Genomic DNA, 71,890 nt, shown 5'->3' with positions numbered 1-71,890 from the left:
ATGCTGGGAGGAGGCAGCAAGTCATGGCCAGTTCCAGATCTGGTCCCACGATGGCACCTTTCACCTGCCACCTCAGTCCCCTGCCACACGATGCCCATTTATTCAGACCTGTTTTCGGGAGCTCTCCCTTGCATGCTGCAACTATGCCAAATAAATCCCACTGGGACTGATTATCCACTCCCTTGCCCCAAGGATTATTTGAGTTAGGGCATGCAGTTACGTTGCTATATAGACAATGCTGAAGAATAAATCTGTCCCACTTAGGCTGTGGTAAACAAACATTGATACTCATGGAAATCAATACTTAACATGGATAGACATATAGTTTGGTCTACGACCACTCCTTTTTTGAACTTTTAGCCCAAATATGGGTTTGTTGTCCACCGCTTGCATTTGCATTCTGACTTTTGATATTTGTGATCGTGTTACTTCCAGTTCTCTGAGAACAAAAGCAGAAGCTGAAAAACAGCACATCTTTCTTGGTTGCACACAGTGACCAATTCCAGCCGTGACCAGAACACGCTTCTGCTGCTGTGGGAGATTACGAAGCCTTTTGCTGCCCCGAGAAGCCAGACCTGGACCTGAGCATGCTGCAGAACAGGGCTCCCAGTAACGTTTCAAAAACACTGTAGAGCTGCTGACCCACTCATCCTGATGAGCCTGTGCTCATGACGGTGGGGTACCATGCTTGCCTGATCATAAAGAACAAAACTGATCCATGCAGAGGGTGGATTTTCAAAAATGAGATGTGTCCATGCTCAGAGCATATTTTAAAAAATCCTTGAGCATCCAGTCCACCACCAATAAGCCACTACAGGAGAAACTGTTAAGACCAGTAGACTTTGATCAGCTGTCGACAGCTGAATGAGGGTGCGGGGTTGCAGCGTTATCCCACCGCGGGGTGGGTGCACGCTGGGGGGATGCTGTGAGCGCTCTGCATCTGCTCCAGTGCAAGCTCAGCGAAACAGAACCCCCAGCCCAGGACTGCCCAGGGCAGCACCGTTGAGTGGAGGCAGCTGAGAGGTGGTCTGCGAGCTGTGCCTGCTCAGCCAGGCCGCAGAAACCACTGGCAGAGTCTTTCAAATTCATAAGATAAATACACTAAAATGCAGGGAAGAACACTTTCTCCCTTTTATTGCCACCAGGTCTGGCAATCCTGCCTGATCGTGGGTAAATGGGGAGAAGTAAGTATTACAGCTGATCACGTCTCCCCAAACCTTCCAAAACAAATGAGCAACAAACAACGGTGAGTCATTGCATTTAGTTTAAACACAACAGCACTGTCGCTACAACCCCAAGGGGAAGAGGGGAAGGACAAGAAGTCACCTACAGCTTTTACAGAAGAAAGTTTGTTTTCAACCAAAAGTATTAGAAACTTGCCTCTTAAAACCTGCATTTTATAGAACGCCCATAATTAAATACTTGATGAGAGTGTTATAAAAGCAAGAGACATTCAATTTCCATCCTTTGAAGGGCTCTTAAATGCAGCACACTTGTTTCTCTCTAAATTGTGCTTGTGGCTCTGGCAGCAAGAAGGCTACTGGAGAAACATGACATAAACAGGCCATTTTCTACCATTCCCTGCATTTTATAATTGCTGTGCTCATGTGCCTGACTTATGGCAGCCAGGTGATAGATGTGGGACACTGGAGGTGACAGCAGGCTCCAGGGCACAGGGATGCTGTGGCCTATTAGTTGGTGGACACATGTACAGCACGTAAGATTAACGAGGGAGGAGAGGCTGTGACAAGCTTGCTGTGTGGGGCTGGGAGAGGGAGGCTCAAGAAAGACACGTTGGCTACCAGCAGCTGGAGGAGGGCACGGAAGCGGCGCTGCTCTCCGTCGGGGCTGCACGGGCATTCAGTCTTCTCCCCAGCATCCCTGTCTTTAATGCAGCCCCCTGCCCTAACACCACCCCTACAGCTCCCCCTCCGATCAACAGGGCATTTGAATAGTTAGGAAATTAATATATAGAAACTTATCTGAAAATCAAGTTGTTATGTGTGCGTTGCTTGCAAAAGACCTAAGTAATGAAAAGTTCAGCAGTTAAAAATACACTACTCTGTTTCGTGATGCATGAGCTTATGTTTAACTATTAAGGCCCATGCACTGCCATGGCTGACTGCAACTTCCCTGGAGTTTTCTTTTCAGTGAAAAGCTGCATTTTATTTAGTTGCACTAAATAAAGCCTTGCACAATTTAAAAATTGAATTTTTCTTCCGGAAACTGAGAACAAAAGTTGCCACCTAAAAAAAGAAACTTCTAGTTGCCAAAAATTCTCTCTCATCAGACTAATTTTCTCAAAACGTCTTTTCCACAGGGAGAAAAATCCCCCTTCACTCCTGTAAAGGTGACCTCCAGGACCGTGATTAACTACCTTCCTGCACACAGCCTTCTGCCAAAGCCATCAACACAGCCAAAACTGCACCAAACAACTTCAAAGTATTAGTGCTGGGGGAAATTATCAGTAACAGGTGTTTGCAGGAAAAAATAAAGCCCAGAGTTTAGATTGCTTGTGATTAACGAACACTACATGCAACAGGGTGGGCAGGAGCGTCCTGTCCGGCTTTGCTCACCCAAGGCAACCGTGCTGGAGCAGCGGCAGGTAGCTCATCTCAAAGTGTAGGTGTGCACGTACTGGGTCTTAACTCAGAGCAAGTAATCGGCCGTGGGACAGACGTAACCAGTTTGTAGCAGGTTTATACACCAGGTTTGTCTGAATCCTCACCTAGCGACTTTCCAGGCAGTCCTCTGACTGCTCCAACACGGGACAACCAGGAGTGGCAGGGGGCTGCTGGTACCCGAGAGTCCTGCACTGTTCTGCAACCCTCTTGCTCAGGGTCTGGCCCTGTTGGAGGTGCCTGTGGGCAGCCAGGAGCTGCCCATTTGTCATAACAGCGTGACAATGTCTTCACACCTGAAGACGAAAAGTGAATGAGCAGGGTGTAAACAGCGAGCCTGTGCAAGCAGGGGTCTGATGGGGCTCCTGCCCGCAGCCCGCAGATCTGCGCTACGCTTTTGCAAGGGATGCTGCTGCGAGCGAACCCATGCACAACGTGGGTCACACAGTCAGGGCACAGCCCACGCAAAGCTCCCTCGGTGACATATGGTTTTCAATTTAACAGGAGCTTACCAGGGTATCAGATGACACCGTGACTTGGAAGTCACCCCGCAGCTTGACATTTGCAAGAAAAAGTGCTCAATTCCAGCTGCATGACCCAGCACTCCTGGTGTCCTGGACATTTATCTTACAGTATAATTAGGGGAAAACCAGATTGCAGCTACAGATGTGGCACCAGGAGGCTGTACCCAGAAGAGTCAAGCGACACATTCAGGCACACAAGGCTGTGAGGATGCAACAGGGATGGGGAAGGACCGTAACCCATCGGAGCAGAGCAGGGTGAGCTCTGCTCACTGCTGCTAGCACCGGTTCCCTCCAGCCACCTCACTGCATGGAGGTAACAGCTTCTCACCTCATACAATGGGTGACTTAATTTCCTGGCATTTTGGGATTTGTTTCATGTTTAGCACTATTTGTGTTTGTGTTTTGATCCCGCTTGGTGCAATCTCAGCCATGCAACGAAGCAGCTACCCATTGAGGCCGGTGCCAGCTTGAATGGTCGGAGGGGGGAGCACAGGCATTGTTGTCCCTGTTAGGGGTTTAGTGAACGACGCTTTCAACGTCCAGCCAGCTCTGCTCCGCGGGTGGCCTGATCATGGCTTTCTCTCAGTGCTCCCCAGTGCTACAGTGCCTCAGCAGGTGTAAGCCCTGCGGACATGTCCGCTTGTTTCCCGAAGACATAAGCTGGTGAATGGGTGTAAACTCCCTCCACATTAATCATGATGTACAAGGTTCAGCCAATTCCCTCATTAAGAATCCTTTTCACTAGGAAACACAGGTGATTTCATCTAGACAAGAGAAAAATCCTCTTTTCCTTCATGTATTTATTTAAAGCGACACTCTGATAATGCATAACTAGCCAGAACTTATTGAAAAGTCTGAACAACTGAACGTGCCAAAAAGCAACCCCTTAGCCCGGCACACCCTTCGCAGGAAGCTCGCAGCCCCACCGCACGCCGAGCCACACTACCACAGCTTAAAGGACCTCCAAGCAAGCCCCAAAGCCCTGAAACAGAGGAACTGATGGGAGAACTTCCTTAACATCTCCTGATAACTTCCCTAGTTTTACTTTCCTTTGCAGCCCAGGGTTAGCCCCGGGGCTGGTGACTGAACCCCAGGAAACCCCAGGAAGAGGTCCTGCGTTTCACCCATTTCAGTCAACGGCAATCATACCACGATGTATAAATGATGCTGATGAAAAAGCCCTTACTGACATGTCTTCGAGGCTTGCTCTGGGAGGCAGGGGCAGGTTTAGCGGCAGGTCCAGGCACAGCTCTGCCCGAACAAGCTTCACCACCTCGCAGCGCCTGCGCTACCCAGGGCAGGGAGGCTGTGACTCAGCTCAGCTGCACCAAGGGTCCTGCCTGTTAGAGGAGAAAGCAGTTTGGCCACCCCAAGACCCAGCGGCTCAGTGTGACCCAGGCTCCTAACCCCGTCCACATGGCAATGAAAACATATTTTCATCCCAGACAGAAAGCGGGACAGCTTTATAATACATTATTTGTTTGCCTTGTCCACCTATTTGGCTGAGAGGAATGAGATGTAATTAAGACTTAACTTAGAGCTTTGGGATAATTCCCAAAGATGGGAACACCATGTACTAGCTCCTGTCAAATTTAATGTGGTGGTAGAATGCCTATTAATACAATAAATAGCGCATATGAAATGATACAATGTTCGAGTCCACGGCAAATGTTTCACGTCCTCACTGCAGCTTATCAGAAAGGAAAGACAGGCAAGTGCTGCCCAGAGCTGTGCAGGACTGACCCGCCACGGACGTGAGAGCATCCGAGCCGAGGCCGGTGAGACACGGGAGAGTGCTGGTGCCACTCAGCAGGGATGTGCCTGTGAGACACAGGCACTCTAACTCCATTAGCACTCTGGGAAGAACTTTTAACGACATGTGTTTCATGATATAAATCCTGCCAGTTGTCTATTCTAAAAAGTGACAGGGCTATGAAGGGGCTGGCTCTTGCCCTGATCCTTTTTTCGGACACCGTCTCTCCAGGCACTGCTCAGTCAGACAATCAGCATGTCAGCAGCACTGCTTAATGTGTTGCTTTGTGTTTTATTTTTACCTTTTATGGCAATAAAGACAATTATCCAGCAAAAGTCCCTGTGCCAAAGGCCCATCTGAGCTCTGTACAACACTTTTGAACCTCCCGGCGCTCTCCCGGTTGCAGCCTTCATGCTGCCAGGAGCAGGCTCTGGGCTGCCCTAGTAGACAGCTCCAACACACGCTCCTTCGCTGGACGTTGCTAAACTGCAGCGATAGCCCTTCAGCAGCTTACAAACTGCTTGGCTTGCTGGGCCTGGGCCGGGATTATTCCTGCGCTCCGGGTAACGTTGTGTTGTCAGAGGGCGTGCAGAGGAGTTGCTGCAGCAGTGCCCATGTGGCTGTTTCACAGGACTGGGGTTTACCAACAATTTAATCCGCGGCATCAATCCATGGAGGGACACAGCCCGGCGTTTGGCAAAGCTGAGCCCATCTCCGTTTGCTGTAGCAGCACACGAATGATTTATAATATTTAAAACTGGAGATGTGACAGACTGTACATCGATTCCTTTTTTTAACTCCCTCCGATCTCCATGTTATCCTGAAAGTAGGCTGGACAGGCACCCAAACCAGCAGCATCTGTTTCTCCTTTCAGTGTCAGCAGTGTAAATAAAGTGTATTTGTGATGTTTTGATTTCATAAACATATTGGTTTTGGCTTTTCTTTGAGTATGCTGTGGAGCTTTGCTGCAGAGCTGGACGGACTGATTAGCGTGGCTCTGATCTGTCGCCAGGCACACAGAAGTCTGTTTACAGAGCCGGGTAACCATTGGGAAGTGTGGGACCCTGCCTGTCATTCACAGGAACTGTAATTTACCCCGGCCCTTTGCTGAAACAGCTCCTGTAATAGCAGCTGCTGAAGGGGCGATGGGGCTCGCAGGGGGCTGGGGGTGCCGGCACCCCACGGCTGGCCGCCACCGGCCATCCATCACCTTTCCATCCTGCTTCAACCTCAGTCGCGGCTGGGCTGCCTCTGCTGACACGCTTGCCAGCTAAAATCACTCTTGTTGCCACGGTGGGGAGCCAGCATCCTTCTGGAAGGGTGGTTTGTCTGTCCGGCTGCCAGCCTGCACAGGCAAGTCCCCAGAGTGGGCTAAATCCCTCCTGGCATTTAGAAATGATTATCCGGGGCTCTGGCTACAAGGGGCACTCAGCCCGCTGCCCGCCCCGAGCCCTGGGGTTAAGGCTGGGTTTGGGTAGAGTAACCAAGTGCCTCGATGTTTTAAAACTCAGAACAGATGCATAAGCAGAGGAGGTAGCAAATGATTATTTAAATCTGATTTTAGTTAATTTCTTTTCTTTATTTTTTCTTTTTTAAATAGTGGATAGGAATATTTCTTCGCTGCAACTTTACTGGGGTGAGCAATGCTAACTAGCCTGCTTTTCCCAAAGAGGATTTTTAATCCACAGACATGCTGTGGCCTTGAGAACACAGAAAGCAGGCATTTTTCTTGTAAACACAGCAGCACAGTGGTTTGTTGGAATTCACCCCAGAACAGAAAAAACCCGCGGGTTAAGAGGTCACGCTATAAGCAGATACTTTACCAAAGTTTACATTTTCAGGTCTACGAACATGCAAAAACACATCAGATTTTCCTTTGCCTACTAAAGCAAAACGGTGGACATGAATCCAGGCGGACACCGACCCCAGTGCTGCTCCGCTGCAGGGCTGGTTTTGGGACCTCCAGGGCTTGCAGACCCCAATCCCACCTGGCCCCAATTCTGCTCCTTGTTTCTCTCCTTGAAACCCCCTACGCCTTTTAGACATCAGATGGAGCTGTGACCTGGCAGCTTTTTTCCAATCTCCTTTCCGTATGATGGGCTGTTTGCCCAGGTAGCTAGCTCAGAGGAAGGTGATGAGGAGAGGGGGATGCAAACCCTGTTTGCCCTCCAGGCTGGAAGGGTTGGTTATGCTTCAGACTACCCCACCTGAGCGTGGGAGTGCTTTCTGCCTAATAAAAGCCAGTCGTGGGGCTTAGCGGCTACTCTCACTGTTGATCATCTACGTGAGAAAATGCAGATTTCCCTGTTACATGGCTTATTCAAGATGCAAGAGAAGCTCAGCCACAGAAATATAGAGGTACTGTAGCATGGAGGGATGTTATACAAAGGGCAAGCTTTGTCCAAGGAGATAAATAACAAAGAATGGGAAAAACATCAAAAGGAAAGGGATTTTCTGAGAAGAAAGAGGGCTTTTCTCTGAGGAGGCTGTTGTGAGTATCAGAGGGAGGAGGCATCAGTGTCTCTAGCCCGTACGGCTCGTGGAGCTGCTGACCTTCAATCCAGGCAAAACTCTGCTCCTTGCTGAGGTCAAAAGTTGATTTGCTTTTTGAGAAATGCCTCAGAGCTGCGGCCTCCTTTATCCAAAAGCAACAACCCTGCATTTATTGGGGAGGAGGAGAGAAGGGAAGACGACTGCAGGCTGAAACTGGTACGGAATAGCTGCTTAAACATGGCCCCCCGCACGTGCAAACCTCCTAATCACAGCTGGGTAAAGCAGAGCTGCCAAGACCCGCCGTCGCAGGGCAGCAGTGCTGCTCAGCAACGTTTTCATGCCAACCGATGACAAAAGCCAAAGAATCAGCTATTTCTGACATTATGGCTAGATGCTTAACCAGAAGAAGCTGCTCACCCGGGAAGCCCGATGCTCTGGAGATGGATCCTAGGCTAAAAGGCTGAACCACAGCTTGGGTCTTAATTGCCCCAAGTGAAGAAGGGACAGGTTGGAGGCTGGGAAAGCAACTTAAAAGCCGTCAGGTAGAAAGGTGGGAAAAGATCTCAGCTTGAAACTACAGAATGGGCTCAGCCTACTTTCAGATTCCTGAGAAATTTCAGGCTCATCTTGCTATTTTTGCCCATCTTCCTTTATGTGGAAGGCGGTTGACATTACTCCTTTAATTATTTGTGTGTAAAATATGCAATAGCTTATTTTAAAATGATTTTTTAATTCAATTAGCTGCAGGTTTTATTGACAAGACAGGAGACACATAAAGCAGCTGAAAGAAGAAAGGCATTTTTGAATACCTACATGGATAAAGAACAGAGATGAAAAGCAGATGTTGGAGGCAGCTGTGTAAAACAAATGTTGAGTAGGCCAGAAAAGAGATCATGAAGAAATAAAATCCCTAGCGATATGCTTCTCAAGTGCCATCTCTGCATTACTGTTTATAGCAGTCAGGTTTTTAGCTAGCCAGGCTTGCAGACACCACCTTTTGTCTCCCTGCTAAAGCTGTGCCCGTTTGTAGCCATGCCAATACCCCAAAACTGCAGCGAGCACCGAAGAGGCATTGCTCCAGCCTCCTCTGGGGCTGGGTGACGGCTCCATGCAACTGTCTGATAAATCTTGTGAATCTCACCGTCTCCTCTGCATTATTTACTGGTTGCAGAAATACATGCTTAGAAATGTTGATCCTCGCTGTAAGATAATATCTAGGGAGCCAAAATATGCCGCTTCCAAACGAACACGGTCACATATAAACTCATCAGGTAAACACATTTGGAACGGCTAAAGCTGTGAGGTTAAAAAGGTTAAGACTGTATTAAGACCGTACTGTCCTTTTTCCCCCAAGAATCTTAATTTCCAGCTTTAAAAATCATTTTCAAGCTGCAGAAGGAGAATCTGAAAAGCAAAGGGCAACACTTCCCACTTGCCTTCAGCGCCGAAACAAATACACGCACAATTTGTTCTGCAGCAGCTGAACACCCTTGTATGTGGGCTGTTTCCATACTGCCCGTGCACTACGCAGTTTCAGAAGCTTGGCTGAACTGAGAGCAATCACACACAAATTTCTAAGTTGCCCTACTTTGCCAGAAGGACTCTTCTCCCCTCACTCCATGGGATGCGCTTGCTTGAATTATGGTCTACCTGAATTTTCATTAAGAGCAAGGAAATGAAAGAAGAAATTAATCACAACTTCTACTCTCTCCTTCCCTTAGAGGGGGAAAAAAGCAACAAAGGGGGGAAAAAAAAGGATTAATGAGTTGCAGAATAAAAGTTCTTTGTTTCCTCTACAAAGTAAAATGCCTTTCATAATCTTTTTCATGAAATCCTTCAAGATCATTGCTGTCGCTAATTAAATTATGGGCAGACATCTCCGTGCAGCCTTTTCATTCCCACTGTCAGAGGCCACTCTGGTGGTCATGGTGCGTGTCTCCCACGGATGTCAGAACCACACCGTGTCCTGCTGCAAGGCCACCGGTACGTGCCCTTCCCTCCCTGCCGCAGCAGCGAGCAGGAGCTTCCACGCCAGCACACGTTACCCCCACGGCCAGCGGCCGATTAGCACGGGGCACGCTACCCGCTAAACCCCAGCCCAGACGTTTACGGGTAAGCTAAGGGAAATGAATACCAGCCCAGCCCGCAGATTTGTAACAGGGATAAATGCCCAATTCTTTCCAGAGACTTTGGAGTATCAGTGTCAATCAAGTGCAGAAATCAAAGTTAGGGCTTTGAAGGAAATAAAAATTACTGTGTTTCACTCGGTCAAGTACAGGTTCATCTGTGTCCTGGCTAATAATGCTCACTCACAAAAGGAAGACAAATGCCTAATCTGTTCATAATCCAACTTCAGAAAATTCTGCTTACTTCTTCCTCCGAGCAAGTAAGAGCTCACAATCAGGCAAACAACATATTAGTCATTTGAACATTTTTGGTCAATCTCCAGATACAGTGTAGCTATGGTATCTGCCTGGTACAAGCTCTTTCACTGCTGCATATGTCAGCCTCATTTAAGCCCCCTCAACTCCTTCCGTAAGGAAAGTGATGGCGAAAAGTGTATCATAGAAAGACCTTAATTAGTTTTTTTCCAGTATAAAATTGAGAAAACAGAAAACCAAGCTGTATGGCAAGATCGAGGCTTGCTCATGTATTACACTGTGGATCAAGGCTTGACCCAAACTCCCGAAGAGTTCTCTCTCTCCTTGAATAGGCTTTCACTGCAAAGCGATACACCATGCTTGGGAACTGAAGAAAGGAAAAATTCAGTTTCGATTTGGCTGTTTTGCCTTCCCCAGCCCCGTGGATGTTCCTGGAGAGCATACTCTAACACTGAAAGCACGAGGGGCAATCAAGCCTTCCCACTGCATGCAATTGCTTCATCCAGGTATTTCTAAGGCCTGCAGATGGTTTCAGCCCCAATTTAATACAAAATGCAGAAATGAGATCTCTTTTTCCCTAATAAATAAAAGCTATAATAATTGCAGTACAGAATGCTGCAGAGATCTGGTGATTAAATACACTGTGAGACTCTTTGTCCTACTCAGTACAATATAAACTTTAGTCAAGTTCCTGAGTTACAAAACTGCTTGTCATGGTAGGTTTCTCTTTGACACAAATGTTGAAGATGCCACATTTCATTGTCTACAATAATTCTCCAAAGAGAGAAATTCAGGCAATGAAAATAGTTTGGCATTTGACCAACTATTTAAAATATTTAACAATGACCTTGAGAATTATAGAAGGATCCATTTAAAGCCCTAGTTTAAGGAAAAAAAAAAAAAAAGACAAAAATATGTTTCCTTGAAGAATCTGGTACTAATGTGTGTTTACTGCAAAGTTTATCTTAGATATGCTCTGTACACAATGAAAATGAGCTTAAAGACAAAGGAAAAGGAAACAAGTTTAACTCCTTGCCTTAGAATTACTTTTTGACCCTGCATGTATTTGGAAATTCAATTAATTTCCAGAATACCTGATCACTTAATTTCAAAGAGTCAAACAGTTGCTCAGAGCAGGGAGAGTGACGAGACTAATGCTGATGCTTAAGTGGAATTTTTTTTTATTTATGAAAGGCTATTTGTGGCTCATTGCATTCATGGCAGGTCCAGCTGGCAGAGTAAATGAGCCATGGATCTGCCTTAGACAAGACCGCTCAAGGCAAAGCTCCCAAGTGGATATACCAAAGGCATCAGCTTCTGCTCCTTCTGGGCAAGGGCAGGTCACGTGGAGAAGCCCAAAGGATGAGATCAGAGCTCTCTGCCATTGACAATGTGCTCTTGGGGACCACCGGCAGTTCAGGACCCGGGCAGGGCATTAGGGGAATATCTGCACGCATCAAGTCTCATTTATCCTTTATGGTTTCCCACCCGTGACCATGCTGTAGAGGCAGTATATTTGGCTAAGAGGAGCAGAAAGCCACTTCCCTGGCCAGTTAAACTGGGTACCCCAGGGCCACCTGGGTGGGGATGGAGGTGGGAGAAGGGGGCTCATGTCACTCTGGGGTCCCTGTTCTCTGGGCTTTGGGCACAGACGGTTCAGGCTGGTGCTTTCCCCATCACCATGCCTTCCTGCCATTAAACTACAACTGCTTCTACTTTGTATTTTCAGTGTGGGTCTCTTTGCCACTTATTATTGTTACTAAACATAAGCACAACTTCAGCACATTTTAAGGTTTATTTTGTACAAAGATTTTAATTTAATAGGTGTGTAGTGACCTGCATGCTGCTGTGATACGTTGCCTATGTGTTAAAACTGTTACTTTCCTCTTCTAGCAACCTGAAAACCAACCCCTGGAGCACCAGGTGTTGCTCTGTGTTTCTTCAGCATGGTTTTTGTGGTCCAACAGACAGGAAGAGGAGCTTTTTGGTGGGGAGATCCTATTTGTCCTTACAGATCAGCGTAGCTGGCTACTTAACGTGTGGCCCTCTTTAATCCTGCGAAGCTGTGCGACTTCTTTTTCCCATATTATGGGGCCTGCCAGATTTCCTTGCATTTCTTAGCAGGTGTAGCCCCGGAGAGAGAACCCACACGACAACCCTGGGGAAGCAGCACGCAGATGTGCTTTGGGTCAAACGGCAAAGAAATGTGGGTGTCTCCAGCTCAGAACAGGGTAAGAGGACAGACGTGATGGCCCATGGTACTCGAGGTCAGATAAGTATGTTGGGGACCTCTGTGCTTTAACCTCTGCTAGCGCTTATCTGCCTTTTTATGGACTATGGACTGTCAGCTGCTTACTCACGTCTCAGGAGCACAGAAATTAGAAAGGAAACCATAACGATCTCCAGTTTGCCAGTACAAGACTGTTTGCTTCAGTCTATGCATTTAGTTTTGGCCACGGCTTTTCACATCTAGTGGATCTTCCCCAGCTCCCAATCGCTCAGTGATGCTCTTCCCATAGGTTAACAGAGGGATCTGGGAAACACCAAAAAGCTTCCAGACTTCCAGCCGCAAGCCACTCACAAAGATAAACCAAATCATTTAAGTTACGGTACATTTTCCACTAAATGCCCTTGTATACTATCACATCTCTGCTCCATTTGCAGGAGCGCCCTGCTCCAGCAGGACCTATGTTATCCATGCTGCTACTGTAGCACTGCTCAAGCTTGCATCCATGCTTAGTTTTTATAGACCTAGAACCAACCTTCCTCCCAGATACAGCATAAATCTAGTGGGTTTTTTCCCCCAAACAGTCTTTTTGGGGAAAAAAAAGAAAACCCTAAAACCAACAACGTTTTTTTTAATTAACTTGTACCTCTTAGGAGGCTGTAGGAAACCACATCATGGATCAACACTTCGAAGTATTATTCAAACAAAGATCAAAACAAGCACTCTGAATCTAAAGAGTGCATAGAAAGTTATGCAAACAACCCCAAGGAGATCCAGCAATGCCACCAGACTTCGCAGGGCCTCTGCTGCGCCACAGTGTGCCTTAACAGACAGAAGCATTTTGTGTAAGTTTGGTCAAAGAGACGTATCAAGGGAAAAGATACGTAGAAAGTCATCGAGGTAAGAGTCAGCCAAGCAGCGGGCGGCTCGTCCACGGCCTCTGGAACTGGCCATTTCGTAAAGCTCAGATTTGTTCAGTTTTGTGCGACCTGCCCAGAGACGGGAGGAATTAGGCACATGCACCTGAGCTCCTGTTCACACCAAGGCTGCCCATGGCGAGTGCAATACGGCCCCTTTGCTTTGTGGTTCAAGACTAGAAATCTGGGCGAAATTCACCCGAGCGCCTGGCAGTGTTTCTTGCCATCTTTATACTTACACATTTTCAATCTTAATTTCCCTTAATTTTCATAAAAAGTATACATGCTCTGCATTTATTTTCTGCAATATTTGCATTATTTTTTAACTCACTTGGTGTGTTAAATGGTTAGTATTGTCAATAACATGGTTTCAAAACAATTTTTTGGATGACTTTGTGAACTGGTTGCCAGCTGGACACAATGTGGAACCTAGATCCAACTTTCTATTAAATGTTTTTCAAAGAAAACAAGATTTCTTTAGGGATGTGGAAAGTTTTTCTAAGATTTTAATTGATTTTCCCCTCTATTTTCAGTTTTGGCATCTGACATGGATCCACCCAGACTTGCTGATGGATGGCAGGGACGTGGGGGGTCAAAAGAGCGTGCTGAAGACAAAACCCACCCTAGCAGCTGTCAGGCTTCGCTGTTAACGAAGGAGAAGAGAAGCAAAGACTGAATCGGTATAGCACAGGCAAAGAACTCACTTATCTTGAATATTAAGGCCACAAATTAAAAAAGCATTTATTACCAGAATAAAATAAGTGATCCCCTCCAACAGTGAGCCCAGTGTAATGTTCCAGGGGTCCAGGGAGAGCGTGGGGAGGAGCCGGGAGCTATCGCCACAGCTGCAGTGGCGTGACAACAGCGCGGCTGAGTGCCGTCCCACCGTGCTGGCGAAGTCCCTCGTGTACGAAACGCCAGACACGTCCACCTCGTACTTGGCAGATAAAGCACATGTTGAGGATTGCACAAACAACAAGAAACAGTCGCACGAGGCTGCGTTAATCACTTACATGTGCCTATTATTAGTTAAAAAGGTAAAAGGAAGGGAAAGATCAAGTGAGACTAGACTTCGTTTCATACTTCTCAGCAACAACAGTATAGATATTTTTTAAATCCTCAGTGCATGAGCTGTGCTGTCATGTGCTCAGGCCCCACGCCACTCACCGTGGGGGCGGTGAGCATCCACGCGCCGGTGAAGGCTGCATGAAACCCTCCCCAGCCCTGGAACACATTCATGGAGTAAGGAAAGCCGGGGTGAGACCTACAGCCACCCAAGCTATATGAGTTTTCTGCACCCAGAAAGTTGTCTCTTGTCCCAGACAACCCGTTGCGCTCCGACGCGGCTCTGCCCGTGCCTGTAAGGACAGCCACTGCAGCACGGTCCGCAGCACCCTTCAGTATGACGGGGACCAAGGCAGCAGTAACGCAGAGTAAGACTTCACCCAACACCGGGACAATAACAACCGACTGGGAACAATTCTGTGAAGCAAAAACACACCGTTGCTGTTTTTCAGTGCAGCTCCATACTGAGGTGTGACTGAGGCTGTGCAAGTGCAAGGTGATGCTCACTTCAAGCTGTTCCAGCAACTTATCCCTTAAGAAAAATGTATCACCCAGAAAGCAAACAGAGCGTTTGGCGTTAGCTGCAGCTGCGGGGTCAGCCATGGGAAGCATTTTATGGGTCTGCCTAAATATTTGGGTTTCTGCTCTCTTGCACATTTCCATCAGCCTTCTAGTCATGTAAAAATAGAAATTCCTCTTTTAAGGAGATAATTAACTAACCCTGAGCAGCTGCAAGGAATTAAACACAGTAAAAGACACTGAACCCAGCAGTGCTCGTAGCCAGATGCATAACATTACTGTTTCCTACCAAGGTCTTTCCTCGACATTAGGCAAAAAAAAAGGTAAATGAAGACATAAATCAGGCAACGTCCATTTGCTCTTTTCAGATATAATTTTAACATGAAGCATGCCTTGTGCAGTCTAACTTGTCCGAGCAGACTTGAGCAATGCCTGGGACGTTTTTTTCTGGGGGATTGAAGCAGCCCCGTGTGTTGGGAGCACTCGTCAGGGAGCGGGGCACGAGCAGTGCACGCTGGAGCAGCCGAGCGGGCTATGACCACAGCATCTGCACAGCCTCGGTCCCTGCCAGCTCGGCAGGGAGATGCATCGGGATTTCACCCCATGTACGGCTACACCTCTTGCTGCGCAGCTTTTCAAAACCCGTCAGCCCAAGCACAGCCCCTGCCCGCTGTCCTGGACACGTCCTATAGCCCGTGAGCGAAAATGCTAGTCAAAGAGAAGATAAAATCAGACAAAGGGACACGCTGCCTGGGACCATCTGTTACAGTGGGTTGGACGAGCACCGAGAAGGAGGAATCACTGTCTGACGACTGAATAACTTCCAGCGCAGGAGCGATTTGGGTAAGCTCATGCGCTTTATCTGTACCTTCTCCTCTGCTCTTAAGTAACTGGTTCCCATTACTGACACGCAGAGAAACAATACCGGAGTACCAGACGTTGCAGATAGCAAGCAACTTATCAGGAGGTGATCTGGAAAAAAGGTTTCATATTTAAAGCTGACCACGGTGACAGCTGGGAGGCTGACCGCTTGCCACGAGCAGCCTCTCCAGATCAAGACATCAAAGAATCTGGCTGTTTTGTTTGCTCTGGCTTCCAAGAGAAATAATTCACATTATTTCAGGTAACAATCTACTATGACAGCACTGCACACTTATTTTTTTAGGGGGAGTTAAGTCTGTGAGAGCAAACTCTACGTGTGCATTAAAAAAGAGAAGCCTCCAAGCTAAAATTGCAAGAATAGTTAACGAGTTACACAACCACAGCTCACTTTTCAGTATTATATGAAAAGCAGAAGGAGAACACATTAGCAGTGACCCTCAGAGACAGAATTTGGCAAAGCACTTTTATTTCTTGGTGAAATAAAACAGTTGGGGGAAAGACATGCCCTGCAATCCTTTTGCTTATGATATCAAGTATAATATTCAATGGCCTTCAGAGACTGAAAACTGCTCTGCTGTTTTTGGATTAAAATGAATTGATTCAACTGTAAATTAACAGCAGATGACTTGTGGGAATGTTTATTCCCATATTTACAGTTTTGCACTATTTTTCATTCTTTAAAAGCGTTAGAGCGGAAGGCAGCTTGGGCAGGGCTCACCTGGAGCTCCAGGTAGGCAGCAAGAGCCACCGTTACTGGCACCCGGTCTTGGCCATCGCTTGGCAATACCGCTCCAGCCCCCCCCCCCAAAATATATAAGTGCAAGCTTAAAAATAAGCAGATGCTTAACTTCTGTAATGGGCTGGGGTATGATTGAGCACGTGCTGAAATGTTTTGCTGACTCGGAGCCCAAGCCCTGCACTGACAGAGAACGGGTATTTATAAAGCGCAGGTGAGCCCCAACCGCAGCTGAAACAGCACTTCATAAAAACACGGTCGAAGAGGCAGCTGCCGACAGAGTGGCAAGAGCTCCTCGGCTTGGGATAAAGGAGCAAGGGCCGCGTCCTGCTCATGTGCACGCTGCTGCAAATCTCTAGGGCCAACTTTGCCACGGATGTAAATAGGCACAGCTCTGAACGCAGGCAAAACACATCCACTTAAGCAAGCTGTGCTTTTAATCAGCTCGATTCAAAGGTCTGCACCACTGTGACACGGAATGGAAGCACGAAACCATTATTAGGAAAAAACTCATAATTCTCTCATCTTCTGATAAATCAGCCCCGCTCTGCCTCATCCCCCTCTTCCTACATCAAGTTTGCATGTGAACAGTAGTTAGAAATAAGATCTCTATCAAAAGAGGCTCATACCTGAGCACCAAATGACTGCTCTCAGCTCTGCAGCGCTGCCCACTTGCCTCCCGGCCAGCACCCAGAACTCTCCTGCTCTTACTCTGCAAACTGCCTGGGCATTTTGGTGGCCTGTTCAGGAAGCCTTAGCGCCATATGGTGCTGGCTGCCCAGAAGACAAATACTGCCCTCGCTCTCTAAAATTTGTCAGTTTTGTTTTGCATTAGCAATCTTAAATCACGAAGCTAATTTAAAAGTTAAAAATGATAGGAAATGAATTATCAGAGCTCCTGATTTAAGCCCCTTCTCCATGGGCTTGGATTTCCTTTGGAGCGGGGGCAGAGAAGGGCTGTCCCCTTACCACCCCATCGCCTGCTGGCTCTGTCATTCCCAAATTTCCCCATGTGTTTGCGGACCTGCACCCGCCTGAGCCTATATCAGACAGGGGCGAACCCTGGTCCCTGTGGCATTCGGCTTAGTGATGCTCCCTCGGTGCTGCGGTTACACCTGGCTTCTGCCCTTCCTTCAGCAAACTCCTGCTTGACCTTGTCTACAGACTGAAATAAAATGGCAAAACTCCACAGCCAGCTCTGCAGGGAGGATTACACATTCATTTCACCTGCCTTTTGTAGTAGCTGAAATTTCTGCACTTCCAAGAAAGAGTGGGTGGCGTGTCCCTTTCCTTCCCCTGGCCCCAGCAACATGGAATTTTATCTGAGCATCGATACGACATTCTGGGCCCAATCTGACTTTTTCTCAAGCAATGACAGTTTATCGACTGCAATGCAGTTAGCATTACTTCCACTGCCCCTCTCAGCTACGCTGCGGGATGGCCGCATGCACAATAGCTATTCATTCACAGGCCCTACACTGCTCATTGCAGAGCTCAGACAACTGGGCGCGTTCACCATTTAGCTGGTAAGTGAGGCTTGAATTATCATGGAGAACCTATTTTTACAAACGCACCTGTGGGCTGTAGCTGGTTGACAAATGCTCCTACCTCAGATGGCGGTTGAGGATGGGCAGTACAATAAGACTGTTCTCTCTCCTGTGCGTTCAGAGTGGCTGCCTTATCTGACCACATGGTTTTTGCTCCCTGCCCTCAGCACCACTGCTGTAAAAGCAACAAGAGGCAAAACAGAAATAGCTCGTGCTCTCCATGGTAACATCCAGCAAACTCTGGGAGTCAGGGCGTCTGCCAGCGGTCTGCGGGAGTGAACTGATTTGCACTACATGACCTGGGTTTCTGTGCAAGTTTGAACGGTGCCTGCTGCTCCCTGGCAGCTCAGCCCGCTGGGCTTCGTGCAGGGACACCCGAGCTGAACAAAGTCCGTCAGTCCTAGGAACAGCGCAGGGCTGTCAGCAGGCCGGTTCTCCCTGGCTGGCAGGCTTCATTTCTCGGCAGAGTTAATTAGCACAGGATGAGCTGCCCCTTCAGCAGTAGCTCAAGTCTCTGCACAGCACTACCTCGTAATATAGTCACACGCTGATAGATCCAGGACCCCCCATCGCAGCAGTAAAAGTAGGTATATCTGGAGTATTTGTTTCTAATGCAAGGCCATGTTTGCAAATGCACACAAAACCACTAGGAAGACACCCCAGAAACACTCATGGAGATGTTCATCATGTTTTGGGGCACCCACTGTGACAAAAGAGCTGACGTTCAGGTGCTGAGCACCCACTTTCTGAAAATCAGGTCTCCGCAGCACTCACAACCTCCTGTTGACCATCCTAGGTACTAATTTCATGTAATCAACCACGCAAAACCAAACACACACAACTGAACGGGCCCTGACACTGCTGCTTCTGCCTTATTTGTAAGAGGGAGGCAATCAGAGGAACACAAAATATCAGGTTACTTATCTCATTAGAGGCAGGAGGAACACAGACTTTACTGTGTGACAGTCCATGTGCGTGGGGTCACAGAGAAAGCAGCAAGAATAGCATCCTAAAAACTTAACGTCAGCCATGATGGATCCTTCATTTGAGGGAATAAGCAGATTTGAAGAAAAGAACAGGAATATCTGGCTCAATCCTCTAAGGGAGATGATATTTGCTGCCTCCAGGGCTGAGGAGTTAATCAGCAAGGACAACAAAAGAAATGCTGTGGGCACTTCTCAGATGAGTTTCTCTAATGCTGAAAGGGAGAAAAAGAATGGTTTTCATGGTTTGGTATTTTGGGTTTTTTTCTGAGCAGCTGGAAAAACTGCATGTTAGAGATGAGCCCGAGAGTGTGAGTAACCCAGAGACACGGCTGTGCTCAGACAGTGTTGGATTTAAGCCTGTGTCAAACGCCTCTGACCTTTCCCGCTGCTCAGGCAGGCTTGGTGCCTGCGTGGAGCTCCGTGCTGCCACAGTAGACGGCTGCAGGTCCCCAAAGAGTTAAAGTCAACTGGGGCATGTTTATACTGTTTTGCAGTCATTTCGGAGCCATAAAACAGAGCTGAGCTTCCTCCGAGTTTATGGCTTTGGATCTCATGCTTTTGCTCAGGCTGCATCTCTCAGTATTTATAACTGCTTGCACTTGGCACTAGTTTCAGGGACTTTTTCCAGAAGCCCGATTTGCTTGGTTTTAGGAAAAAAATCTCTCAACTTTACATCAGGTTTACAGAAACGTGGTAGCTCAGCATGACACCCAGCAGTTTAATTGGGCCCGCTGGAAAATGTAGACATCATCTTACTAAACTAACAGATTGCCTGTCATTAAAGCCTCCTCAAGGAATTCCCTTGAGACACCAAAGAGGTGCTTTGCACCATCCTAGCAGAGCTAAGCACATGGAGCTGTGGCTCTTCTCAGCTAGTTGGACTAGATAATCATTCTAGGTCCCTTCCAACTGAAATATTCTATTCTATTCTGTTCTATTCTCTCGTCATGCTCAGCTATGGGAGGGGGCTGGCGGTGAGTGGGTAAGACAGCCCGAAACGCCATGGGTGGGAACTCCCCCGCAGCTCTTCTATGAACTTTCTGCTCTGCAGAATATCCTGTTCTGAATCACAGATGTGGGTTTCTTTATGACAGAGGTGGCTACTTCTTCAATGCATAGAAAATGGGGTTGATTCTCCAAGTTATCCACAGAACTGTTGTTAGCCAAAACACTGATACTGTTGTGAGGCTGTAAGAATGTGTTGAATTATCTGCTTTCCACTCACATAGAGAGCCAGGAAAAAAGCTGATGAAGAAGTCTAAGTTTACCTGAAAATCAAGCCAAACGAGTTTTTCTCTCCCTGCTTCTGTGTGCTTCTGTAATGGAATGAGTTTGAATCTGGAGGTATCAAATTCATAGCAGTTTAAATGTTAAACGTGGACTGAAAAAGCAGAGCTTTTTAAAAGATTTCATTGAATGTTGTTTTTCCTTGCGCAGTCTCCCCGCTTGTGCAAATTGCACGTAAACCTTTTTACAAGCGGTCTATTCATAGTGACACTGGCTACTAGATCTCTCTCCGCTCACAAAGTTGTTGGTCCAGCCCCAGTCCCTCGGCTTCATTAAAGGGTTTGTGTTTGGTGGACATGCTGTGGGCTCCTTTCATCTCTCAGCCTCCGTTTGGGCTATTTTTAAACGTCAGGTTCAAGCGCTGCGTCTGGGCAGAGCTGCCGCCGGGATCGCCGTGCCCTGCGTGTTTACGGAGGCCCGCTCAGCTGAGAGCCAGAGCAACCTCAATGCTCAATATAGTGTTCTTGGTCAAGAGCTCAGAGCATGCTCAGAATTGATGCAGCTCAAGAAATTCTCCCAGGTAGATTAAGAAAAACTCACCCAAATAAGCAAACCCAAACAGCGAGTGCTGCACCGGCTGATGGAAAGCCTCGGGACAGATGGGCGAAAGCCAGACTCCTGCCTGCACCCTGGTCGCGGCATGGGGAGCTTTGGCGAGCAGAGATTTTGCTGTATTTATGTTCCAGGGCTCATTTTGTGGCACTTGATGGGTTTTTAATATCGTTTGTCCCGGTTTGTGTAGCAGGTTAGTGCAGCATTCCCTTCTGCTTGTTCCCCGGGAGCACCAGCTACTCCCTGGGGGAGAAGGGACCAGAAACTTGCCTTCCTTTCTCCCTTCCCAATTTCAAACCTCCATTTAGAGAATGGGGACACAGGCATCGTACTCTGTGCTTCTGCCAGACTGAAGACAGTTCTGCCTGCAGCCAGGAAAAGCGACATTACTTTGTCTGTGCCTCTCCGAACTGAAGCACAGCCCGCTCCCTCCCAGCAGACTCAGAGACTGCTCTCCCCCAGCTCTGCTCCCTGGAGGCGCTTTTGCTGGGTTCTGGCCCTGCTTTCGCACACGCAGCTACACCAGGCTCTGTGCCAGTTGCTTTTTTGCCTGTGGCTCTCTGGACCAAAAAAAGACGCGTGCAACCCGTGCCAGGAGCACAGGTTGAGGTTTTCCAGGCGAGGTGCTGGGTCCAGCCAGGCTGCAGGGCAGGCAGAGCCTCGGGTTGCGCCCAATGCTTCCCTGGGGCTAGAGAGATCTTGAAAGTGCTCCATGCCTGTATGCATGTCAAATAACTCCAGGGCTAAAACAGATGGTCATTTAAGTCAGTAGATTATCAGAGAGTACCCACATTTAGGGACATGGCTTAGTGGTAGACTTGGCAGTGCTAGGTTAACAGTTGGACTTGATGACCTTAAAGGTCTTTTCCAACCTAAATGATTCTATGATTCTATGATTTCAAATCTCTCTTTCTCTGTACTATAAAGGCAAGTGATAACAGCTCCCAAATTGCATTTTAAAATTTTCTCAAAAACTGTCCCAAGAATCTCTGTTGCTGTCATTGTTTGAGGAAGCCTTTGAAATCTGGCAAGGAAAAAACCCTCTGAGCTAGATAAACTCTTTCTTTGTAAAGACTTAGCTGATTTTTTAAGTTCTGAAACCTGCTGTTTATCAGCCTGTGCACCAAAATGGAGTGGCAGCTTGTGGAGAAAACAACATACTTGCTGGCACAAAAAAATGTGCAGATAACTGAAATAGTGGCATTTCTTAACTTTGGAATGCTCTGTTTGCAGTCTAAATTGATAATCACTGCTCTCTCCACACCTGTCTGAGGTTAAGACACTAGGTAGGAAGCAAATTCTAAATGGCAGTGTGGGAAACTGTTTTTATCTGTAAAAGCAACTTGTACGAGGCAACAAAATGGTCTCAAAACCTTGTCTGTGTCAATGCTGCCAAGGCAGTTCTGCAAAACACAATCATTTTTTACAGTAAACTCTTCCTCATCCTTTACTGAGGAGTTCCTTCCATAACTGAAACTCTTTCTGCACAGGCTTTGTAAATCTGATAATCATGGCTCAAAACAGTTAAAATTTTTCAGTGTAAGGCATATGGAGAACTGTTGATTTGGATCATGAATGGCACAAATAGTTTCCAGTTGTCCTCATCCAGCGTGTCTAACCCATGGACGTTGGTGTAGATAAAGCTATACAATCCGCTGGCGGGGCTGAATGACACACAGCAAGCAAGGAAGCCTCTGAGAGTTATCACGAGTTTTGTGAACACAAATGTCCACCTGTGAATGACAAGATTCAAGATCTAGTCGTGGTGGCTCCAGGATATGCTCTTTCTGCAAAGCCTTCCCTCAGAGTGTAACTAACACATAAATCAAAGTGAATCACAAAAAATATTTGGGAATCTCACAAGATACAATACACACTTTTAAAGTCAGGCTTTCCCTTATTTTCTTTAAGCAAACATCTGCTGCACATTTCAGAAAAGTTGATAGAAAATATCCAGTCAGTTCTTTCAGGATCCCCTGGCATTTTGAACAGCCTGTATTAAGATTTCTGTAAGTCCTTTTCTGGGGGCTGACTACGGGGAGCCATCTGGATGTGTAAAACACTGCTTGTACCTGTTGCCCCCCAGTAGATTTGGTACAAACAGTAAATTGGGATTCCTTGCCAGCTCCTGCCCCAGCCTGCTGCAGGCATGCAGGAGAGCTGTGCTGCCCCGGGCGGTGGAAAAGCATCGCAGTATGCCCAGCTACCCACTGCACGTCAGATGACAGATTGCCCAGTTAAACATCGCAATGACGTCTTGATTAGAAAAAAGAAAACATCAATAAATGTTAGAGAACAGCAGCTGGTAAATCTATACATAGGAAAACAAATAACCATGAGCTTTGATTGTTCAAGTTCACAGCGGAGATTACTTACCTTGGCAGATACATATTCAAGACATACGGCTTGTAATTCCTTAGCTAGTGCTAAGCAAAACCATGTGTTCTTCTAAAACAAGGGGAAAGTTTAACTCCAACACTGCGCAAAGACAGAGCTATGGTCATAACTTGTGCTTGTAGCAAAACTAAACTGAAAAGGGCCAAGCAAAAGGGTCCCAGAGAGGAGAAGAGCAAAGACTGAGCAGCAGTTTGGAAGAGAAGCAAAAGGTGGGTTATAGCCCTTGCCAGGGAGGGAGAGAACGCGTCCACTTGACCTCAGATATGCCCATGGCAACGTGGGTGAAGAACAGGGTATATAATTATGAGCTTCTCTAATGATGGGAAGTTATGGTGCTTCCCATGACTTCAGGTGCAGCAGTATCTCAAAAAATGAAGCAGGGGTCATTTCAGCAGCTCCTTTCCCCTTCTCTCCTTAGGAAGCGAGCCATAGCCGCAGGGCTGGCTGCGTACTCCCCTTCTCCACTGCCAGCTGTGCTGTAGCATCATGTTTAACAAACCAAAAGCTCTGTTGCCTATAAAGGGGTCTGAGGATATAGGACTTTAAAGTCAGCTTGCTCTCTTGTGACCCTCATGCAACCCAAACCAACTGCAGTGGTAGCGAAGCTGAGCCCATGCACTGGGTAAGTTTTTCCCTCCATCAGATGGCTTTATTAAGATTCTTCCTCCCTCCTTCTCCAGATAAAGGACCATTATTAAAAATGGTTGTAAAGCTGCTGCAACCACTGCTTACCACCCAAAAAGGCCTTGATTCTGGTTCATTTCCCATGGATGGTATTTTGTTGGTGCTGCTGAAAGCTTAGACTCAACTGTCATTTGGTGACACTGTCCTCATTAAAAGATAATGCAGTCAAAAAATAAATAAAAGCACATGAAAAAGAAAGAGACTGGGAAACACGAGCAGCGCGTTGAGCCCTGGGCTGTGCTCACCACCAGCCGGGCCAGCAGCCGCTGCTCTGCCTTGGCAGCAGCTCCCCAAGTGCGGGCATGGTATCAGAGGCAGCAGCTGCCAGAGGGACGTGCAAAGTGCTCCTGTGATTAAAGATGCATCCATCATCGTTATAAATTAGCAGAAGCCAAGTTTAAGTGTGAAGAGCCAACAAGAAGGACAAGGGGAAAGGCTACAGTTTTCTATCACTCACACTGCAAACAGATGTCCCACCAATGCTGGAGCAGGGCATCCCAGCCAAAGAAGTGAAATCATACTTCTCAAGGGATGTTTAGAAATAAGTCATTTACTCCACGGTGAAGCAGAGGACCATGTGCTTGGCAGTCGAGGGCAGCGTGTACCGAAAGGCTGTGTTCAGAAAGGGGGGCGATGAGGAATTTGGAAGCAGTTCAGCAGGATTTCAAAGATGGTAGGAGAGGTGGTTTGGGAAAGCTAAAGAAAACAGAAAGAGAGGAAAAAATGTTTACAGAAGAGGTGTAACAACGACTTGACAGAGAAGGGAGAGTCTCTGGCAACTGTTTCTGGTCAGGAAAAGGTTAGTAGGATCAAAGCGGCACTTAGGGAGGCTCTGCTCCTTTTCAAACTGCTTTGAATGAACTACACTCAGTGAAAGTGATAGTAGTAAACTCTTTAAACAGGGACCTTGTAATGTAACCATGCTATTTAAAGATGTGTCAGCATCAGGATAAATATAGCATCTGCTAGTAATGGTCCGAGAAGTCACTTCAAATTCACATGAGAATACATATCACAAACTCCAGCAGCCGCTGCCGCAGCGAGAACTCCCAAAGCAAAACCTCCCTGAGCCGCTGCAGAAAACTGCGCTGCAACGGCTGGAGCTGGAGCTTGGTCTGAAACTGGTACTGAGGAAACTCTTCACACCGCTCTGGTCCCACTGCCCTGCACACTGCCTCTCAGAGGAGACGTAACGCGGAGACCCAGGCCACGTGTGGTCGTTAAAGTTTTGTAGGAGATGGGGTGACAACCCCAGGGACCTGGACAAATTCCAGGCTATTTAATTGCTTTCTGTCTCCCTGAATTCCTCCGGCGCTTCCCTTTGGGCGTGCTGTTTTCTGCTTCCTGTCCTGAATCACAGCACAGTGCAGCTGGAGCCGGATCCCCCCAGGCACAGAGCTGAGAGCCTGCTAGAAGATGCTGGCTTGATTGAAAACTCATTGTTTTCCAGTCCTGCAAGGAAACTGCATCTGCAGCTCCTGCAGAAGAGCTGCCTCTCCCCGGGCTGGGGTCTGCCTTGCAGCTCTGCTCCCTGCAGCCCAGCTCACTACTGCACAGCAAAAGCAACTTCACTGCAAGCAGGGAAATCACACACACCAAGCCTACAGAAAAGGGAGGAGGATTGGGCCTTTTATCTTCCACATAATGATAGTCTGCAATGAAACGGGTAGGGTGATGTGCATGCAGAGGTGATCGATGAGGAAAGGACTGTCCTATGCTGAAGGATATGCGGAGGCTGGCAGGGCGGCTGCTGCTGCTGGGCCAGGGTGACACTGCTGGTGGCACTGCTTCTCCTTCTAGCCTTTGCCACGGACAGCATGCCACGGCAGCAGCAACACGCTCCTCAGCCTCCCCCAGCCTTGCAGGCAGAGCTGCACAGCCGTTGCTCACGTGCCAGCAGCCAAATCCCTGACCAGGCAGAGCTGCACTGACAGGCCAGAGCTCAAAAAGGGTGATTTGCAGGAGAGAAGTCCCTCTTCCAGGGGAGTGGGGAGAGCCCGCTGTGCTCACTGCGGGTCAACGCATCTCGGTGGCCTCAACGTGCCGTCCTACTCTGATCATACATTGCACTCAAGCTGGGTACCGCAGCCTCTTGTAGCCCACTGAGCGCCCTGCTCCCTGACGTTCCCAGCCCTCCCTGGGACAGGCAGTGCAGGGTCAGGCCCAGGAGTGAAGGAGTCTGGAACTGGGCCATTTGGAAGCTTTTTGGTTGCGCGAAGTTAATAAAAGCTATTTCCAACAAATACAGAATAGCTCCATCGAAGTCTTAGCAAACCCGCTGGCCGTGGCTGCGTCACTCCCTAGCTGAAATCGATGAAAATCTTATCAACTTTCTTTTTGCTGAACATCACATCCATGGCTCTGACAAAGGCAGCAATGGGGACAGGATGGATGAAATAATCCTCAAGCCCACAGCACCGCAGCCGAGGGCAGCGGGTGCTGGCGCAGCTTGGGCAGCAGCGGCTGAGGTGCTATTATAAACAAAGAAGCATCCCATCTTTCCCCATTTCACAGCCGGTTTGCTTTGGAGGAGTCCATGATGATTACTAATTAGTGAAATTACATCACGAGAAACAAGAGACTACTTAGCAACCAGCAGGAAAGACTTTTAATCAGACTATGTAAAACTATAGGGGTTTATTTGTTTTGGTCTGCTTGCTTCAGTCAATAACACTCGCCATTAAATGTTAAGTAAAAACCTTCCTTTAAGTAAATCCTCTCCCATGGGAGAAGAAGGACAGTAATGGAGGGAAGACATGAACCCAGGAGTAAATCCTGTATTTTGCTCCAAGTCACAGGAAATACATTTGTCCTTCCCTGTTCACTTAGTGATGATAAAATAGGAAGTCCATGAATTATGAGTGAGGGTCTCACGTTTCATGGAGAGCCATACTCTAGAGCAGTGCGGCGGGTGTGCAATGGAGCTGCGGTGCCTCGTGCTCCTGCGGGAGCTGAGCTGGCGGCAGCAGCGTTGGTCACCAGGAAGGCATCAGCCGTGAGGAATTTTACACGACGGAAATCTCCGCATCGGTGCAAACTGTCAGGATGTCATTTGGGTGAGAATGCTATTTCAATTTTGAATCTGAGAAATTTCACATTAAAAATGGCTTTCGGACAAAGGAGAAACAAAACTGCAAATTCAAATCCAGATACTCCTCAGTCTTCCCAAGTTTTACGTGTAACCTCTGTTGTTGTGGTACCAGATAATGCATAAAACCAGAAGGGAAGGGATCATCTGCATATGGTTAAATCTCAGAGAGGCAGCTGGTTTCACAAGGGCTCTGGCACTTTGGCAACTAAATCCCAGGGCACTGAATTGCAAGAAAATTTCAGTCAAAATGCTGAGCATCTTATGGAAGGAGGCACGCAGTCTGGTGTGAACCCTATCCTGACCGAGACCCAGCGGGGCACCAACTCTGCTGAGGGAACAAATCAGCTAACATTTAGCCCCAGTAACAAATACAGAGCACCAGCCTCTCCTGTGCAGCAACCTGTGCACAGGCTGCATTCAGCGAAGCAAGGGACTCGGTGCCCTGAGAGCAGATGGCAGAGCGTGCGAGATGGCCACGGTGATGGGAAGCAATGGGCAGGGGGTGAGGACATGGTGTCCCAGGCAGGTGGGTAGGCTCAGGCCAGGGAGAGAGGAGAGCATGAAAGCAAAAACCTCTCCTAGATTTGAAGAGTTGCACCACGAACTGATCAAACCCAAAGAGAGCCCTGGGAGAGCCCATGGCAGAGACGGGTGAAGGGACAGTGGTGGTGGGTGAAGACTTGGCTTGGAAGGCCATCATGAGTCAACAGAGAAAAGGTTAAAGAAAAAAAGTCATTGCCCTGTTGGTGTTGCTTTCCTCTGTAAAAACAATGCTTTTAAAAGTGCTTCTTCCGCTCTGATAACAAAGGGAAACGTTATGCAAGGATTTCCACTCTTATCTAGGGAGCTCCTAGACAGGGTGGCCTTTCTCCTGGCATGGCAGGCTGCCTCTCCAAGCTCCTCCTCCTTCAGGAGTAAAAACATTTTCAGAAAAGCAGCTTTTATTCAGTACATATTCTGTATTTATTTATCTTGGTGCTCTTTTTTCAACCTGATGGCACTGCAGAAACACCCATCTCCTCTAAAAGGACCACTGGGTCTCAGTCACTGTGTGACTTGGGCACCGGGTCTTTCCATGCGATGAGCAGCTGAGAGCTGCAAATGGGTCTCAGAAAGTCATTATTATTGGAACAAATTCTCCACTTGTGCTGAAGTGCCCCATGGCAGCCTTGTACCAGAAATTGAAATATTCATCACGACAGGCATCCCGAGGCACTGCTGTCCCTGTACCCTCAGACCTTGGAGCACGGCAGGGGCTAGGACATGACATCTGCGTTGTCTGTACCACAACCTGTTGGCAGCAGCCGAGCGGTGTCCAGGTGTCACACCCTGAGCCTCTCTGCAGCCCTCCTTGGGCACTCCAAGGAAGCGAAGAGAGACCATCTGTTGTTATCTGCTAACAGCACCCCTCTGTATTTTAAATCATAGCACTGGTGATACGGTTTCCAAGGTGGCTCAGGCTGAGACGCGTGCCCTGAGCTCCCCACATCTGAAGGAAAGTTCAGGTCAAAACTGTTGTTTGGACTCATCCGTACTTCTGAACCTCACAAGCTGCACAGCTTGTCCTGTATCAGTGGCAGACTGTTAAGCTAAGCCTTGACAAATATGCCACTGGGATGTGTAATCAGATATTTGCCGTTGCCTCCTTGCTGGTGGAAGTTATCACTGAGGAGTGTGAGCTGTGCTTGGCCCATTAATAACTTCTCTCCAGGTGACTCCATGACAAACTGGTTGAATTCACTTTCTAGAGGACACCTGGTGATGTGCAGCGTGCAGTACGCCTTCCTCAGCCATGTTTCTTCAGCGTTAGCCTGGGCATGAATTTTGGGTTGTGAACTAGAAGCTTTGGGATTAATTTGCAACTTCCAGTGGATGCCAAGTGTCTGTTGGAGGCTATGTGGTCCTGGAGAAAGGGAGAGTTGGCAGGAAAAAGGTCAGGTCCTGGTGCCCCGGGAGGGGTGAGAGCTCCCTGATGGGCACTTTGGAGGCATTTTGGGGCCATCCGCAAGGAGACGTTTCATTGCAGGCTACCAAGGAGATACAGGTGCTCTCAGACGGGAGCTGGTTCCTGTCCCTCTGTACATGAGGCTTTTCAATCAAACGGAGGAGGGATCTTCTCTCATGTCAGGGAAACCTTGATATGCTCAACTCGCACTAAATTACTGCAAATTGCCTTTAGTTTAAAATAAAAGGAAATTGGCCAATACTTATATTTTCATACCTGACGTTTATTTTATGTTGCTTTAGCACAGATGCAAATAGCAGTTCAGAGACTTATGGAGTGAAATATAATGGTCCAGGGCAAAGTAGAGAGAAACAAGAAACACTGGAGAGAGCCTGGAATAGGCAATTCCTGTGCTAGGTCAAACAGTCAAACATTAAAGAAATATCTTTTTCCTATTGTTTCTGGGTTAGGTGGACTGCAAGCAGGGGAGGACGTCAGAATCGCAGAGCATGGCAGAGAAAAAGTTTCTGTATTCTCTATAAGCTGATGTAAAAAAGAGACTTGACCAGCCTAATTCCTGCCCATTAAGGTCATTCGCAGGGAAAAAAAAAAAAAACAAATGCCAAAATAATGTCCTGAGACAGAAGAGGATGAAAGAATGTAATGGAAAATAAGCATCCCAAGTTTAAACCTAAGAAACCGGCCACTCTCCATGAGGAGGGGGGATCCCAAGGTACAGACCTTCCCCAAATAAGACAGTCCCTGGCTGGATGCTGCTGCCTTCCCACATTTGCTCACAAGCTGAGAGAGACTGTATGCTCATTCTCAGTACGTGGTCATAATTGCTTTATTGCAGACTGCTGAACCAAGGCAGAAAGTTTCAGCTGGAAATGCAGACTATTTCCAAAATGAAACGCAGGCTCCATTTTATTTTTACATTTATGTATTGGCAACACACTTAGTCCTTGATATCTGTATCAGAATCTTTCCTCTTTACTGCTCTTCTACACATAGCATCCTGCTTTCGTTAGGAACACAGGCATTTTTTCTGAGTCTCTAGTAGAAGAAACCTTAAGGCAGTCTTTTGTGGATAGAAAAAGACTTCAGAAAAAAAATGCATAACCCTAGGGCATTAAATATGTACTCTTCTCTCCTCAGAAATCACTTTTCAATCAGAAAAACAAACAAGTTAGTACCAAAATAGACCCCATGAGTCACAAAAAAATTATCGAAACTATCAGACAAGGGCATTACCAACACAGCTGGTAGCATATTCCCCAGAACATCCATTGTGTAGAACCTTTCAGAGAACGAACAATCGAAACCAGAACAGACAGCCTTGAATGATGCTTTGTAAAAAGCTTAATTGCAATCAGATTGACGCGATGCCAAAGCACTATCAACAATGGGCTGGTAGAGAGCAGGAGTTAAGTGGTGGTGCAACACAAATAATACCGCTTTGATTTGCATAACACTGTCCGACTGTAGGTTTGTGCAACAGAAAAGCACACGGCTTGGCAAGATTAGCTCCGTTAATATGCTTTACTAACATAGTCCCTAGGAGAGAAGTACAGCGCGAAGGTTTGGACCTTGGCATGTGGCACAGCCCTGCGCAGTGGCACACACCTCACTGTGGAGCCGGGTATTAGTCATGCTCAAAACAGTCTTCTTTTGGGTTAAGATACTCAAAAGGGTCATCCACTGAGAAGCCGGGGGGAACCGCAGGCTATACCAACTCCTAGGTACCGCAATGGCTTGGATGCTAATAAAAATTGGAAATATTTAATTTTTCATCCATTCTAGCATATTTCTTTCATCAATAAATTCTCTGATAACAGCTATGCTGTTGTATGTTGTGATGCTGCAAGAAGCTCCCAAGACAGTGAAGCTACAGAGCATGATGAATTTTACTAATTTAGCTCCGTTTCTGTTCTCCATTGGCGATACGGCCATGGAGGTTGGCGCAGTGCCGGAGGTGGGGGGAGCCTGATGGGGCTGCGAATCGCCCGGCATCACCCTGCGGTCTGCGGCACAGCCAAAGTCCTGCAAGCCCCCAAAACTCACTGCACGTAAAGTAGGAACCAGAACACACTGGTGGGGAGATCACTCTCCCAAGCAGTTCTAAGGGAAGCAGCTGCCCTCTAGAGGGAGCGGGACCTGGGTTAATTGAGATTTCTTATGAAAATGCAGAAAACAGGCTTCCTCCTAGGGACAGGGATAGCCGAGGCAACCGCTTCACGTTGTTGGGAAATGCAGGGCTGTGCTGGGCAGCGCGTCCCCTCTCCCCCTTCTCTACCACCCATCTCACAGGGAGAGGACCTGTACAGAAGGTTTGCAGCCTCCTTGTGTGCAAGAACTCTTCTAAATCTGTGTATCAAAAAATGCATCTTAAAGATGTTGTTAATAATAGCAACGCAATGTCCACTAGGTATTGTGAATTGTGTATCACTGTACTGAAGGATTTCTTTCCAGTATATGTACGCTATGGTTTTGTCTAGTTTTCTATTATTCAGCCCATGTGGGCTTTTACCACTTCCCTCGGGAGCCTCCACCAAAGCCTATTAGTCCGCATTGTTAGAAAATGTTTCCTGATATTCAGCTGCTTCTTCCTTCCATTCATGCACAGCAGAATTGCAAGCTCCTGCCTGGTTGCGCCTTCAATTGTTTTAGGTACTCCAGGCTCCTTTCAAACTGTGACTTTTTGCCATCAGAACACAGACCATATTTATTGGCTTCTCATGTCCTTTGGGTTCATTTTGTTGAAACTTAATATCCCTCCGCTGCCGTGCTCTGAGATGCTGTCCCTGCTACTGCATGGGGAAGTCAGCCAACACTGGCCCGCATCGTCAGTTGTTCTCTGCTTTCTTCGTTAACTGCTCTGCAGTGGCTCTTCCTGGCATCGTAGCTCTTCATCCTTCCCAATTCATTTGGTGAAACTCAAGTTTCCTGCAGTAAAACGCCAGCACTTACCGATGCCGTGTTACGGTCTGACTACAGCCGCCCCACAGCCTCAGCCCAGGGAAGCTGTGCTGTATGAAATACAGGTACGGTACCTCCTGCTGACACCGACAGCTGCTGCAGGTCCAGTCACACCAGTCAAACAGGGCTATCCCTGCTAAAAAAACCCAGGCTCCACCATGCCTGGAATAGAAGCCATTGGTTGTCTATCACTGGGATTCAGAAAAAGAATAAAGCAACTCTATTTCACCCGCTTTTCGTAGAAACCTGCTCTGCTCCCCACCATGGGAAGACAAAGGCAGCCCTTTCAGCTTCCCCTTGGACACATTCAAACATCATCCTCCACCGCGACAGGAGCAATGTCACTTAACTCTGAAATCAGGCTCCTCATCAGCTGGTGCTGGCGGCGGCTCACGCAGGCAGCCCAGCAGCTTTGCTGGAAAACACCTGCTCCGTTTTCCAGGGGATAAGATTTCGGCATAACTGGTGCCTCTTGTCAAAACAATGGTATACATTACCGCCTGTTTATTAAAGCAGGGACTCTGAAGCATGCAGAACTGAAAAGCAGTCCCTTTGAACTGTGTAAAAAGAATCAAGGAGCCCAGATCCCACACCAAATTAGGACAGAGCGAGTTTCTGAACTTATTCTGGGGGAGAGAAGAATCAGGTATTTCTTTCTTGCCTGAAGTAACTCCTGGATGTAGTTTCTGAAGGGAGACATTATGGGCTAGATTTGGTCATGCAAAATTGGAAATTGCTCCACGTTATGGGGAAAATGACTAATGAGTGGGGAGTCTGCAAAATGAATCCCTTCTCCGTCGACAAGAAAAATTAGACTCTGAAACTACTGAGACACACTTGGAAGAGCCCGGTTAAATTACTGCAAAACATGGAAAGCAAAGGGAGAGGCGTGCCTCGAGGCACGGAGGGGACACTGTCCAAAAGACTGACATTCTTCTAGCTTATTGATGATGATGAAGAAAAGCAAAGGTTTAGGAAAAAATGCATGGTTTGGAGGAATATTTAGGTTCAGGCACTTGGTGCCACCAGAGGTTTCTATTTGCCCGACCTAGCAAACAGTACGAATTTCTGTTTTACTTTTTATACAACGAAACACATTTCAGCAGCTCCTAATCTAATGCCTTTGCTTTGAGTTAACTGCATTTAATAAAGAAAGGCCCTCAGGACTCACGAGAACGCAAATAGTTGCTATTGGATGGGTCTAAAAATCAGAGAAACAAATCACAGATTAATCGGTTAATCCAGTCCTTACCTGGATGGACCGTATTTGTGTTTTAGCAGACTGTGTTCACTAGAAAACTGTCAGCACCGAGAGCAGCGGGGACTTTCTGGACACTCAGTCACTGCGCTGGCATGAGCAGCGCTTTCCCCCGCCCCCGAAAATCTTCAGTTTGACTAAACATTTGGAGAAGAAATATCCTGTCATTTATTAGCAAAAAGTCCTGTTGGATTGGAAAGTAATGGAACTTTAAGTGCTGGTAAATTAACAAACCAGGGTTTTTAAATGGAGCCTTCTTAAAATTGCAAGGATACTGATTCAAATGGGCACTTGCTTTTTTTTTTTGCCATCTCTCTACAGCATTTAAAATGATTAAAAAAAGGTCCTTCTAAATGCATATTTAAAACAAAGAAACAAACAAACAAACAGGATGAGGCTTTGCATTTCCATTTGATTCCAAAGTGATTTTTTATGGCTTTGTTATAAAACTCTTCAAAAAGGATTTCCAATGGAAGCACTGACAAACCATTATACATTAGTAAACACTGCAGCTTTAGTGAGCTCCTGAAGGGTTCTGCTACAACTGCTCAGGAAGTTTCCTTCAAAATCTTTTCCAGCAGAGACCGTGGTTTCTGTAAAGTGACTTCCCTCCCCCCCGGAAAATGTCAGTATTACTGATTTTTTCCTTTAGCTTTCCTGGGGTACATCTAAATGAAATACTCTGTTCTAATGGAATTGAACCTGTTGGTTTAATCCTCCAAATGTTTCCTTCGGGGTCACCCAGACATTAACCTTATCCCACTGGAGCTGCTGTAGGGTGGGAGCCGCAGTCCTAAAGCTGGTGCTTTAAAACCTTAGGAAGCTGTGTGCCTCGTGGGATGAGCAAATGATACAGGACATCATATGGATGTATTGCAGACAACCAAAATTTCTAAATACAACCGAGTTTGTAAGCTCAAGGAGTAGGTATTTTGGCAACATGAGGTTAGCCACTTCCCCAAGCAGGGTCTCCAAACCATTCTGGTGCCGTAAAGGCACTCCCGGATGGTTCCTTTTGACCACTGCAGCTTGTTCACAGACTCTTCTCTACGGGAGGGAGGGCTCCACGGGGCCTCAGAACATCTGATGTGTGCTGCCGTACCAGGATGAACTAAAGCCATGCAATATTTAGCTCCCAAATGACAAATTAAGTCTCCTGTTGTAGGAAAGCAAAGGAAGGAAACAAGCCTTGCCAATGAATAGAGGAGGAAAGGGAAAAGCTAACGTCTCTATCATATATATTCTAGCGGCCTTTAAAATGCAATTTTGATTTGGTTTCTGCTCTCTGGCTCCTTTTGAGTGCTGGTAAATGCCCTGAGGTAGGAATCTTGGCACAATAAAGCATCAATTGACTGAAAATAGTCAGTACGTTTGACAACAGAAGAATTAAGCGTTAATCATCCGGAAATGCAATATGCTAGTCTTCTGGGCAAAATTTTTCCTTAAATTCAGATATTCCTGCCTGGCTGAAATAAATGGAAATTTCATATGCCAGTCCAAAAGGCACCAGACCACTGACACAATAGACAACCGAAAACATAACAGAAGTATCGTATCAGTAGGGTTCCTACGCACAAGCAGAAAATCCGAGTACTGTAAACAGGCGGTAAAACTTTTGCTTAAACATGTTATGCCTTCTCAGCAGCCATAGTTTCCAATGAGATAGCAGTCCAGTTTCCCTTGTTTTCCAAAATAACTAGAGATTATTGATGTACTGCCAATGTTTTAACAAAGAGAGCTCACTAAATCCCACCCTGTCCCAAGTCTAAGATGAACACCATGGGATCAGGGTGGGGACAGCAAATGAGTTGTGCAGAGAGGAGAGATGAAGAGCCGAGGAGCCTATTCATTGTTTTTCCATTTTAAAGAAAACACTTGCCTGTAACTGTAACCAAGAAGAGAGGCAGCCACCTCCTTCTTTCATGTTTGGCAAATAAACCTATGTTAAGGGTACTTTGTTGGAAATGTTTGTACTTTATTTATTTAAAAAAATATACAGAGTACATTGATAGCACAGCATTTGGCCTATTTAAACTGGTGTGGAGAAGGTAAAGGCGTATGTGTATCGCTTTGTGAAATGTGTCTTGGAGGAAAGCAGGAATATATTGCTCTGGGGACATTTTCTTTCTCGTTAATAACAAACCTTTCTGTGTCCCATATGGGAAAACTTTGAGATTTTTTTTTTATGATCTCTAGAGGCTGGAGAGTAGCATCACGGGTCAACCTAGAGGTTCTACTTGTCCAGCTTCTAGTTTTGGCTATAGCTAGCAGAAAAAGATGTTCCTTTTCAAAGAAAAAACCCAAAGTAACCGGTGACTGAATAACCTGCTCACTAGAGATGCTTTTGAATTCAGTGGCAACCATGGTTGGATACAAAGTTGGAACCACTACGATGGTTTAGAAGGATGGACTCCATAAAGGGCAAAAATACCATCCCCAGCCTCCTGTTAGGTTAGAGGTAACGTTATAAGGAGGAGTTCCTGAGAGACCTTGAAGTTCACAACAGCCGAAGACTTTTGTTAGGAGTGTTTAATTAAACCAATAACTCTAGAGAGAGCGCAAACACCCCAGATAGGTACAGCTGCCTGGTTAAATTCCAACAGCATCAAAATTGGCACAATTGCCACATTCTGACTAAATACTGTAAGAAGCACAGAAGTTTTGTTTTGTTTTAAGATTTATGCCGTATTTAATCTTCAAGGAGTAATAAGTCTCCCCTCTAATGGGTTTGCCTAGCGACTGGTAGTTTTGAAAGCTGAGACGCAGGATGTTTATCTGCAAAGGGTTTCAGTGTGCTCGTTCTCATCTGTATCAGTACACCCAGCTTCAAACCATCCAAACCACACTTCTTTCCCCAAAAAGGGTGATTTCAAATGCAGACATGTTGTTTAATCGGTACCCACTGAGAGCACTCACACCCGCATAAGAATAGACCTCAGGGTGTGAAAAGCAGTTGCATTATACCCGAGGGATCAGGATTTCCATGCAGCCAGCCTGAAAACGCCCACAAGCCATGAAGGGCCAAAGCCGATTTCTGTATGCACGTTTACTGGTGATACCGGTGGATTTTGCACCTTGAGCCTTCTCCCAGCCCGCATACTCACCCCCACATTTGCACGCAGTGACGGCGATGGCTGATATCTTTGGCCATCCCTTCACAATTTACCCAGATTGTCTGTCATCTTTACCAGCTAAAAAAGGGAAAATGGACCTTGGATCATTAGGAGCAGGAAACATCTGCACCTTCACCATTTTCAATCCAAATCCACGCTTGTGTTTTTATGTTTTATTAAACCGTGAGCCCTCAGAGGATGAGGTTTTGCAGACTGGAGTTCAGCTGTTACATGAGATATTCAGGAAGTTATTTGCATCGACTGGATAAAAGCCTGTGGCAGCTGGGTGTGCTGCAGAAGCGAGTCAGAGACCGCTGCATCAGCCACCAGCCCAAGGAATAACATTCGTTCCAGCTTCACAATGAGTTGTTTACTGGCCTTGGCTGCCTGTGGGAACAGCCAAGAAGAGTGGAGGAAAGGAGAGACAAACACAATGCGAGCGAGACACGTTAGGTGGGAGGCTGGGCTTTAAAAGCAGACTCAGGATTTCAAACCTATGGAACTGGAGAGGGCTGAAAAAGAAATAAAAGGGCACCGGCTGCTCCACGGCATAAACAGGCTGAGGCAAATAAGTAGTCTGCTGCATTACTCCTGCTGCCAGAAGATCCTCTCCCCTAGCTGAAGGGCTGATATTAAAGGTAAGAGATAAAAATAAAAAGCTCTTAGCTAGTGGCTCTGCTGGAAGGCAGATTCACTGAAAGGCAGCAGCAGCTCTCAGGGCGAGCTACACAGGCAAAAGCAGCCGTGCTTCCCCGGAGTATTTTTAATTACATCCCTAAACATTTGAAAGCCTACAGGTTTTCCAGCAGGAACCCAGGGCTTTCAGAGCAAACTGCTGGGGGACAAGAGTCCAGACTGTTCTAGTCAGCTCCTTTGAGAAGATTTAAAAAAACCCAACCAAACCCCGACCTAAAAAACAACCCCTTTCTAAATCTGTTTAGAAAGATATTTTACTTTTATGGCCAGCTTTGCTTTGCAGCTTCCTAGTCTTAGCCAATGCTTTCCCGATCCCCAGCTCCCCCCTCTCCTTCTCGCTTTTTTAATTGGAAGGAAAAATAATTACAGCCATGCAAAGGAAAATCCGAGATTTAAACAGCTTTTCCCCTGCTCATTACCATCCTCGGCGTGGAGGCGCGGGCACGCTCTCGCAGGCTGTGTCCGCCAGCTAATTGCTCAGGAAATCCGCGTTACCCATTGTCGGGCTGTCCTTAAGCTGCTAATTCTGAACCGGGAGCTGCCTGGGCTGGGCAACGCTCTGGAAGGGAGTACAGCCCCGCGAGAGGGACCCAGCAGAGACCCAGAGCGCGGGGCGGGCTCAGACACTAATAATACATCCCTGCCCAATGGAAAGCGTTTCCTATCGAGACCCCCAAGAGTTCCCCCTGCCCACAGACCCTGCCCAGACATTGGGCCCATTCTTGTGTCCCGTTTCCCAAGACATGATGGCTGCAGCATTCAGCAGTTTTGTTTCCTCTTCGAACAAAGGAAGGCAGACAACTGCCAGTCGCTTTAGATTTTAAAGATGAATGGGTAAACTTTTAGAAAGTCGAGCACGCAGATCTTCCGCGTGGGACTAACTCGGCTTGTGTTCCATGCACACAAAAAGGATAAATGTGGGCTGTCAGGGAAGAATCGGGCTGAAATCTGCTGAGCCGTGGGCATGATCTCAGCCCCGGCTGCTCTGCCGTGGTAAGTTCCTATTTCCTCACTTTCTAACTCAACAGAAAAGCATCCAGATTTAATGTCAGCTCTGAAAAAAGGACTGTAGTGTTTTCTGATATCTGAAGGCTCAGAGAAATCTGTGGGATAAAACTAGCTGGGGATGGGCTCGAGTTGTACGTTTCAATGGAGATTAGCAATGTTTTTTCTATACGGGCAGATCTCATTCCTCTTACTTGAGCTATGCTATGGTTGCGATGGGGGAGGCAAATGTTTCTGCTTAAAGTGAGAAAGATTATTGCCAAGTTTTTGGAAAGTAATTACTATGTGAGCTACTCCTCCAAACTGTTGCCGTGGAAATCGTTATAATTCACATCGTCGTTCTCATTGTGTCACTGCGGATGACAAGTTAAGGACTTTTCTATCCCTGTTGTTTGTTTCAGATTTGCAAAAAATATCCCTTCGTTAGGGCTTTTTTTTTGTACTGGAAGTCAGTGTCATAAAGGCACTTTAATATAAGCTTAAGAAAGGGTTGTATATAAATGTGGCATAAACTTAGACTTTCAGCTTACATTGATACATGCTTTCAGCTTCATGTAGCGTGAGATCCGGTTCCTACAAACCATATTAAAAATTAGGAAATAAGTTATATATATTACACTGCAAAACTTAAAAATTTTATTTATCACTTTGGCTTTCATTTATGGCCAAAATCTACTTCTTTTAAGCTCAGTGGCAAAATTCCATGAGAAAAATGCAAATACAGCTCTAAGCAGATAGAAAAACTGGCGTCAGAAGTAAAATGAATGATGAATAACATAATCTAAAGATGCAGCTGTTTGGAAGAAATAGGATTTAATACAATATAAGCCCACTGCAGAAGAATTTGCAAGAAAAGTTTGGGGTTTTTAATGACACTCCTTAATCTTTGTTTGAGAGGAGACAATTGTGTGTTTTTGTATTGCTCCCCTACATGAACAGAACAGTAAAACCCAGAGGATGGGAAGTGCAAAGTTCACAGGTCAGTGATAAGGATATTCCCCCCTCGTAGCACTCTTCCATCTTCTCTCCCTTACTAGCATCCTGAAATCCAAAATAAAACAGGCAGGAAACTAACCTTGCTACTTTAGGGGGTTCAAAGCCTTTAATTTTAAAAGAGAGTTCTGAAAAACATGGGAGGGAGGAAAGGAGGGGGAGGCTGAGCATATATTTCACTTTAATCCTTTGAGACTAAAAATGAGACTCCTCCTTAACTGGGGTTAGGTCAATTGATAAAAGTCAGTGTCTTTCAAATTCTGGAGTTAGGAGCTCAGCTCTACGCAGACAGTCAGAACTAATGCCTGAACGCAACTACCCATTCACTTTCATTCAGAGTATTGTAACGAGACAAAAAAATGTGAAAACCTGCGCCTCCCAGTTTTCTGACAAGCAGCGATCAAAACATTCACCGTGCCTGAGCGCTGCAGCTTGTGCCAGAGAAAGGATGCACTCCCAGCTGTAAGATGGTTGCCCTCCTCCAGCCTGTGACCTCATGGCTGGAGCACAAGAGCAGGAATTAAGGCACTTTTACCCAAAACTTGGGCCAGATCCTGGGGAAAAGGGTGCACTGTAGGAGGGTATGTTACTTCTGGAACAGAGGGTGGGAGAAGATTGCTCCCCGGGGAGAGCAGTACGTGGCAAAACAATTTGGGACTCAGTTGTCGTGGTACTGCCTTGGCACTTTACAGCGTGGCTGCTTGCAGCCATATATGTATTTATGCTGATGTTTGTGATGCATCTGTGCAGGCTGTAGCTAAGTCTGGTTAAAGCATATTTGAGTGTCGGGGCTCTGTTTACCGATGTCTGAGTGTTGCTGGCCAGGTGTACACGGATGACGCAGTGGTCCCAGCGTGATGGATCTCTCAGTGCTCCAGGATCACAAATGAGATGCTGGTGAGCCGTGCTGTCCACGGGCTGGGGTGGGTGAGGATGGCTCCTGGAGCATGCATCCAGCCTCAATAGGTCTTTCCAGGTCAAGCGTGCGTGCAGAGACTCACTCTGCTCCTTCACACGTTGCTCCTCCTCCGTAAATAAGGATCCGATTTAGTCTCAGGGAAGGGGAGCCACCACCTTTCACAAAAGGCAAATTCTCTCCTTGAAAAGAGGAGCTCTTTATTCACAAGAACAGACAGTGGCTCTACAAGACTTCCTCTATGCACCATCTTCTCAGTTCAGTCCCATAAAAGGGGGTAAAAGACCCACACCACTTCAGAGCCAAACTAGCCCTAGCTGACCCCAGCTGCAAGGAAAGTTTTCTGAATTATTTGTAATGGTTTGGTTTTGTAGAAAAAGGAAAGTCTCTATCCTGGCAAGTGAAATTGAAGGACATTCATCAGTCCCTAAGTGCAGAGACAAAGGTGCATGCTAGCAACAAAGCAGATTGCTTTCTCTGTACGTAACATGATCTCATAATATTCTGAGTACCTATTATACCTGTAAATAGACAGCCACAAAAGCAGCTCTTATTTTCATCTAATAATATTCCCATTTTAATTTTTTGAACCTTCAGATAACGCACCATCTTCCGCCCCAGCATACGTTTGCTTTTACATGATAAATGGAAATTACCATATTTAGCAGTAAAAGCAGCATCCCTCATACAATGCCAAAATGTCATTCCCCTTCTCTCATTATTAGAAATCTGACTTCTAAGAAACTTCACTACAGAAACATCACTCGGTGGCTGAGATCTGATATTTTTGCATTACAAAGTAATTTCTTATTTAACACATTAGTGCAAATTTGCCCTCTGTAGTTCTTACTGAAAAATAGTGCAGCTGTATGCTGTACTTCCTCATACATCCTTTCATTATACACCACTAAACATTTTTCAAGACCTTAATGTTTTTCCCCATTAGGGGAGATGAGGGAGATGACATGAAAACCCCAGTCGTGCCCCCAAATCAGCAAAAGTTTCTTGCTGAGAAACATGCACCAAGGAGAACAGGGGGGGGTGGAGGCTTCACCCCACTGAAGCCCAGCAGCTCCGGGAGGGGACCATGGAGCTCCAGCGCTCAGAGGCCAGACCGCTGGAGCAAATGAAACTAGGGCTGACGATACCCACCCAGACCATACTGCTGTCAGGAGAGAGTTCTCAAACCTTCCCCTTTTCCCCCCAGAATAAAGCAATTTGAGAGAACAAAGCCCCAGTTTATCAAATCCTTCTAGTAAATAAATGTAGGGCACAGATCCTTCAAGGTCCTGAGCACCGGAGCAGAGTACGGATTGCCTTCTGCGCTGCTGAAGGACTCTGCTCTGCACCCGCAAGGAAACCAGCCGCACCTCCTTGCACCCAGTTCAGCTCGCAAAAGCTGAAATAGGTGTTTGTGCTGTGGTGCTGACGGCTGGATGGAAGCCTGTTGGTGCTAATGTATGCAAGGAAGAAAAAAAAAAAAGCCTGTAATTTTTGGATAAACAGAGGTGAAAGTTCAGCTTTCCTGCTTCAGCAAAGGGACTGCAGAGGGACCAGCCCGGAGCCACGGCCCTGGGTGAGAGCAGTCAAACAAGGCTTGGGTGAAAGGAGAGCTTCATGGGGCTGCAGGCACCTCACGAGGAGCCAAGCAAAGGCAACAAGGAGCCAAAAAGTCAAGCAATCACCAAGGAACCACTGGAAATTGTGTCAGAGAAAGCAAAGAAAGGAAGCTTTTTGGGCAGGACGCTGACTGGAAAGCATTTTGGAACCGTAAGCAAATAAACCGAGTCCTGTTGTTGGATTCCCCAGTGGTTCAGGGAAACAGGACTCTCTTATTTTTTATTTTTTTTTTTTCTTAACCACGCTTTGTAAATAAACAGGGCTACATCAAAGACACAGCTACCTCCATCACCAACTTCTACTCCTGAAGTGAAAACAACCTGTAAATCTTCAAGTATTGGGTCAAACAGTGTAACTCTGCTTTTCATTGGTTCATCAGTTTTTTCTTGCATCTAAATCTTCTCTTATCAGGATCTCTATTGAATCTAGCAATGCTATTACAAAGCAGTCTCCCCTTAGTGAGACACCTGAGGGTCAAAAAAAGCAGCATTCATACCGTCCTCCATCACCAGAATGAGGTTCCTTTGCAAGCAAAAAAGTCCCTCTTACAAGAGTAAAATAATGCAAACTTCGCTGGGAAGTTTGGGGTGAATTCCATCATCTCTGGGCTGTGGACCAGACCCTCTGAAGGCAGCAGTGGATGGGGAAGGCCAAAGCACGTCAAGGGTTAAAGGGGTGATGTAAATGGAGAGAGACATTCTCAGTGAAAACAAAAAGAGAGTCATGCCCTGAGGATCAGTGTCTGAATATGGGGTAAGTCAGTTCACTATTCTCTTCAGAAGGAAACATTTTAATTAGCTCAATACAAAACAGATACAGCACAGAGAAGTCACCATGAGCAGGAAATGCTTTGTAAGTCTCAAAGGACAGTTAGGAGACATCGGCAGTCCTGACCAATTAAAAAAAAAAAAAAAAAAAGGGAAGAAAAAAGGAGAGCGCCTTTAGGATTAGGTCCGATAGGCTCAGGTTTCCACTTCCCCACTCCATCTTGGAGAAGAATTAAATTGGGGTCCTGCTGCAATTCATTCGCTGACTTCCAGGCAACAGAAAGTAGCTGTTGAACTTGGAGGGTCTGTGAGGTTCCTGGAAAGCCAAAGCCATCCCAGGCAGGGAGGAAAGGAGTGGCCGGCGCGCTCCCACCTAATCCCGGCGGGTCCCCGGGCTCACTCTTGGTGGCTGAGCAAAGGGAAATGCCCCACAGGCTCCTGTGTTTTGTTTTTCTTCTATCAAAGAAGATTTGAAAAGCAGACAGTGAAAGCTGATTGACTGAAATGATCACGAGTAACTGAGGATTTCACCTTCCCACCAGGTGCGGGAGATGTTACTACACTCACGGCAAATACTGGGGAATGAAGGTACTGATGGTATTGAAGATCCTTGCACAATAAGTGTCAAAGCCATGAATAAGAGCCTTCCTGCCTTTTATGCTAATCATCAGAAAACGTCCCCCTTTTACCCAGCATACTGGCTAGGCATTCACTCTGATAAAACGCAGGGAAGAATGGCTCTTTGAAGCTACAGAAACCTTTGCTGGACTTCAAAGTCACACTCCTGTCTCGTTCTTTCCTACTGTTCTCAAATACATCACTTAGGATTAGTAAATGAAAGAGATTAAAGCATTTCTACTTTCCATCGCTTCATACAGTCAATAGTGCTTTGTTTACAGGCAGCTGCTTCGTTTCCCACTGTCTAATCCCACCCTTTCTCCTGCTCCTACCGCACCAGGGAAGAAACGTAGGCAAAGGTTACTGTGAAACTGCAAGAAGCTCTAGGGAGGATAGAGAGCTCACAGCAACTCAGCAAGCTGGTCAAATTTAAAAGCCAACCCCAAACTTGGTGTCCCAAGCCTTTTCCCATCCCCAGCCATTTCCCCGCAGCAGCAGCCGGGTCCAGCAACACCTGCTGTTGCCGGTACAGCTTTCCATAAGCCCTCACTGCTGGCACTGGGAAAACGGAGCCAGCATCGCTGTGCAACGCAGTTACTGCCCTGTCAGCCTCAAAAAGGGAAAAGCCAGCTACCAGGTTCCCCCAAACTGGAGGTTTGTTCTTATAACTGCTTTCAGTTAATGCTGTCAAAGTTCTTTGCAACCAAAAATAACTAGTGAAACTTTTATTGAAAAGAGAAAGTAAGTGGAGATCCTGTTGCAGGCGCTGAGGTATTGCAAGAGTGGCAAAGCAGCGGGGAACTCAGCGGTGAGATGGTTTTGTTGTGTTTTCTATCGCTGCTTTGCTTTCTTCGAATTCGCGTTTTTGTGGTTTTCAAGTGGCCATCTGTAAGCCTTTAGAAATGATAGTTTGGTGGTGTTACAATTCCTCATTAGCACTGCCATAGAATTGTCAGAAATGTTTACTTTTTCAGGTAGAAAAAGTTTCTTGTTTATCTATTAAGTCCATATTCAAACAGTTGCAGTATCTCTCACCTTACCTATAGTACTTAATCTGGAAGAATCCAAGTCCTATAGCCTTATGCAGAATTATCATTTATGCAAAAATCTTCAAAAAACCCAAACTCCTCCCCCCCAACCAACAAAACCTTTTTTGAGCCTTCTGCATAATTAAAGTGGAATGAAGGGGGGAAATAAACCCCAAGAAACTGAAGAAATGATAGAGTTTGTGGTTGTAAAGCCGTAACCCTGAGCTCAGTGGTAGGAGTGAGTTACACATCATACAATCATTGTACCAACTGGGTGAGTAAAAGGGAAGTGAAAACCCTCTAATGAATGTAGTTCTTGTCAAGCGAAGGCATAAAGCACATGCTGTGCCCAAGGAGAATACTTATTTATTTCCAAGGTCAGGGTCTGAGACCATATCAAAACACAGCAAGTGCTGCCATAACCTAGAGACATTTCTGGACAAAACCCAGAGACACCCCCCCAAAAAAACCAACCCAACCCAACCCAGGATCCCCACCTTTTGATCCGTCAGTTTTTGGCTTCTGTACCTATAAAAGCCCTTGTCTCACAAGATTCAGAGATAACCTGAGTGCGCATAGCGATAATCTAGAAAGAGATCCTTCAGATTTGAAAGGTTTTCACATTTGGTCTGTATCAGACCTCACAAGAAAAGGCTTTGCAGTGTTTGCATTTAAATGAACACACAGAGGATGTCCTACATATTCAGACTGATAAAGTTACATTCACCTTATATCTTGTATGAGAAAATGTGAAGATGCAAAAACGTCAGTCCCAAACTTCACACTTTTTTCTGACCTCAATTTGATGGACTTGTGGAGAATGGGACATGTATGAAGCAGAAAGAATGGGCTTAACGGAATTACAGAACCTGATTTTAAAGTGTGCTTTTTACCTGCAGTAGTTTTCTGTACTAAAAAATGGTTGATCTGAATTAAGCTGCAAGCTGGCTGTTGTGAAGATTTCTTGGGGTGCCAGGAGGAGGAAATAAAAGAATTGCAAACAGGATATTTGTGCACCGTAGGAATACGTAGAGGTTTTCCTTTATTTTCAGTACATGGAAGATGCGGGATATCTCTACAATAAAAAGCAAATGGGAGCAAACCCTGTCAGCTACTCTGCCGAACCCCACTTCATAACTCTGAGACTAACAGGGTTACGTGAGTAAGCGACAGCTGCTGTAGGTTTGCTTGTACGTTCCCCACTACGAGAGAATATTCTCAGTATTACCACATTAAACAGGCTGCATATTCTGTTATGGTACCACTTCTGACAACAGCTAGGTACATTCCTCCCCTTGCGTACTGCCCCCCATTTTAGATACAGAATTTAAAGTTTTGGCCTGCCTGAAATACAGAACAGTAAAGCCGTTTTCTTCATAGTCACTTAACTCAGCATTTTAAAATGTATTGCTAGGGGTTTTTCTTCCCCCCAGCAAGGCAATAGCAGCGGTGAGTGCGGTGTACCTGAAGAGCATCCTACTGCTTTAATCTTGAGTGGAAAGGAAGGAAAGTGAATTTTACATTCAGAAAACTAAATCCGTAGACTCATGCTGCAGAATTTAAAGCACATGGCTGAGTTTCAAAGCAACTTGTCAACTTGTTTAAACACCTCAGTGTTAGATAGGTAAACAACACAGGCCTATATTTTAAAGACTGTACCTTAGCTAGACAATGGCTGGCAGGCAATTCCCATAGACTTATAACACCAGAAAAACTGGTATTTGACCTTGTGGCTGTCTGATGCAGAGCAGGGAAAAAAGAATCAAGTGATCGAGCATCTTTTCTCCCGTGTAACGAGTATCTGGGTCAGGCTGCTGGCAATGACCATGTGTGTCAGCAGTAAAGGTAAGCATTTCAAAGCTGCCTTTCAAACCTGCTGTGTCAGGCTGTGTTTTGAGGAACAGCCAAAATCCCGGACTGTGTGCACAGATTGGAAAGTGGGGCTTCCATCGACCTCCCAGGCACACAGCTATGTAAGGTTTCGAAGGACACCCAATCCCTCTCAAACCTCCCCAGTTAGGACCCAGACATGAAAACTGGACCAGGAGAGTCTGGCACACCTGGTTTTTACACACTGCAGAAGAAAAAGGTCTACTTATGGAGGTTACATTTCAGTATAAACAAAAATTGCTCTGATGGAGATAACATGCACTCTCTTTCTTTACTGAAAGGGAGTGACAAGCCAAGAATTTAATGCGTTAGGCTGAGGTTTAAGCTAGGAGGCACAGCTGTTCCTGTTGGAGCTCATGTGCACTTTTGAATCCAACTAAGTTCTTGCTTAAAGGTGTTTGAACCTGTAGGTGAGACTCCACTTATTTGGATTACTGTGTAGTCAAAGAAAGTGCACCTTTGAGATTTTACTACTATCCTTTTCGTAAGTTTAAGTGCTTGGTATCTTCTTTAGGTCATTTCACAACAAAGTTCATTTAGCCATGAATTTAGTTGGAAAAACACTGAGAAGAGTGCAAAAGCACAAAGGGGTGCAAGGAACACTTTGCTTCTCTACACAGCCCATTCCCTACTCTGTCCATCTGTCCCCAAAGCCCCGTACAGCTTGCGTAACGAAGTCTCTGCTTACACGTGCTGTAGAGAAAGCCCCAACGTGGGCTTGGTCTCCTCTGTTATTACCACACAAATCAACAGCAATCAGATAAGGGCGTATCTACTTCTGGTTTGAACATTTGCTAATGCAGGATATCATCACAATGTATAACTCAAAATGCAACTAAAACGAAGGAAGAATTTACTAAATTGGGTGAAGAGCATGTACCACAGCCGCCTACGAAAATCACAGGGAATTCCAGTAGTTCGAGGCATGCACAGCAAACACAGCCAGAACAGCAAACCAGCACAAAGCACCACTTCACTGCCCCAGTCCTGACACTGCCGCGGCCTGTGGAGAGCATGAACCCTCCCCGACAGGAAAGGCCTAAGAGTTCCAAGTCATCTTTTTGGATGTCAAAAGGTTCAAGCCATTTGAAAGTCATCTTTCTGAGAAGTGAGATTTGGGGATCCTCCCTTCCTGCTCTTTTGCTTTATGTTCAGCTAATCGGTAAGGTGCAAAGGCAAGGTGCTGCCTGCTCTCTGGGTCACAGCGCTGGTTTTTGTACAACCTGCAGCTGTCCAGGCACTCCCAGGTGAGGGCAGAATTCGCACCTTCCATCTGGCAAAGCCCTGGCTATTACAACTTTCTCAACACTTGACATTTTAGCAGCTGACTCCCTGACAGCCTGTGTGCAAGAACAATTGTCAGCACGAGCTTTTCCAGTAGGAAAACATATGGAAAACATTTGATTTTGATCAGTTTGCATCCCAAATTGTCTTGATTCCATGCCTTCTTCCCCAGTTTATTTGTTTACATGTTGCCATTTCAACCTTTAACACAAGCTTGCTCGGTTATATGTTTGCTGTTGAAACTGTTATCAGAGGATCACTTTCTGGAAAGGATCCTACTCTTCACAAGGGTTTTATATCTCTAAATTACCCATAGCTGTAGCTACTAAGATGTTTCTTAGATTACAAGAAGATTACAAACTTTGTTTTATATTTGGTTTGCTGTATTTTACAAGGCAAAGGTCTTTCCCTTAGCTATCCAACTTTGTTCCACATTTCCAAGATGTGCCAACTGCCATGCCCACATTCCAACACACAAACCCTCCTCACTCCAGTGAGGGAGACTTTCCAATTGCTTTTCCTCACAGGCCTTAAAAACAATACTTAGAATAGCAATAAGAGAACATCAAGACAGTGCAGAAAGCACTGACTTCCAACAAACAGCATGCTTACTTCAACTCTACACTTCTCTAAAGCTTGCTGAATTGGGACAAAAGTCTTACGAGAGTGTAGTTTATGAGATTTCCCAAATTTCAGGTTCTGAACCTTGACAGAGTAGAAATGAAATGAAGCTGTCAGTACAACTTAGAGGAGTCCTTTTTGCAAAGCATTTTACATTGGGGAAAAAAGTCCTTTTGAAAGTAGTACCATTTTTGCAGAAATTTAAGGAAAAAAAGCGCAACATTTTCCAGAAGTGGCAAGCATAACTTTGGAAAGTACTTTTGAAACACATTTCTGAAATGCAACATTTCAGTTTTTCACTTTGAAAAACACGTGTAAGGATGCTCCTTATTTTCAAGTAGAAAAAAGGCAAAGCAGTACTTTGTCAATACAAGGTTTGTGGGTGGTTTTTTTTTTCATACTTTTGCATCAAAAAAGGTTGAAAAAAAAACATAGAACTTTCATTTCTGCACAGTTAAAAGCAAACACTAAAACTTTCAACTTCTTTCTCGTCTTGTTACAAGTTTAGGTGAACATTTCAGACTGTTTGATTCCATACCTGAGCAATATCATGGGTCCATGATTTCTTTCCAAACACAGTGGGCCAATTCCACCTCAAATGTTAAAGAAAAACCTTTCCAAGCGGAAAGTTGGAATTAGCGATCACTGTCCTTCCAATAGGAGGACAAGGGAGCGATGGGGGAAGGAAAGGAAAGGCTGAGTACAGTAACTGCTGTGTTCAACTTTGAAAAATCGCAATAATAGTGGAATTTATAAAGACTACCTTGAAAACTAATCACTGGGCTTGTTGGTACATCCATTCATTTGGAAAGGAAAGAGTACATGTTCTCTTGCACAGCCACTTTAGGTGATAGCAGGTTGCAAGACTGATGGCATCTATTTCTCTCTCCTTTAGGATGAAAGGATTCGTGATGGAGATGTGGTAGCAAAGTGTCAAGCAACCTTCCTGGAATGTGTTTCTTCAGGAAGAAAAGAGATCACTGCCTTATTTTATGGATGTCACTGAAGTAGACTTTGAAGTTCTTTGGAAGCACATCACAAGCTTGGCATGGGAAACCACAGCAACAATCATACCTGTTTGACAGATGATTCCTTTAAGTACAACTTGTACGGAGCTGTGTACAGCGTGGTCTTCATCCTTGGTTTGATTACTAACTGTGCCTCCCTCTTTGTTTTCTGCTTTCGGATGAAAATGCGAAGCGAAACAGCCATTTTCATGACAAACCTGGCTGTTTCAGATTTGCTTTTTGTGTTCACTTTGCCTTTTAAAATTTTTTATAATTTCAACAGGCATTGGCCTTTTGGAGATAGCCTGTGCAAGATTTCTGGTACAGCATTTCTCACTAACATCTACGGGAGCATGCTGTTCCTCACCTGCATTAGTGTTGACCGTTTCCTTGCTATCGTCTACCCATTCCGATCTCGCACCATTAGGACCAGGAGAAATTCTGCCATAGTCTGTGCTGGTGTTTGGATACTGGTCCTCAGCGGTGGAATTTCAGCTTCATTGTTCTCCACAACCAACATTTCCAACACCAGCACAACCTGTTTCGAAGGTTTTTCCAAACGTATCTGGAAAACCTATCTGTCTAAGATCACTATATTTATTGAAGTGGTAGGATTCATAATTCCTTTGCTACTCAACCTTACGTGCTCTTCTTTAGTTCTCAGGACTCTCCGGAAACCTGCCACCTTGTCTCAGATCGGGACAAACAAAGAGAAAGTATTGAAAATGATCATTGTGCACGTGGCCATTTTTGTCGTGTGCTTTGTGCCTTACAATTCCATACTCTTCTTGTACGCTCTTGTGCGGTCCCAAGCGATAGCAAATTGCTCCTTGGAGAGGTTTGCGAGGACAATGTACCCAATCACGTTGTGCATTGCAACAATGAACTGCTGCTTTGACCCGTTCATCTATTACTTTACATCAGAATCCTTCCAGAAGTCTTTCAACATAAAAACCCAGATAAAAATGGATTCTCTTTTCAAGACTGAGACACCTCTAACAAAGACTGCACTACCAGCACCACAGGATGAAATAAGTGACCAGGCTATTACAAATGGAGGAGACCCAACATCTGAATCACATTTCTAGCGAGATGTTTACACATGGAGTTATCCCCCATTAACTTTTGATTAACACCATGTGTGAAATAGTTGTTTCAGAATATGTGGGTTCACACATGGTGTTAATGAAGAAAAGTTGCTGGGGGATAACTACACAGGTAGACAAATCCTTATACTGGGATGGTCCCATCAGATGCAACAGGCAAACATAAAATAGAAAAATCCCGATGGATCTCCCTTTGGAGATTATGGATGGGTGACAACGTATGTGCCAACTAAGGAGGGAACAGAACAGCTTCTTTAATCAGAAGATGCCAACATTTGGCATTTTTTTTCCCCAGCAGTTGACATGGGACCAGTTGGGAAATAGAAAATTTAGAGATGTCTGCCAGTATTTCATGCCTTCTGGAGATGCATCATCATATGTTAACTCAAACTCACGCAATATGTATGTTTGCTTAAAAAGGCATAATAAAAGCTTTTGGCTTTTCCTTATTTCACTGCAAGAGTGAATATCTGGTTTTACTAGATACAGGCATGTTGAATTTATTGTATGGAGAGGTTTGAAGTCTAAATAATTGTTTTGAAAGTAGGCGAAACAGTTGCTTGGTAATAGAAGAGAAAATATAATAAGAGAAAAGAATAATAGTACAGTTTGAAATAAGAGGTTTCATTTTTGTCAGATTAAGCTATCTTTTAATTTATTTTAAATGCCACCTCTAGGGAGAGGTAAAGAGCTCATTACTGCTCTGTTGCACCTGGGCTTTTAGGTCCCAGGAGATTGTATGTGACTATTTCTGGTAAGGGCTAGACTATAAAGTCAGCTGAAAGAAAGGGCCTGAAACCCCAGAGTTCTTGCAAGGGAAATGGAAATTGAGTGCGGCTGAAGAACCACAGAGTGCTGACCTTACTAAAGAGCTTGTTTGGATACAGACAATTGGTGTCAGAGCATCCACTTAAGAGAAGATCTTCTAAGTGATTGCTCACTGGTTTTTGCTATACAGTCAACTAATTAAACTAGAGGGTCTCAAAGTAACTCCAAAAGAAGAGTAAGTAAAACAAGTTAGCCGCACTCTTTTCTTAGTCGGTTACATCAATGTTTTCTTGTTTTTCAATTAATTTATTACATATCCTGCATTTCCTTTTATAGGTATAGATTATAGACATATATGGAAAGCTATCTGTATGTCATTGCATTTTACTAGATGGTTCATTTCTCCAGCCATTGTTTCATATTTGAAGCTATACTGACCTTAACAGGCTGATTCATTCTTAAGGGTAAGACACATGAATGAGAAAAACAATTTAACTTGAAAAAGTATGAAGTTACGACTTGTTAGATCGGTAATCTACATTTCCCACAGTACAGCATAAAGCTACTTCTAGGACTATGTTGCCAAAAAAAAGACAGACAATATTAATTGAACAGATGTTTTCCACTCAACTATTTATCTTAAGTCTCTCAGATCAAGCCTCATGAGATACTGAAAGCTACACATCAAATATGATTACTACTTAAAGCAATCGGAGGTTTTTAAAGTGTGAAAAGAATTCAGCTGTAAAAAATGTTAATGCTTTGAAGGGAATATTTATTTAGCACTACATTCACTTTGAATAAAAAAGTCAGTTGCTTACCAAGGCTAAGACAGACCCCAGAGATTATTCTATTTTAGCCCTAAAATGACTGTCACTTATCTAGTGCCCCTGGCTTTTGGCTCTTACTGCAGAAAAGTATATGATCAACTCATTATATGCAGGGAGTATGAGAGCAGCCAAACTATTATATCTCAGCTTTAAGTTACAGCTATATTTACTAGAAACTTGCACACAAGACTGGCTTGGGAGATTTTTGCTGTGTATTAAACCCTCAGACAACACCACTTTGGAGCAGGAAAAAAAAATGAAAGCAAGAACAGATCATTCGAACTAGTTGGTGGAATGAGGTGGATGTGGCAGGACAAGGGCACAGTCCATTACAGTGAATTTGTCAGCAGCTGGGAAAAGTTTACCTCAAACAGAAGCAATGAGCTGTGTTTTAAGAAGCATCAGTATTTGCCATTTAACCATAAGCAAAGTGAAAGCCAGTGCCATGCCCCTTTCCTTCCCGTGCAGGCCTGAACCGAACTGTTTAGAGAGCTTTTTAAAATTCGTATTTCCTTTGGCTGATGAGCCTGTTTCAACACTTGCCATAAAACGTATGTATTTCAGAGGAGCTGTTTCCATAACTTCAGATCAAAATGCAAAGTGAGGCAAGAGGGATTTTACAGGCTTTGATACAGGCAGGGTTTTCCCTATGTAGCAAACCATCCTTCACACCGCAGCGCTGTCAAGCAAAGAGGGGGTTGTGAAACCATCAACAACTCTGACAACTCTCTAAGCTGTGCAAGAGAGGTGAGGCACCCCCACTCCACCGCCCTACCATTAACTGGTTGTTAAAAATTGTACTTGATGAGACAAGAGCTGTTTTTAGGGATGGGAGAGAGAAGGAACGAGAGTGGGAAGGATTCACTAAAAAGCTGAGGGTGCATTTCAAACCCCCTTCCTATTTGCAAGAAAAATATATGGTACATGAGTAAGTGCTCTTCTCCGAGTCAAAAAAACCTTATTATTTCAGTTTTACAAAGAGAGACCAGAAACTTGTTTACATGCCAGCTTGCTGTCAATGGGCAACCTTTTAACTGTCAGCTTGTAAATCTTACTTTAAAGCTGCTTCTTTCCACTTGCCACAAGAAGCAGAAAGTTGAGATACCCCAAGTTACGTGGGGTTTGGGAGCTTCATGGGACAGGACTGTTCTCGCACGTGGTGGCTGCTCAGTCGCTCTGGGGTGAGCGAGAGCAGAACTTGGCCCAGCACCTCAGAGCTGGCAGCAGAGGAATACCTCATTTGCAAGAATCCTGGAAGACCTTCTGCTCTGTACTCTGCAGACCTTGCTCTAGTTAAATCCAAGGGAAGAAAAAAAAATCTAACCTAGAAACCACTGTCTAGCCTTCTTAAGGAAATGTTAAAAGAGAGCGGGGGAAAGAACTGCGTGCGACTGGACAACCTCCAGGCTGTACATACATAGCTTAACTGTAATCCGAGCATAATGGGTGTCTTTTTCTAAGTGAAACTAGTGCCAATGCTTACAAATTTCTGTTTGCAGTTTTATGGGGCAAGAGCTGTGGTCGATATTCTCACATAAAATGTAATACTATCATCATGTGCCAAAATGCTAACTGAAAAGATTCATTATTTTGTAATTTAATACCTTATAAATTATATGGAGATCATATGTTGACTGACACTCACATCTGGTAGGATAGTTCTTGACTAATCTTTTTTTCTAGGTCAGGTATACCAAGTAAATGCTCTACGGTTTGTGTATAAATAACCAATTATGCATTCAGAGAGAGGAAAAGTAATTTTTCAGATGTTGGTAAAGCCAAGCTGGAAGGAACGATGGTGGTAAAAGAAAAGTGGATTCACAGTTTTTCTGGCTGAGGTGCAGCTGAGTGTTCCTTCTCCCCTGTCTGACAAGGGGCTATTGTCAGCAAACAGCACACACCAGAACTATGAGTTTAAAAGCAAAAAATCAAATTAATTAGAAGTCAATGCCTTTATCTAGCTGAAGCTGAGAGACAGGGCCCAGCAATCCTCTCAGATGCTAAACATACAGCATTAATCAAGGATTTCATTGCTCCCAGCCAGCTCACTTTTCCTATTCCCCAGTCCTCCACGCGCGATTCATTTACTATAAGCTCACCACACACTTTGCAACTCATTGCCCTGCTGGAAAGCTGAAGCTCTGAAAGGCAACATGAAAACCTCCCTGCCCAAGCTCACCTTTGTATATGCACACCTATGCAAAATGCCACACCAGTCTGAGTTTTCACGATAGATGTCATGACAGGAGGAAGCAGGGCCTTGTATGACAGTCACCATGAAAGCCCATCCTCTTACAGCAGGCTTTTCTTAGTAACGCAACAGGCTGTACATCAGGCGAAAGGTGCCAAGTGTTCGTGGGACAGCATAAATCTTCACCAGCTTTGCAGAATCAGCGCGAACTACTCAGGCTCAAGTCCATGAAATGCAAGGGCAAGGAGGCAGCACAAGGCACATATAAAAGTCACGTACTGGCTCCTTGTGTAAAGTAAGAAGGATGAAAAGTTCTGTGCTGCACATGCAAGTACACGGCTGCTCAGAGAGCAAGGCTCTGTTCCTCCTAAGCTTGCCCACCGCAGACCTGCTGCGCAGATACAGCCTCTAGGCCAGTCCAAAAATACCCCCATGACATTTTTAGGAAGTTCTCCCTGTGGTGCTGCAGGGGTGAAGTGAGACTGTCTGCTCTCCCTCCCCGTCCCCTACCCAGCAAAAACCTGCTGTATAACCCAGAGAGGACTTCCCTGACAAACAGCTGGTGAAGGAAAAGGGGACCCATCACACTGGTAAGATTATACGGCACCTCTGATGATCTTCTCAAAGGCCGGTGTCCCTAATGAGCTCCCCAGTAACACTCCATGTCATTCCCAGTGGGTGGATTTGCTGTAAAACGGGCAGGAAATTACCATCTTGGAAATGCTGTCTCAGAACAGGGACAGCAACAGACAACAACGGTCCCTGTGAAAGCATGTCTACACAGTGGTCTATTTGGAGAAAACAAAAATAGGAGGTGTGAGGGAACCAAGGGGAGCAGCTGAGGCTGTTTCCACAGCTCACCACAGAGCACAGTGAGGAGATGCTCAAATTATCATCGACCCAGGCTGCAAAGTCCAAGCAAAAGAGGTAGAGGCATGTGGGCTGGAAGCAGCACCGCCAGGCTCCTGCACACCCCCAGCTCCGCTCAGCAGCTGGCTGCACAAAGGTGACCGTCCTGCAGAGAGGGTTGGGAGGGCCGCCCCGTCCTTCTCCGCTGGTATGGGGCACTGAAAGCCGGGCTGTGTCTCGCTGCACCTGCCGAGCAAATGTAACCCTAAGCACAGGATAACCCCAAAGCTTTGCTGTGTCCGAAAGGATGGACTGCAAATAGTTCTTTGGGTAGGATTTAAGAACAGAAACAAAACAGTCCTCATTTCAGTAAGCAGATTATGTTGCTCAGCATTAATTTAAGAGGCAGAGCTATTCTTCATAAGATTAGAAGCCCAAGCCCTGTTCCCCCCCCCGCCCCCCAATGCCGGAAGAGCTGTAATTTTAATTTCTGAATGCTGACCTCAAGCTTACCCGAGAGTCCTGTCTGGGTACGAGCTGTGCATTCGCTCTCTGACACACTCCTAAGGACCATAATTCAAATCACCCCCAAGATGCTGTGCTACGGAGATGTCTTGTTTAGAAGATTAAGTTTGTGGGAGATTCAAGATGATGCACTCAAAGAGCCTAGAAAATGAGGAAGATCTACTCAAAACACTTTTTTTACTTCCCACAACAGTGGTCAAAGATCCTTTTCTCTAGGTACCATCTCCAGCTGCTGGAATCTTCTCCCTTTCATGTTTGTTCTGTCGATATCTGGATATATTCCTAAGGGCTCATTCTGCCCCTTGCTGTGCTTTTTTGCTGTAGACGTGAAACGTAGTGAGTTTCCACCAACAGAAGCGTGAAAGATTGCCAGGCAGAGCCGTAGACAGAGCCAATGTGGACATGTGTGAAGGGCTGTGCCTGCCGGGGTTCCTCGTGGGAAAAAGGGCTGGTGGAGTTTTGGAGCCTGCTGGGGTGGGGGAAAGGGAGGGCAGAAAATGGACAGTCTTAAGCTTGTCATTTAATGCAGTGATTTTAACCTCTATAAAATGGGTGCATTTCACAGCAAAGAATAGCATAGCGCTATTCCTGTTTTTTCTCTGGAAACTGTTAAATAATTAAACTTTAAAATAATGTTTAAAACTGAGAACAGTCAGCAGTGTTATTTCTTAAATTTAACTTCCATGCAAAAACAGGACACACCCCCCTAAAACACTGGGACAAGCAAGGAGTCGGGTGGTTTCTCTTTAGGATCACTGTGCATATGTTTTCCCAGAACACTTAACTGTCCAGTACCCAAGAAAACCCTGTGCTAGCTTTTCTCTGCCTGGGGGATTTTGACCAATGTAAATATTGCATAGAACTGAACATGCATGCTTTGCACTGTTTGCTCTTTTATGTATCTGTGTGCATGTGTGTGCATGTGTGTATATAATGAAAAAGGAAAGTTTTTTCCAGAAAAACAGTGTGAGCGTGCTTATTTACTCTGACTTCTATAAATATACATATTAACTGGAATAATGTTTAAATTTAAGTTTTTCTGCAGACCTCTTAAGGAACTCTGAGTACATGCAGTACACATGGAGAATTTCCTGGAAACCATAAGCATGGGAAACCGGTCATTCCTTTTTGTTGTTTTATACAAATCCCCCAACTTCTTCTGAGGCAGTGCATCACTAACCTCAATCATCTCTGCAGTCATGGAATACTTCCTTGGAACTCATTCACTAGATCACTTCTGAAAGTCAGCATCCTAAGACCACAACTGACAGGTAAGACCAAAGCAGTTGCCACTGAACCTATTTAAATAAATTTGTTTCCCCAAGTTCCCATCTCTCTCTCCTGCACAGGATGACAAAGTCAGAGCCTGGGCTGCTGAAACACCTTCTGTCCCTGCTTGTGCCTCCCATAGCCACCCTCCCTTCAGTGTGCACGTCTGCAGCCCCTCTTTCACATTTCCTACTTCTCGTGCCTTGCTGGAAGGAGTTTGTTTACTGTGACAGCACACTCAACCCAAAAAGAAAGTGAGAGGGCAGGTACCTTCTCTAAGGAGAAAGGAAAAGGTCTTTCTAGACTTGGTGTTTTGAATGTTACACATTAATTTCAAACTCAGCCGTGGAACAAAGTTTGTGTCCTCACACTAACGGAATAAAATTAATCTTGAAATATTTTTTGACCACTGGAAGGACTGTGCTGCTTCCAAAGCTGGCATCAGCTGTGTTATCTCTGGGAGCGAGCAAGAGTGAGTGTTGAGATCTTGCCATATGGCACACTTGAACAATGCTGATTTAGCAGCTGATAGGCAATGGAGGTGTTATTTCATACGCTAAATCAATATTAGCTGCATCAGGGAGTTGGGGAAAGTGCTTTAAACATAGGCGTCCCATGGCACAGCATCAGATCAGCACACTGAGGTATCACGGGGAGGATTGCTTTCTGCTGCACAGACGTAGAGTCTTGGGTTGGGAAATACTTTTACAAATTTTACATAGGTCACACAAGTAAAAAAAAAAATTATCCTATGTTCTAATAGGGACATCCTGTCATTATTAACATTACAAATTCTAGCGTGCTCTGTCACTGTCCATTACAGCCTTGTGCAGAACCTGTGCAGTAACACACTCACAACCTGGACTAAAAAATCCCCACCACAATAAAGTCTTGTGCAAGCATAGAGCATGATTCAGCAAGGTCAGGTGCTGACCATTCTGCTCAGGGGAAGGCAGTAAAGTCATTTTAGCAAGAGAGTATTTTCTGGTATAAATGGCACGATCAGCGCCACTCATATAGAGCTTGAGGTTACAACTGAGTTGAGATTCAGCCACGCAACTGTAGAGCTATCAGAAGAGAAACAAGATTTCCTGCACATGAGCAATATCAAGTATGCAAAATGATGACTTAAAACCAGTATAAAGCCAGGCACGTAACTACCTGACTGCAACCGTATCCAGGAAGTAATCTGAGGAGACCTTGACTCATTTTCAGATTTGTGCAGGAAAAAGGTTTAGATTTATCAAAGGACAAATTTCAGTCAAGTCCAACAATCACATCCTGCTAAATGTTCTTTTCGCAGTAATATCTGGAGAAGGCATTTTCTGTTTCTGGTCCTTGGTTATGCTGTTTTCATTGCTGGCAGTGGTCACTTGGCACGTATACAGCTAAGAGGCCACAGAGCAAGGGGCCAAGGGTTCCCATTAAAATTCCTCCACTAACCTGAAGATTTTGCATTGCCAGTTATATAATTTGAAATGCATCTTCTCTCAGCATTGCTCATGAGAATAATTTTTCATTTTCCAAGCCCCCTCCCACTTGCGTGTGTGAAAGACAACATACCTGTGCAATAGAGCCATCCCAACCCAAGAGAAAGGGACATTTTGGTAAGACCCATCTGTCATGATGTTGGTATAGCCATAAATATGGTTGCCCTTTGGCAGTTCAGATTCCTGTCTTGTTCCCATATATTATCTTATCATCACAAACTAGCATAGCAGCTAGGGACCACAGGTAGAAATGAGGATGGGGGAGGTACAGGTCATGCAGCAGTCACTCATATTTCCAAATATTTATTCTACAACTCCCCCTTTAAACACAAGTCATGTTGGTTAATTGATACTCTCTGAAACTAGGGTTCACAGTTCAACTGTCCCTCTTTTTTTTTGAGGGGTGGAAGACAATGAAACTGATTTTGGAGGCTGCCGCCTGCTCTTCTCCCCACACCCTTCTCTGGCTGCATACATCCCTCAGCACACAATCACCTTCCTTACTTTGAGAGCCTGACTCATACTCCATTTTTATTTAGTTATCTTAACCTGTTTGGGTTTGCACTCCAGCTCTCACAATATCAGAGTACCTTCAGCTGATATAGCAGCATGCCCTTGGAAAAGAAACAAACAATACTGTTAAAAGCATCCTTTGCAGTTATCAGGAAGCCTGCAGCTGAGGAGGGACAGTTATCACTTTACTCCTGTTAGACAAAGCAGGACAGTTTGAGTGTGCGGATCAGTCATAAGGCCAAAGAGGGAAAAAGTCAGGATAACCACTGTCAAGCAGTGAGAACAATTGCCTGAATTCTTGAAGAGTCCTTGTATGTGACCGACTGCCATGGCCTTGAGCCAGACTTTGATGTAAAAACTGCAGGACTGGACATTTCGGCTATTTAGGTATTTTAAAAAAAATCACACATGGATTTGCCTGACGCCAAAACCTCAGACTTTGTATGATCTAACACTTTAGTGGAGGGCTCAAGGACATGCTACAGTAAGAAACTCACAATGAGTAAAGTTCTTTAAACATAAAATAACAGTAAACAAACTCATATAGTTACCAAACTATAAACTCCTACCAGACCCTTCAGTACATAAGCCACTGACAGTTAAACCAATATAAGCCTGCTATAAGCAGAAGTAAGTGTCACACTGTAGTAGGCTACTAAATAAGTTTTTAATTGTACCTTCTGCTAGGGCCATCCATCTTTTTTCACATTGACAAGGCCTACAGAACACGATGTTGTATTAGAGAGACTTGTTACTCATTGTAAGGGGCATGCTCGAGCATAATTCAACGCTGACAGCAACAGTTCATGTCCTCAGTGCCTCAACAGCTGCCAGACAGCAATGCCTAGCGCACACTAACACAGAGGAGAGCTCATGTGTAGGGGAACCAGCGCTCATGTGTAGGGGAACCAGCGCTCTGAATGACATGCCCACCAGGCAAAGCAACAAGTCATTAGATCCAAACACCTCTTGGTGACTGTGATAGCTGGAAAAAATGTCTGGTTCCTTCTAAATAACTTCTGAGTGAACTGGCAAGGTCTCTGCAAGGTGCTGTAAGCCTGAAGAAACAACCTTAAAAAACCCCCACAGTCAGGCTTGCTACCTTCCAGCTCTGCTACACCCAGACAGACTGACCCAGGAGTAACTGCACACCCGGGTGTAAGATACAGGAGTGCTCACAGCGATACGTGCCCCACGCGGCTCAGCCACTGCTCTCCTGCAAGGCACCAGACCCCCGACCTGCTTCAGAGCACACGGTAAGACAAAACCACCAGAAATGCCGTAAGGTTTTCTCATCTCTATGGGCGATGGCCTGAAAGCACGTCCTCGCTGTATCCCAGCAGGTATCTGACTGCACACAATGCTTTAAAGAGCCAAAAGGGCAGAAGGGTAAGAAGCAAGCACAGTAAGGAGTCCAAGATAATCCCACATGCATATATATCTCGAGGAACTAATTTAGTGATTTCTAGAAGGAGTAGCTTGTAGTACAGAGGAGGGTAAGGATTTGGGAGGAGCGGGGCTGAGGGAGAGAGGCTGTGTGCTGGAATTAGAACATGAATTTCCCCAAATAACATATGGATTTGAATCTTCCACAGGATTTACATCCACTTGCCAAGCTGGCTTGATGCCAGCCAGCTCACACCTGAAATCCCTGTCCCTGCCTCAGTACAGCACTGTGCTCCAGGTTTAATAAATCCCGGCTCTCGGCAGGGGTTGCTGGCTGAGGAACAACGCTGAGCTAACACGGCCGCGTTGTTTCCGCTCAAGGCTTGGCGTGCACCTGGCCAGCCCAGAGCATGAGCAGAGACAGCCCACTCCAACTGCAAAAGCACCCAACTTCAATACGTCAGGTGTTTTTCAAACAATTTTGCAATGTGATCGTTTTTTGATTACAAACAGGATTTTTTAACCAGAACAAGCCGCAAATTAGTTTTGCAAACAAGTTTTATCGTCTTAGACTGGAGGTTTTATCATCTTCAACATCTTAGACTGGAGGAGGGAAGAAAAAAAATCACAATGCATTGCCAAAGCGATTCCTCCTTGCCCGTGAGTCACCAGTTTGACTCAGCCTGGTGGGACATGAGCCATCTGACAACAATAGAAATTTGGCAGTTTGCATCTGAGAGTTAAACAAGCTCATGCACCCTAAAAATAAAGCCTGCTAAGCTGCTGAAGTCGTATTTTCCTACCAAATTTCCTGCTGAGCTCTTCCAACCATCATTTGACCACATACTGCCTCATTGATATACCTTCTTGGTTTATTGCAGGCAGAGAGATTTAATTAGTAAGTAAGGAAGCAAGGAATTCCTGTTGGTGGAGGTTTTTTTTTGAGGGGGGAGTAGGAGCAAAGAACAAATGAGACAAAAAGCATTACGAGCGATGCGCACATTTTCCTGGCATTGGAGTCACTTCAGAGTAAGCGATGCTATGAAACACACCTCCTTCCTCTGCATGTGTCTCTCCTTTCCTTCCCTTCATAAAGTATGGTTTAAATAAAGAAACATCTGCAGCAACTCTGCAGCAGATGAGCCCTAATCAGGCAAAGATAAATATAAGTATCCAGGGTGTGCACAGAGGTGTAGGATACCAAGAGTCTTTGTAAGAAATGGGTGCCAAGTCACTTGAGCTGCAGATTAGAATTGGCAGGGATTTCAGGGAGCCGAACGCCTGGCCCCGGCACCGGGAAAACGTGCTGCAGTGCAGACCCAGCCACGGGGAGTAGTTACAGGAAAGTACATACTGAAGTATCACGGTACAAAAAGGACATCTCGGTAAAAAAGGAAATGCTACAAGCAAATCTATATAGCAGATGTATGGAACAAGTTCCTGATTACGCAAAGAAATTTGTGGTGTGCGGAGTTAACAGCTAGAGCTGGAATTACCCTTTGGTTCAAGAATGACTTGTCTTATGCGTGGGAGCTCTCAGAAGTAGGCCCTATCTATCTTTTTATCTTTCTGTCTGTATTTAGGGAGAATCCAAGGCAAGAGTCCCCATCCTGATGAGAGATTTGTTTGGGAAATAAGAGCTGTTAAGGGTCCCAGTCTCAGACGAAGGTGCTCTCTGGATGCTTTGCAGAAAAGAAGGACATGGTCGCTGCCCCTAATGGATGTGCTTAATGCTTTCCACTACAGAAGCAGCAGTCTATATACAAACAGTACAATCGCCTTGATTCATGTAGTATTTCTTAGCTATATTGTCTCACCATTAAAAATGATCTTTATCTGGTGATCAGCACTACAGTCGTCTCTGTGCTTCAAACAGGAAATCTAAGCGAACACCACGTGGGGCTCCGTGAGCGAACAGTGACTTTTTCAGCAGCCGTTGCTGGCAGTGTTTTCACACCTCTCTCCTGGACTGCTCTTTCCCTTGCTCTTCTGCTAGATATTTCACCGGGGGCAGATGGGTAACACAGGAGATTTAAAGCACTTCCTCATAAAACCCGCTCAGTTTCATAGCCCAAGCTCCAGCAGTAAAATTTCATCTGGTAAGGCTAAACAGACAGTTGCAGCTGGAACAGGGTGAGACCAATGGCTAGAACAGGATATATCTTTACTGGCTTTGTCTCACTTGACTGCTACAGAAGGAAACCTAAAGGGCTCTAGGCAAGGAGCAGAGATCAAATTTACTTCCTTTTCTTGCAGAGTTTAAAGTGAAACAGCATATTCCACAGTGCTCTCTCATGAAACTATCAGGCATATTTTTACTTTTTTTTCTTTCTTTTTGCAATGGCCTATGCACAACTGCTCTGGATAAAGACCAGAGACGGGGCCTGGTATCTGTCTGTACCATTGACATTGCACTGGATGGGCTGAGCCACATCACAAAGTTCCAGAGATATGTTAAAGGACACGTTCACGGGAAGAATTCAACCAGCTAATTTTTAATGTGCTTGGCCCCACCTGCAGAGCCAGGGCCTCTGCAAGAGGCCTATAGGCACCTTACAGAGCTGATGAAAGCTGCGCGTCTCGGCTTTATAACACTCTCTAAGCCAGAACTGCGAGGTGCTTATCAAATTGAGTCAGATTGTGCAGCTCAAGGTCACATCTTACTTTGCACGGAACAGCACAGTCCGACTGCACCCTCACACCATGGAAAAAGTCCTCCCATGTCAGTTATTTCACAGGACTAAGGAAAATAATTCTTCCAAAACCTCCATCTCCCCAGTCATTTTTGTAACGATGAAGCTCGGTGTCACAGAATTTCACACAATTTCAGACCTCAAGAAGCAACTGGCTAAAAACAAGTGACCACAGGGATTGCCAGGTTGCCACTTAGTTTCTCAGGAAAAAAGCTGGTGGTAGGTAGCAGGTTTCTGATTCATGCTCTTCTGTTCACACGGGGAACATGAAAAGCCAGTGAGGAAGGAAGCTGCAATCCCATGTGGAAAACAATGTTTTAACTAAGGAAACAGGATAAATTGAAATACAAAGGGATGCAGATAATTCAGAAGTTGAATGGGATGCAGATAATTCAGAAGTTGAATGACTGTGTGTTAGCTAGCAAGCTCCAGTGGTATTTTGGAGACCATCCTAAAAAAGGCTATTTATTCCTAGCACCATAGCGACGAAAAATAGGTTCATGTTAGCTCCTCTTGCACTGCAGCCAGGCTTGCAGTCTTGTGTCTCCAGCAGGAAATCAGGGAAGGAATTTTGATTACAAGTGATCACTGCTGAAGATGTGTATTCAGATAAAAAGACTTTTCATCCAGTTCCTTTTGTTTCTTGATTCATAGTCAAACTCTAATCCTATGCATATGGCCTGGCAAGTTTGAATTTCCATAGCAACTCTTTTTAAGCTAGCTTCAGGATAGCAGAGAAAGCTGGCAAAGGGGAAAGGTCATTATTTAAATACCTTATTACTATTACTTCTACAGGAAATCTGATGCCAAACACAAAAACAACTGGGCTTATTTTTAAGCTTGATCTATTTAAAAGTAAAAACTCCTCCAATGTGAAAATCCTTCATTTTAGCATCTGCAAATTCTTGGTCTGCTCTCACTGTGTGGCCTACATATCCATACATCACTTAAAACACTGTTTCCTAATGGAAGAGGCAAGATTTCTGGTGAAGGTGTAGGGCAAGACAGCAAAGGAGGCTTTATTTTCAGGGGTGTATACTTTGGAGAATCGCGCAGAAACATTTTTAGTTAGTTTTCTCTGCTGTAGTCCCTAATGTTGAAGCAGTAATCTTTTATAGTCACACTGATCGACAGAGGAAGAGGCAGGACAAATTGCTGACATGGAAACCAATCTCCCTTTAAACAGTCTAGTTTTTCTCCATTAGCTGAAGGACTGACATTTATGCTGTTTATTTAGAAATACACAGAAAGGAAGAAAACCTGCCCAGCGTACTGCACACCTTCATTTGTTTCCGAACAAGCACACCCCCATCAGTGGCATCAGCTCAGAGCTGTGACACAGGCAGGACTGATGCGGACCCCAAACACAACCTTCAGAGACGGCTGCACAGACCTTCCCGAAGCCATACCCCAAAACCAAAGTGGAAAAAAATCGGCCTTAGAGAGCTCTCTGCTGAGCCAGCCCTGAGCTGTTAGGGACTTGGAAGAAGTGAGCCCTAGCTCAGGGGTCATGCCGAGATGCCTGTTCCCTGCACACGATTTCTGTATCAGAATTGGAGCTGTTTGTATAGGGTGTTTTTCCCTAACCATGGAAATGAGGCAGACAGTTTTGCCTTAAAAAAACCAACAAAAACCCCAGACACTGAATTGTACAGTCAAACCAACAAAACAAGGATAATGTCCAGAGTCTGCAATCTCCTGCAGTTTGGACACCTGAAGCAGCAAACCACTGCCTGCACCAGCACTGGGGCTTCATGCACAAGTACTTCTGCAGCCTCCACCTTCAGAGCTGAATGCTGACAACATTGTTCTTCCCCTCCAAAAACCCAACACTTAAATCTAGCAGTGGGAAGGAGGCAGCTGGGCATTACTTGGCTGTGAATATCCCAGTGTGCTGGGTTTCACTTCAGGTGGCCAGTCATCCTACCATGGTCATCAGTGCGCCTGGCCACATGATGCTAAACCACTACTGACACATTTGAATTCACGTTAGAGCTCTTGAGACAACGGCTGTGCAATAATTTCAAAATATCAAGAATTTAGTTTATAGGCAATGTCAGTATTTCTCTTTGGTCTTTGAAGCTCTGGTGCACATTTCAAGTGAGAACTGAGGTTAGGATACCTGGCTAGTACAAGGCCCAGGGCCATATCTAAGCACGCTCCTGTGTGCCTTCCCCAGTTCTCTTAAGTGTCACTGGGATGGCTCATTAGACACCATGAAAAACAAAAATGCAAAGTATCCCATCTCAAAGTAAGACTGTAGAACATGAAACACCTTTTTCTTTCAGCTTTCACAGACAATAAAAACATGATATACCCGAAAGGCAGGTTGCATAGTCAGCAGCTGGGCGCTGACTCCTTACCTCTGATCCCAAAGGCACGACGCTCAGCAAGAAGTGGGATGTCATCATGGGGGTGATGCTGGCAGGCACCTGTGGGCAGACGCTACTCCTTGCACATTGCAGGACTGATGAGACAGGATCAGGTATGAGGGTCATCCCAACACTTTTCTGCCTGTTGTCTGGAGGGGGACCCTAAAAAGGAATGCATTCGTTAGCAGCCTGCATTTGGGCACTTGCCACACTGCAGGCAGAGAGATGTCACCCACCCTTAGGCAGGTCCTGCTCACAGATTCTTATACCACTTTTGAAGGTAAAATCAGTTCTAGTACTGGCTTTGCAGCCATCTACCTGCCCTTGGAAATTCACCTGAATATTGCCTGGCAACTGGTGCTCCCCAAATGCATATCCTCAACCCATCCCTTAGCTTGATTTTACCCAGTTAAATGTGTTCCGCTGTGTTAAAGAATCAGCGCTGAGGTTGGGACCAGCTAACATGGGTTAGTTAGATGGCTTGAACACTTCTACCTAATTAAAAAGTAGAGGAGGTAGAGTTCGAAGGCCTCCCATGTCCCCAGGGGAATGGAGGATGCAAGGAACAACAGACAGATGAAAAGGGGACGTGCAGACAACTGGAAGAAAGACATGAAGGGGCGAGATGGGCTTGGGCAAATAAAGAGGCAAAGCAGAAGGAAACCTGTAAGAACTAGAGGGAAGGAGAGAGCTAGCTAGAAAGCAGACATAATGGGGCAGAAGAGGGAGGTGACATAGGACAGATAGGAAGGAAAAACCCAGAACATAAAGCATGAAATGGGAAGATAAACCAGCATGAGTCACTTTTTTATAGCCCCCATCTATCACGTGCTGAAACTGTCTCTCACAGGCACTACAAAGAAAAGGGTAGACTCCTAGGTCCAGCATCACTGATGTCATCGACTCCTACACCAAAGTTTCCCAGCCCAAAAAGGATTCACACCACCAGCTCATCCTGTTTTGTTCTACAGAAATGACTGTGTGCTAATGTAAGAAGTCAGGAAGAATAAACACACCATTGCTAGTACCAAGAAAGCCAGCAAGGCGCAACTGCTCTCGTGAGACCCACACACAATGCTATTGGACTAAGAGGGGTGGCAATTGCTTCCCCACTACTACCTGCACATATACAATAATTCCTAAGTAATTACCAGGTACAAGAGAGTTGAGATCCCGTAACAGCTTTCTGTTGAGCAGAACATCACTGACCTGTTATTACTACAAGTTTACATTACAACACCCCTCCCCATCAAACTGATTGAGGCCTCGGACTCCCTGTGGTGGGTGCTCCACACACCCTCGCTCCACAGAGCTTACAGATTGCTGTGGAAGGCAACTATTAATTTTACTATGCAAGTTGCTCAGAAGTCACTCAGGGCCAAGGCACCTGCTTTGCTCAGCACCTGAGCTCTCACTGAGCAGCAGCACCTGACACCAGTTTCTGCAGAAAGCCCTTTTCTGGAGACTTGATCCTCCTTGCAGCTGTCCGAGATCTCTGCAGCACCCCAGGGGCTGTTTGCCCAGAGGGAGGGCTGCTCCCTAGCACCCAGCTCCTGGCAGTCCCTATCTCCAAGGCTTTCTTGCAGCTTTCTGCTCAGCAAAGCTTCAGTAGGTGACAAATCATAATTTCACTGGTACTATTTGAAGACAGATCAGATTCTGACTTTACCACTCTCCCCGGGTGTGTGCTGCAGTCTTCAGATGAGACATGCACCAATCCTAGATTTGGGAAAATAGGGATTTTCAGGGATATATCTTGTGCTTTACTGCAAATCACATAAGCTCATGTTCTCTAAACTGTCCACTGTCATATTTAATTTGCAGATTATACAGTTAGACAAAAAATTAATATCAAGCCTTAGAAATCAGGAGGAGGACTGTTTCCGAGACCCCTTTTAGCAATGCCAGTAAGAAGTTTTTGGCAAGTTTCAATTACTACTTCTTTCCCCACCAACAAGACCTGGAAGTTGGCCAAAGCTACGTGGGAGCACTGATGCTTTGTATAACTACGTGGGAGCGCTGATGCTTTGTTTGTCTTAATTCCCAGAACGCACAAGTGACTTGTCTCCTTTCCCAATGATCCTGCTGCAGGATCACTGTGTCAATACACTCCACGGGAAACGTCTGGGAATGACTTGTAGTTTTGCACTTACTGTCATTAGGACTAGGGCCTCTTCAATTAACCTTTTCAGGGTTGAAAGCGCTTTGCTAAGACTTGCTTCCAACATCCTTGGGTCTTCAGGACTTGAGCTGCCTCTCCCAAAGGCAGTAGAGAGCATGCACAAATTCCTGCTCTTTTTTGCCCCTGAAGGATGGCTCTCAGAACTTCGCTGGCCTGTCATTTTTTTTTAAGGTAGTCTTTGCAAAAGTCTGACCCTTGAAGGTGGTAAAGGATGCTTCTCAGTTTTACACATCTAATTACTCGGGTTCTGCATACAAGGAGAGCATTCTCCAATGACAAATGATTGCATCCACAGGGTCAGTTCTTCTCTGGTGCTTAGAAAAGCAAGAATACACTCTTCTTTTATTCTCTGCCTTTGCACATGAGAAGCTGTCCAAGGCACATCAGTCCTGTGCCATAAATGGGTTCCCTCTGCATTGCTTTGAGCTTCCCTGACCCACAGAAGACATCCACAAACTTCCCCTTCATGAATGCACTCTTAATTAGAGAAGGGTTTTGACATATTTTAAATCCAGTAACAGTTTATTTTCCCACACTTCTGCTAGACAACATTATTTAATTCATATGTTAGGTACATATATGCATTCAGTGAGAAAATGCTCACACTTTTAGGCCTTGAATTTCACAGGCTTGCTGCCTTCTGCCTCTGTTATTTCAGTCATCTTCATTTCTAGCTCCACACCTGGTTTACGCATTTATATCTTCTTTACAGTAAGCAAGTGTTCTTTGGCTTTCCTGAGGGCAGTGCAGCCACTCCTTTGGAGTGCAGTCCGGTACTGCTCAGTTAACTTGAGCAAGCCACAAAACTAAGAGACTAATGAAGCTGTTAAAGACAGCAAGGGCCTGAGGAAATAGCAAGTTTCTCAAAATTTTCTTTTCCCTGTTCTCCACTGGTTAGAGATGGACTAATTCACAATTTAAGCCATCTGTGTTCCAGACAGCAGCTCCTTTTTCTTTTCAAAAATTAAAAGAAACTGTTTACAGCAGGTCTGTGTTGCTCAGATGTCACTCTGAGCTAAGCAGTGCGATGGGTCTGTTCTGCTCCATGGCAGGGTTTTATCCAAGTCTCCAGTTAAACTTGAACCTCTGGTCAGCACAGCAGCCTGCTCCAGAGCATCTCTTACACACCAGAGCACCCCTTACAGACTGCCCACACCACTGGTGGTTCCAGAAAGCTTGAAAGAGTGAACACAAGATGCTCCCAAATTACTTTATTTGATTGTCTGGCTTGCTGGACCAAAGCCATTGTCCCACATGAGGGAATAGGCAGGGATGGTTTTGATTGCTGCAAAAATAGAGAAGAGCCATTTCTTTTGTTTTTCCTGCGTGAAGGCCTCATTGTATCACAGACGAAACAGTTATATATGTCAAACAGAACAAGGGAGGTCAAATCAGATGGTGCATCAAGGAAAGAGAGGTGCAAAAACTGTAAAGCATTTAGTGAAGAACACAAATATAGTTCTAAGAAGTTACCTTTTATGGAAAAAAGGCCTGTTATAACAAAATGGTATCTGTATTAGAGGTTGTTAATTTAGGCCTGGTCCTAGAATCATACCCTCAAATAGCAGTAATGGCAAAAGATAAGCAACATGAAACAACGCACAGTAACTCAAGGCTACGAAGTCTGTATGCAAAACTGCTTCATGACAGCCAGAAACGCGGTAACAGGCCAGCCCCATTACAGAGCCCCAGCAACACCAGAGGGCAGCCGGGGGACACGAAAGGAAGGTGTAATTAGAAGCTCACAGGAATCAGTAAAATACATCAGAATGAGCGTTGCCTTCCATAAATTCATCTACTGACAGAGAAAATTGAGGGTATCTTTGGAGAAAGAACATCGTTGCCATGCACAGGACTGCCCGTAAGTAGAGGAAAGATAAGGAAAAAAGAAATTCATAAGGGCCCTTCAAAAACAACTCAGCTAAAAGCTTATCTAAGCTAGCCTGAGACACTCCAAATCCTCATGCTGTACATTCATAGCAAGAGTTTCTTACTCTACAACTGCTTCTGAAGGTCCTCTTCCTCTGAGCTGCCTTCTTTATTCCACCTGGGACAGATTCCTTTGATGAAATGTTTGTTACTGCAATGCCAGAAATTGTTTTTCCCATTGCACCATCCTGAACTACAGGATTGACCTATTGGTAAAATCCCCAAATCCGTGTTATCTACGCAAGGGAAGCATCATCTTGCACCACGTAGCACTGCCGTTCAGAGCAATAGGACACAGCACCTCGGGAACGTTAAGCAATATTAGGAAAAAGGGCAGAACTGAATGAAAGGGGAAGAACAAGGAATGGATTGCATTTTTATAAAGGGAAGGAAGATGAGATATTTAGGCATGGGGGAATAAATACTTTCGTTTCTTACAAGCTACTGTAAAGAAAAGGATTAGAAGTTTGCATTCAGGCTTTTTTTTTTTTTCAAATTAACTATTGTAACTGGTGTTTAAAGCACGTACTGCCACCATGTGTTCAGAAAGAAAAACACAAGATAAGAGAAGGCACTGACCTAAGCAGCTCAGGGCGTGGGTGACAGCACCTCTGCTTTGCAAGATCTTCAAGCCATCATATAACATCAGCTACTCCTAGGCATTAGCGTTTGGTTCCAATTTACTGCTCGAAGCAGCTCAGCTCATTTGCCCAAATAAGCTCTAAAATACCCCTGTAGAAGTAAGGATTCTTCCTGGCAACGCTGCATATACTTCTTCAGCATACTTACTGGCCTGCAATGAAACACTCCCCTAAATAGGTACTGAGATAATCAAACAAAAGGATGGTAAGAGTAGGAAGAAAAAAAACCCATAACCATAGTAGTCTAAATCAAACTATTCAGCCAGCTCCTCATACAAAAGCTGCCTCCTTTCCTGCCTTCCCCATCCTGGTTCAGGCCTGGGAACAAGGCTCAGGTGGGGAACAAACCCCAGCTGTACCTGTTTTCTAGCTTTCCTCCCACTGCCACCACCTTCCATCCTTGCTATGAGAAATTGCTCACAGATTATCAAATTGCTCTCAAAACTGCAGTTCAGAGTCACCCTTTGGCAATAACACCCCTTGGTATTGCGACGGCAGAGCCACAATTCTGCAGGCAGTGATACACAAATGCTGGGAATTAGCAGTGTGAGACTCTTGCTTGAAGTAGAGGCACCAAGTACACTTTTTGGTGACTTTCCTTATTAATCCCCTGATCCAGAGCGTCGTTGCCCTCAAAGGGGACTTGGTCATTATAGGAGATTTTTCAAACAGTTATAAAAGGCTTATTGCAACAAGATGGACAACAGAGTGACCATTACCCAAGAAGGACAAACTACTGATGTCTTCATAATTGTGTAGTTGATCAGGAATATTGCTAGCATAGACAGTCTGAAAGACCCTCAGCTTCCCACGAAAAGCTGATGTGAAAGTGGCTGATCTTCAAAGCAGACATAGATGAAGTGGTTAAAACAAAACAAAAAAAAGAACCACCACCTGTTAAAGTGTAAACCTAAGCCAAGTTATTTCTCCTTTGAGGTTTACAAGAACAAAGCTCTTTTTGCTCCCCACTTTCATACCTCTTAGCAAGTTATTTAATTCCAAATTGAAAGCACTGGTGCTTTGCTTGGACCCACTATAACATCACTCTGCCAGATGGCACGTTTTCTTTTTCCTTTTCTAATGAAGCACAGGCACAGCCCTGAGCACCTCTGAGCACTGACTCAGCTCACTTCCATCCTGTTGCTCTACTCATGCATGTGTTCAAGTGCTTTTTGCAATTTACTGGAAACATCAAGGACAAGATCAGCTGGCAGGGCTCTTTCCAGGGAAGCAGGAGCTAAATGTCAGCAACCAAAAGTCTTTCGTGCTAACGAAGCTGGATGTTCAAGATAGAAGTCTGGGAGATAACTTGTGTCAATGATGTTTGGAGAGAGGTCAATTATTTATTACCATCAACTAATTGTTAAGGAATCTTTTGAGAAGTTGTCTCCATTCCTTAAACAACCCATCAGAAAAAAGCTGAAGCATGTGAAAATCCTAGTGAAGAGGTGGCCATTGTTTCCTGCTTTCCACACCCATTAGGGTGTTGAGTTATGAATTTCCAGTAAGTTTGCTAAGTGATGTGACAGCTATATCAGTATCAGATGATAGATACAATTTCTGTGCTAACTCTTGGGATTAAAAAGGGTGCAGTGGCGAGTTTGGAAAGATAGAGTAAGGACCACGTTGAACTGGAGTGGGCATCTGTTTGTCCTGATGTTGTAACTCGGACAAAGGGAGGTGGGCCAGAAGCACCCGAGGGGTTCACTTTGTACCCTGCACAGCATAGGCAAAGATTTTCTATTTGTGAGATTATCCAGAGATGAGGTGTAGAGGGAGAATGGAAGAGAATGAAGGACAGAGTCCTCTAGGGAACCTAAAAGTCAGGGAGGAAGATGTATTCTGAAAAAAAGGACTAGAGACACAGCAGGGAAACCAGGAGACTATGGAGTTCTGGCCAAGAGAAGACAGAACTGTGGATTTGGGATTTGATTAACCCAGAGAAGGAGAATTGCTAAGTACAACACCACAATTTCTGAGAAAGAAATCACATGTGCATCAGAGAAAGGCAATGGCATTCATGCCAGGTATACATGTAACCAGAAAAAGGGTATGGGATGAAAGGCAGATCCTGGAGTTGTCAGGCCGGACCATGCAACATGAGGAAGGAGCAAAAGCACAAGGTGAATCATTGAGGTCATGGAGGGCAAGAGGAGGAGACTGCAAAGAGAAGACAAAGAGACATGAGCTGACGTTGGAGAAGTTGGCTGAGTGAAGATCCCCATCAACAACCAGGGGGTGGAGAAGAGGAGAAAGGGTGTGGGATGCACAGAGGTGTGTGAAGGTGTGATGGGAAGCAGAAGCAAGGGAGGTGAAAGTGGACATTGTCAAAGGCAGGAGCAGTGCCTGGAGGACCAACATTTGAGGAGGCTGCGAGGGATGAAGACTTTTCTAGAGACAGAATAAAGATTTCAGAGATGGAAAAGGAAAAGGTAGGGGAGAGGTAAAGAAAGTGAAGCAGGAAATGAATTAAATAAGACAGGTTGGCAGAAACAGTAGTGGAAACAAGCGTGGGAGATGTAAAGATAAAGGTGATCTGCCTGCATAAGAAAAAGGTCTCCAGAACTGAGGAGGACAAGGAGATAAAAATACTGGTGAGAAAGAAATCAGAACAGAGAGGGGATTTTACAAGGATTGAGGGAGGAAAGATGGGGGCAAAAAAGCCAAGTGAGAGGAGGAAAGCAGAAAAGCAGAACATCTTTACTGTCAGGAGAGTTGCGCAGAGGGAGAACGGAGGGCAGAAG

General features: G+C 45.4%; 1 protein-coding gene across 2 annotated transcripts; it reads left to right on the top strand.

Annotated features, from left to right (window-relative positions):
* Positions 1–36,344: 36,344 nt before the first annotated feature.
* On the top strand, positions 36,345–51,556 carry LPAR4 (lysophosphatidic acid receptor 4). Of its 2 annotated transcripts, none has more exons than XM_076347078.1 (2): positions 36,345–36,595; positions 48,291–51,556. In XM_076347078.1, exon 2 carries the CDS (start codon positions 48,444–48,446, stop codon positions 49,488–49,490), a length of 1,047 nt encoding a protein of 348 aa, XP_076203193.1. In that variant the 5' UTR covers positions 36,345–36,595; positions 48,291–48,443; the 3' UTR covers positions 49,491–51,556. The 2 variants fall into 2 exon arrangements, with proteins under 2 accessions (XP_076203193.1, XP_076203192.1); XM_076347077.1 differs by lacking the exon at positions 36,345–36,595 and adding an exon at positions 37,100–37,646.
* The last annotated feature ends 20,334 nt before the right edge of the window (positions 51,557–71,890 follow it).

The sequence above is a fragment of the Aptenodytes patagonicus genome, chromosome 9 (assembly GCF_965638725.1).
Source record: "Aptenodytes patagonicus chromosome 9, bAptPat1.pri.cur, whole genome shotgun sequence".
NCBI lineage: Eukaryota > Metazoa > Chordata > Aves > Sphenisciformes > Spheniscidae > Aptenodytes > Aptenodytes patagonicus.
Note: the sequence above shows the minus strand (reverse complement) of the source record. Positions and strands in the feature narration are given on the sequence as shown.

Coding starts and splice junctions, on each gene's coding strand:
- LPAR4 (XM_076347078.1), top strand. CDS start 48,444: ATGGGAAACCACAGCAACAATCATACCTGTTTGACAGATGATTCCTTT.